Raw genomic sequence first — 72,089 nt, 5'->3', positions numbered from 1 at the left:
TCTCTCCTAAATGCTTCCAAAAACTCATATACATGAACAAATCACATTAAAACGCAAGGATACAAGCAATTCGAATTTCCCAAAATATGTATAAATATGTAAACTTGGAATATACGTTATGGATGCTATAGAAGCTTAAGAACAATGCAATCTTACCATATCTTACCCCAGGAATGATTTAGGATGGCTATTTGGCCTTGCGGATGCTTATAATGAAGAATACGATTTGTCACTCTCTTTGAAGTATTTTAGAAGCTTGGAAAACCCTACTCTTCTCCAAAATCTTGTGCTCCGTTGGTATGAATGGCTTAGGGTATTTATAATGGTGAGAATTAGGGCAAAGATTTGATTAAAAAAATAAGTTTTTGAGATTTGGTGAAAATTTGATAAAAATATGACAAAAATATTCCTATTTTGGTTCCAATTTTTATCTTCTCTTTCCAATCTCTCTTGCCATGAAATTGAACCAAATATTCGATATATTGGATGATTGAAATTTATTGGAAATCAAGCCCAATCAAATATCTTCATATTTTTTCAAATATTTGACTTAAATGGTATTTTTTTTAATGAAAAAATTCAACAAAAAATAAAATAAAAATAAAATGGTCGTGGTTTTGGACTTGGAAACTCTTGATAACCTTAGAAGCAAGTTTGGGTCATAAAAGAATAGGCCCATTTGCAAGAAAATCAATTTTGGAACTTATTTGCTACATGCACTCCTTCAAAAATTGGCCAACTTCATCAACCCATAACTCCTTCAATATTTATCATATGTAGGTGTTCTAGGATTTTTTGGAAAGCTCAAGGTGTCCTCTACAAGCCACTTTGGAACATATTTTGTATTTGAGGATTTTATCTTGATGATATTGGCTCTGACAGAAAACAGCTTTTTGTGAACTTCTAGAAGTACTTGTAATGTTTTGACTCATATCTTCCAAATGGTGCATTTTTTGAACTTGGGCCCAACTTCAAAGTTGTAGAGAAATGAATTTCCTTGAGAATGAGTATTGATTGAGAAATTTCTGATGAACCATGTGAGAGTTATGGCTGGTCAAAGTTTAGTTGACTTTCTCCTAAAAAAACCTAATTTAGAAACTTGGACTTTTGATGATTTCTGAGCTTTCCTTGATGAATCATGATCAACTCTTGATCAAATGATGAATGAAACCTCAAAATGTTTATGTTGTGCAAAAATCAAGAGTTTTGAGTGTAGATTTGACCAAAGTTGACTTTTAGGTCAAACTAGTCGACTATTGATCATTTGAGCAGTTGACTGAACAATCTTGTGAATCAGAGCTTGAAACTTGGTGTGAGGATTATTTGAAGCATATGAGAGGCCATGAAGTCCACTTGAGGTATCAGAACTGGTTTTACTTGGAGAGAGACAAAACCCTAATTGGAGGCTTGTTGTTTAGGAGACAGGTAATTGTGCCCAAATCTTGCATAGTCTTGAGGAGTTGAAGGTCATGTGAGTCAAAATATGATGGGAAAATTTTGGGGTATGACAGCACCATCTTCCTAGTTCAGGATCCATTACATCTACCTTCGGAGCAGGCAGCTCAGGAATATTATGCAGGTGAAGAACCTCGCGTCAGATCTATTCACGACGGGTGTTCAGGGACGTGAAGTTCTCTGCCATTTTAGGAGAGGTATAATTACTCTTCCTTTAGTGGTGTGAACCTTCTATGTTGGGAACACACTCCTTGACATCACACGCCTTCTTTTTGGGGTTGCTCTCCTCGCCCTTTATATAACATTCTGTCCGAGCGCCCACTTCCGCCAACGAAAGCGCTAGCTGCTGGGCGAAAGATTCGTTGAAGTGTCCTGTCTTGATTTATTGGAATGACCTATTTCTTCTCTTACGTGGGAGATTAGACAAATTTGAAACTATAGAATATACTAAGAATTCTTATCCCTTGACCATACCAAAATTTCTAATATCATTTACTTGGAGTTCGAAGAAGGAAAGAGCAACAACAAAATCAATGTTCTAGGATAACAAAAGAGACCGACACCACATCCCAATATCTTAAGACATTATATATATATATGACGTATCATATGAGAATGACATTTTTATATGAGAATATGAGAATGAATCTAAACCATTGAATTTAGAAATAAATGGTAGAGATTGTGTGTACATTTTTTTCTCTCTCCTCCATAATTAAAATAAATTATGGAGGAGAGAAAAAACAATGACACATAATCTCAACCATTTATTTTAAAATCTAATGGTTCAGATTCATTCTCACATTCTAATATAATTTACTCATTCTCATAAGATATATATATATATATATATATATATATATATATATATATATATATATATATATATATATATATATATATATATATATATATATATATATATATATATATATATATATATATATATATATATATATATATATATATATATATATATATATATATATATATATATATATATATATATATATATATATATATATATATATATATATATATATATGTCACATCTATTGTAAATCCAATATTCTACATATTATTAGGCGATGAAAACTTAACAACTCATGCTCCAATAATATAAAACATTGATTTTTCTTCTTATCTTTAGAACAAAAATCATAAATAATATGATATATTATTATATATCAACAAGTGTGAGACACACATGTAAGTATAATGATAATATAAATATCCTCATTGCCATTTATTAGTTGTCGTATAGGATCATTACACAAAAAATTGATAAATTTGTTTAAAAAATGATAAGTGAATAAAAAATTAGAATTTTACTCAATTATTTGTGGTAACTATTAGAAGATATAATTGAAGAAAAAAACTTATAACATATTTAAAATAAATAGAGTAGGGTATCATTTTGAGATCCTAAAAAGGGAAAAAGAGAGAAAACAAAAAGCTACATTCTTTTGACTAATGAACAGTGGCAACAAATCATAACATTTTATGAGGATTGATACCTCCCTCACACACATATGGTGTCAATTTTATCAATTCCTTTGACTCTCTGTGCGTCTCATGTGGTGGAAAACCGAACGTGTCTGTTCAATCTGCATGAACCACATATCCACCCACTAAAACCTTTGATTAAAAGGCTATGCTTCCGTATTGATCCTAAATGGGACTGAGATGTGTTGTTACAAACCAATGAAAGTGGCTGTGCAAAAAGAAAGCCACTAATAAAAGTGAAAAACCATGATTCTATCACTTGGTGATTCACACGTCAGATATTGGCTATTTTAGTCACATGGATATGCAGATCAAGTCAACTATAAGGATAAAGAAAAATCATTGTAATAGAATTAGAAATCTACTTTGCTTAGTCTACAATGAAATTATTATGTTTTCAAAATGGTTCAAAATTTCAACATCCATGGATGATGTTGACATTTCTAAATAGACCAAATGATAGTACTCCTTTGTGGTTGAAATTTGTCAAATAAAATTGTGTCAAAATGAATATAATAATTTTTAATTTTTAATATAGTATGATTCTTTTTCAAGTCTATCATTTAACTAATATTACTTTTATTTAGGATGTTAATTTGCATTTACTAATATGGATCTAATTGGAAATGTCTTGTTTGTACTTTAAAGATATGAAACTTTCTATTGTAGAGAAAAGGATGAAGAGCATAGTTTTCTCAAAGACATTTTAAAGAAGGTGACGAAGAACGTATGTCTGTTTACAGAAGTATGATAGGAAATTTTTTATACCTCACAACTAGCAGATTTGATATAACATTTGGTGTTTGAGTATGTGCTAGATATCAAGCAAAATCTAAGGTTAGTTATCTCACTCAAATGAAGAGAATTATGAAGTATATTAGTGGGACGTATGACTGTGGCATATTATATTCTCATGATACAAATTCTAGTTTAGTAGGGTATTGTGATGCAGATTGGACTGGAAGTACTGACGATAGAAAAAGTACTTCAGGTGGATTCTTTTCTTGGCAACAATCCAATTTCTTGGTTTTATAAGAAGTAAAATTGTGTTTATATATCCACTGTTGAAGCTGAATATATCGCTGCTGGAAGCAGTTACACTCAATGGCTATGGATGAAACAAATGCTCAAGGAGCAAAATGTTGAACAAGATGTCATGACGTTGTTCTATGACAACATATGAGTGCCAAAATATTGCGAAAAATCATGTTCAACACAGTAGAAGCAAGCATATTGACATCTGTCTTCATTTCATTAGAGATCTTGTGGAGGACAAAGTGGTAACACATATTGCAACTGACTAACAACTAGCTAACATATTCACCAAACGATTAGATGTAGTCCATTTTGAAAGATTGAGAAGTGCATTGGTGTGTGCATATGTCGGATTCTATAGCAATCAATGCTAGAGAAGTGTGCAAGAAGACCAAGTCAAATCCTCTCTCCTATTGTGTATGGTGCACGTATATTCAGGGTGATTTTTCTTTTATCTGGTCTATCGATACAAGCAAGAGAAAGGTTTTTTCTCCTTATTTGATATCAAGAAAGTATTTCTCTCTTATTTCATCAAAGTGTGTGCTACTCAACTTGAGCCAAAACCAGGAATATTCCAAGAAGACTTCCTATAGGAAGAGAATCAATACTGACAAAGCTTTTGAGAGGTTTCTTGAGGTTGAGAAGAAAAATAACAAGGAAGTTGGTTCCTCTTCTCTTGCAATTGCTGAGAGGCCACATGATGGTCCATCAACTAGAGCCTTTGTACTTGGGAAGACTTCAGTTACTAGGATGGAGACTATGAAGAAAAATCCTACGGAAGGTAGTGACTCCGAGGTAGATGAGGATTGGGTCACTTTCAAGGACTCAAGAAGAAGGACTGAAGACCAAATATGAAGAGATCTATCTTCAAAAAAACTCTGTGTCAGTTATTTTTCATGGTTATGGTTCCGGGTCAGTAATGGCACTTTTGCCTTTTAAGGTTGGTTTTATAATAATGATGTGCATCTTTTGATGTTGATTTTGGTGAATTTTCCCTTTTATGTTATGGTGTGTATGTACTAACATACTAACCTTTCATGATTGACTTTAAGCATGCTATCTTCTGAGCATGCTGACTTCTTTGAATGGGTAACCCTTTGCCAAATTATGGCAAAAATAGGGAGTAATAATGAGGAGTGGTGTATCTGCTTTATGTAGGTAAAATCGGTGATTGTTTAGTGCTAACTATTTAGTAAGTAATAATGTTGTGCTCAATGCTGGAGCATCGGGAAAGACATATGGCTCTTGTATATATGCAAACAGATTTGAAAGTTAGGTGACTTCTGTTAGTAGATTTACATATTCTAATCATTAACTACTAACTGTTTGTGTAGTGCATGACCAATTTGTGAATGATTGCATACTAATTATTGTTAGTTAGTAGGATTGTATGCTACTAACTATGTACTAACTAGATACATGCATGACTAAGTCTGTAATGATTACAGGTTGGATTGTCTGTTTGGTTTGGAGTAACTGAATGGGTTATGCGTAAGCATCTGATCTTGATGCTACTGACTGGTGTTGTTACTGTGCTTAAACTCTGATATATTGAAGAGCCAAGGTGACGAACTTCTTGGCTACTTTTAGAGATTTAGAATAGAAAATGTAGTGTGACAACCACAGTGTCAAAAAGTGATGTGCTCTTCATCTAACACAGTTTGGTCTATAAAAAGGTCAATGGTGAAGTTGGTGAAGCTAGCACGTTTTGAGTTGAAGTTGATGGTATCTTTGCCCCGCGAGGTAGGGTAAAAAATGTCACCAGTCGGTCGAAGACCAGTGATAATGGGTACATCGAGCAGAGACGGCGCGATCATCCCACAATGGAGTTGGAAGGTGTTTGTCAAACTTTCCCATAATTGCAATGATGTGATGAACATGTTTTATTTGTACGTAGGGACAATCCTATACAATTGGATCAAGTCGAAGAGACCTTATTTCTTCCAAACTTGAGCTTTCTTCGATTCCACCTTATTTAGCCATTGGATGTGATTTTTTTCATGACATAAGGTGCAGAACAGAAGACACGACAGGAAGCACCCATGAAGCTCAAATCATAAGTTTGATTCAAGCAAACATGGGGTTTGGTGCGATAATAGCAAGGAAATATTTCCCTCACTTTCTTGGTGTTCGTAGTAGGGTCAATAAGTGGATCTACAAATTCCTGCACATTATCAGAGATGGAGAAAGGAATCAGTACCTGAGATTTCCATATTAAAGCTTTTTCTTCTTCCATCGGTGGCTCAAGAATGTAAAATCGGTTCCCAACGGGAATATGGACTTAAATGTCTACAAAAAGTGGTAGCGTTTCCTATGGGTTTGATGAAGACGCAATTGTTCAGAGTTAGTGAGTAGCTTTGAAAAAGATGAAGTTTTGAAGGAAGTTGTGGTTTTTTCTTAGTATTAGGAAATTAAATATTAAGGGAAAAGAAAAAGTGGTGAAAGAGAAGTATTTATAAACGTTTGAAAAGACTCTTCATTTTTCTTTTCTCTCTCTCGAAAATTAAGAGTTGGCACCCTTTAGGTGAAACGTGTCTTCTCATTCATAAGTGGAATGGAGAAGGTTGATTGTTGTGTGGCCCATGTTCTTCCTAGAAAAACGAAGCCATGATGGAAATCCTTTAGGTGCACGTCTCAAAAAGACATTTTGATAAAGATTGAAATTGGGTACTTTAACAAAAAGCATGTCCATACGGATGTCCCAACATCAGAACATGATGTCAAGACAGATGTTACAATATTTGTTGACAGATATAACCAATATATTTAAATTTTAAATTATATAGAAATAAATTGTAGAATGATAAATCACACAGTCAGTTGTTAACTCAGTTCGGTGCAATATCACATACTCTTGGGGCCTACAAGACAGGAAGAAAATTCACTATGATAGTATTAGTTTGAAGGCTAAACAATCCCAGTTTACAACTTCTCGCTTAATCACTGCCTTGTGCAAATTCTACCTAGAACCCTTTAGATATGAGACCCCCCTCTCACTTCCTACAATCAATCACCCCAGTGATAAAACAGTCACAACTGTGACAATAACCAAAAACAGAAGATTACACTTCCAATATAAAAACAACTCATATTTGCTTAAAAGCTATTTACTGAGAACAATACTCAACTCTATGCTTAAAAGTTTTAAGAATGAGAACAATAACTTGACAAACAATCAAATAACAATCGGTCTACCTCACTGTATCAAAAGATACATGTGTGAGTTACTAATATACAAGAGACTCTTAAAACCTAAGACTCTAAACTTCCCCTAATTTTATAATTGAGAAACCTTGATTACATTAGGTTTAGGTTTCTCTTTAAATACAACTCAGCAGTCCATGGACTTTGAAATCTTCATCCATATATTACTTGATCCACAAGCTGATAGATGCACCAATTATGCAGAAAAATCTCCTTTAAATCTTGGAACAAAACATTAAGTTTCCTAAATTGTCTCAACATCCAATTTCAGAAACTTATGTACATTTGGAGATCAAATGACTTGTTCCAGATTAAATCTTCTTGACTTGTGAAAATAAGTGAGATATATCCAAATGGAATATCACAAAATCAAATCAAATCTGTCAAGAATTCAAATAACATGTACTGATATTCTGGTACAGCATGTCACAACATCTGTTAGAATACCTGTCTTCAATGAATCTAACCAGCATGTTAGGACATCTTCCATAACATCTATCTTGATGTGAACCATGTTTTAGCAAAATTGTCGCAAATCCTAAAACCATGGTACTAACAAAGTTGTTATGATGACGATGACATCAATGCACCACTCAGAATAGTATTGAAAGTTTCAAAAATGCCACTTGTCTCTCAGATGGCCAAAACTGGCATTGGGGGGGGGGGTTGTTAGCATAGAATTCTTGACATGATGAATTAGACAAAGAGAATATAATGTTGAGACAATACATAGGTAAAAAATGAGGACATTTGGTTACATGTTCGACAAGAGTAATATTCGACTATTAGTGTCGAGTTCGACACACTAGCCCTGAGTTCTGGGACTTAGCATATTTTCCGTCATTATGAGAATGCTTTTTCTCGTAATTTGATAATTTAAGCCATTGGCCACGAAGGTTTAAACAAGATAAACATATCAGATTGAGTAATTATTTATCCAGGCATCAAAGACATGTGGGAGCATGTTAGAAGGTTATAAACCACGCAGAGGGTTACATGTGGATCGCAGAAGACATAATCGTTATAGGCAGTTATTTCTATATTAGTATATATAGTGGTTCTAGCATTACAAATGGGGTGGCAATATCATTGTAAGATATCTATAGAACTCAAACTACCCAAGTCAAAGCGAGAAACAAGTTTTTGAGGAACATGTATGATTCTGCACACCAACTTTTGCATATTTAATCAACGCATTTAATTTACTTTTGTATACTTTTTTTCACCCTTTATTGTTTTTTCCAATTTATTTCATAATAGACTTCGACACAGTCGAAGCTTTTGATTTCTTTTCATTTTCAAACCCTTCTCTTGTCACTTTCTTAATAATCGATTTTGAAGTTATAACAACAGTGAAACTTTTTTCTTTAGAAATTATGCACAAATGTCGTAGGATGTTCTAGTTTGATATTGTAAGTAATTATTCAAAATTAAGTAATTGTTTACCAAAATCACCGGTAAACACACACTCGCTTTTTCAAATTTAAAAGAAAAATTTAAAATAACATACATCCTCTCTCTCTTAAATAAATATGTATCTCTAAAATGTCTTACATTCTCATCTAAAAGACTTTAAGAGTGTGTTTAGATGAAGCATTTTAATGAGGTAATGTAATGTTTTGAGAAAATTTAAAATGATTTCCACAAAATTTATTGTTTGGATACAAAAATGAAGAATTGTTAAAATGATGGAAATTTATGGAGTATTTCATCTAAGTTAAATTTAATCATTTTGAAATGACACCAAAAACTAAAGAATTTGAAAATTCCTCTCATACTCCATAGAATGTATTTGTTACTATTATTTTTTCAAATTTTACAAATTGGTCCTCATATTTTCCAAAATTATAAAATTGACCCAAAAAATTGCAAATTGGTCATTAATAATTTTTAAAATTTACAATTTGGTCCTTCAAATTTTTTAAAATTGCAAATTGGTCCCTACTTTTCAATTTTTTTAATTTGTCCAAAAAATTTAAATTTTATAAAAAATGACCCCAAAAATTTAACAATGAATTATCTTAATACTTCATCCAAACAAATAATTTAAAAATGATTGGATTTTAATTGAATTGTTTGAATTGCTTTGAATTTTAAATTCCTTTAAAATTTCCAATTACCTCATCCAAACACACTCTAAATGTTTTTGTCAAAACTCCTCACTTTTCTCACTACAAGAAAGGTGGTCTCCTGCGACATAAATTAGCGACGTGGCAATCACGTGAGTAGTTGCGACGTGATTCTCACGTCACAACAAACTTTTATATTAAAAAAATCAATCCAACGTTATAATCAGAGAAGTAAGAGGTTTTTTTTAAAACATTTGCGACGTGGGTGTCACGTCGCTACTTAAAAGTAAAAAATAAAAAAATAAAACTTTAATGTTGTAGTTGGAGAGAGGTTTGAAATTTTTTGAATTTGAGTTGTGACGTTACTCCCACGTCGCAACATTTTACTTGGGAAAATAACTCTGCCACTTTTATAGATGTGGCAGAGTGTGTAATTATTATTATGACCGTTTGAGGGTAGCGATGTGCAACCCACGTGGTAATGATGCGCAGTGAAGACCACGTCGCTGATTTCCTTATATATCAATTCAGAAAACCAAAACACTTACGTTTCAGATTAAGAAGTTTCATTTTCTTCTGCTTGTTCTCTTCTCCCTCGCAGCCCCTGTTCTTCCATTGTTGCTCTCTCAAGTGCTCTCTCAAATACCAAATTAATTCAATCAATCTCTAATATTTCTCATAACAGGTAACTAAATTTATATTTTATTTGTATAATTTTGTTTTTTAAGAATTTTTAAATTTCTGAATTTAATTTAGGGTTTTTTTGTTGAAGAATTGTGAAGAAAATTATATTGGTACTAGAAGATTGAAGGAGATTTGAAGAAGAGGTATTTTAGTAACTTTTTTTAATTTTTTTATTATGATTTATTTAGTTGTTAGTTAGGTTTTATTGTGAAGAAAATTAACAACTTCTTTTAGTAAAGAAGGAGATTTAGTTGTTATTTTTATTGTGATTTAAAGGAAATTTCTGAATTTATTTAGTTGTTAGTTAGGTTTAATTTAAGTTTAATTTTAGTAATTTTTTATTGTGATATATATATATATATATATATATATATATATATATATATATATATATATATATATATATATATATATATATATATATATATATTTTAAAACAGAATATAAAATATATTAAAAATATAAAAAAACGAAAATGTATAAATATATAATTAAAAAATGGAATTATTTTTGCATATATAGAAAATAAATTTTTTATGTTTATAATAAAAAGATAATATTTTAATATTATGAAGTAAGTTATTTTATAGTAGTATATGCAATGAAAATGAATTTTTATAGTAAGTTATTTTATAGTAGTTATTTTATAGTAAGTTATTTTATAGTAGTTATTTTATATATGCAATGAAAATGGATTTTTATGTTTATATAAAGTAAGTTATTTTTTTTTGAAAAATAGAAATATAAACAAACTATAATTAAAAATACATATTTTTCTATATATTTTATAAAAATAATTTTATTAAAAAAATTCTAATGGAATATGTTTTACTATGTAATATATATTATTGTTTTTAAAAATAGAAATTATTAATAAAAAAAATATACATATTAATCTTAATGAATGTAGAAGTTATGTTTACATGATATATAATAGATATTTAATATTAGAATATATTAAAATATATTATATATTTAATAATAGTATATTATATATTTAATAGTAGAATATACATTTTAAAAGTATAATATATTATATATTTAATAAAAATCTTTAACATGATATGTAATAGATATTTAATAGATATTTAATTAAAAATAAGTAGTACTTTTTAATATGTAATAGATATTTATATCGTACATGTTTAGTAGTTGAATCAAAAATAATATTTTTAATAATAGTAAATATTTAATAGTAGTATTTTTATTAAATAATATTTCCAATATGTGTAATTTAAAATGTGTAGTTAAAAAAATAGTAACTTTATGGTTAACATATGTTTAATATAACATGTGTAGTTAAAAATATTAGTAGTATTGTTATTAAATAATATTTTTAAGCATAGTAAATATTAACTAGTATACGTCTAAGAAATTAAGTTGATTAATATTTCTAACTCAAGATGACAATGATTGTATAAATGTGTAGTATGGAATATTATCGGTATTATCGTAGTTGGATGTACGATAGTATGACCCTTTCATACGGCACTGTTGAGATTCAAATGAACCGGAAATACAAAGAGTATGACCCTTTCATAATGTCACATATTGTTAGGCAAGTTTATTATGTACCTTATCCTTCATTTGTAACACGTAAAAGAGGATGGTGTGTTGTAATAAAAACAAAACCGCAAGGTCATATTGAAAATGGCGATCAAGTGGAAGATGTTGCCTATCAAGTTGATGATGTTGGTCAAATTAATGAAGTGGTTGAAGCTGAAGACATTACAAGTTTGTCTGATACAATTGTTGAGGGAAATCAAGTTGATGCATCTATATTGTTGGTTGAAAATAATGTGGATGAAGAGAATAATGAAGAGTTTGAATCCGATGACAATAATGAAGAGAATGACGAAGAGAATGATGAAGAGTTTGAATCCGATGACAATAATGAAGAGAATGACGAAGAGAATGGTGAAGAGAATGATATGGATAACGAAGATGAAGAATAACTAAACATTGAATGTAATATCTATTAAATATCTATTTATGTGTTAATGAATATCTGTTTATGTGTTAATGAATATCTATTAAATTTGTTAATGAATATATATATTGATCTTAATAAATTTATTATCTTTGTTGATGAATAATAAAATAGGTAAAATGCCACCTAAGAGTAAAGATAGTGGTAAGAAGAAGTCCCAACGCCCGAGGATAGTAGTATGTGACGCACCTCACTCGGCCGTGTGTCCCCCCCCCCCCTCAGAGTCATGTTGATCCTATGTCTTTAGCCAGTACTCAGGGTTTTATCCCATTACTCTCCTCCCACACGTTCCCGTCTGGGGTACCTCCATCTTTCCAGTACTCAGGATCCAGTGTGTCTTTATCATCGACTCAGATGCCGCCATCCTTCCAGCATACTGGTGTGCCCTCGTCCTTCCAGCAGGCAGGAGGACCTAGCTTTCCATTCGCACATACTGGTGTGCCCTTGCCCAGCTTTCTATTCGCCCATACTGGGGTGCCTTCATCCTTCCAGCAGACTGGAGGATCTGGTTTTTCATATCCCATCCAGATGACTTTATCCTTCCAGCAGACAAGAGGATCCAGCAGTACACGTCCGACACAGGCTGGACGATCTCCTAGTCCACATCCGACACAGGCTGGACGATCTCCCCGTCCACGCCCCACACAAGCTGGAGGCTCACGCACCCCACATCCCACACAGGCTGGAGGCTCACGCACCCCACATCCCACACAGGCTGGAGGCTCACGCACCCCACATCCCACACATGTACCAGCATGTGAGGTTGATGCGGAATTTGATGAGGCAGTTGATGAGATAGATGGAGCAGATCTTCATGGGAGGGATGATCCCGATGAGATTCATGTCGTTGACGGTAGATTTTGGATTTGGCCCGAAGGAAGCAAGTAAGTTTCCTATTTAAAAACTTTTATAGTATGTTTACATTTTCATTTTTTGTATAAATTTATATTTAACATTTTCAGTTTTTGTTTTACTTTTGCGCCGAGTCGGACTGCTGCTAGGATTGTAAATTATATAATTCAGCAGATGTATAAATCATCTTTTAAGAGCTATGGCGATGTTAAAAATAAAGATGAATGGTTTAAAATGTTTAAGGTATTGTTATTTATTGTTATTTATTTAAGTCGTGCATTTAATTTATTTTTTTAGTTATTGTTATTTAAATGAAATTCTCATTATAATTACTTAACTTTTTATTTTAATGTCATACAACATTGCAGGTGAAATGTGTGTGGGATCCGTTGAATGAAAAAATGGTTAAAAAAGTTTTCAATACCAGATGCTCTAAAAGAATGTCTGATATGCTGCGGCGAGTTAGGGAGAATTATGAGCGTCACGGCATCCGTCCTAGCTGGATAGGCGGGGAGGTTTTTCAGGAGCTTGTTACATATTGGAAGACTCCAGAATTCCTGGCTAAATCAGAAATTTTTAAGAAGATGAGGGCATCTGAAAAGGAGGGTTGTGTCAATACAGTTGGAAGTATTAGTACCGCGGAGCATGCCCGACGATTATTTAAAATTTTTAAGTTACATGTTTATTCATAATATATTTTACTAATTATTTTTAATTTTATTATTTAGGCTAAGGAGTTGGGGAGAAGACCATTGATGCCTGAGTTGCTTTCGAGGACCTAGACAAGGAGATCGGGAGGTTTTGTCGACGAGCGCACAAGATTGTATCTTGTAAGTAATGAAATTTATGTTGTTTATTTTTTTTAATTTAATAAAAAATTTGTGACGTTATTTTCACGTGGCAACCTATAAATTGTGGCGTGAATTTCATGTGGCAACTGATAAATTGCCACGTGAAGATCACGTGGCAAATCATAAGTTGTGGCGTAAAAATCACGTGGAAACTTTTTAATATATTTTAATTTAGTATAATTAAATATGTATGTAAATATTTATTTAGTATAATTAAATATGCATGTAAATATTTAACTTAAATATTTTTTATTGAATATGTGTGCAGGAAGATTATAATACATTGCTTGTAACTTTTTTGGAAAATAATCCTCAATACATGCCAGCAGAGGGGGAGCCGCTTAACGCTGATGTTGATCACTTTATTTGGAGTGAGGGTATTAAAGAAAAAGGGCCTAATGGTTGCTTTTTTGGGGCTGGAAATTTGGCGTCCAGCTATAGAGCTGGTGATCGCAATCTGTTTCAAAGAATTAGAGATGGAGAGGGTGGATCGCGTCAACCAAATCTGACACGGGAACAAGCTGAAACAGTAAGGCAATTGGAGTTAAGTGAGGCGAGACGTGAAAATGAGGCCCTGAGGCAGCAACAAGAGCATCAGATGGAGATGATGCAGAAGATGAAATCTGATATTGAGCAACAACATGCGCGGCAGATGGAGGGCATTCTGAAGAGGCAATCTGAGATGGAGGAGCAGATGAGACGATTTATGCAAGGTGGTGGAAATTATCGTAACGTTCCTGATCCAGAGCCGGAGGATGACGAAGTGGATGATGATTTTAATCCTGTTAATTATTTTCCGAATGATGATGATGCCTCCTAAAAACATTTTGTATTTCATTTGTTTTTAAATTTATATTTATGCAACTTATTTTACATTTTAATTCATTAAAATATTAGTTTTAAATTTTTAGTTTTATTTAATTGAATTTACTATATAAAATTTATTATATGAATTTATTTTATTAAATGAATTTATTATATGAATTTATTATATAAAATTTATTATATAAAATTTATTATATAATTTTATTATATAAATTTTATTATATTAATTAATTAATTTATTATATATAAATACAATTATCTGCGTCTGTATTTAATTTTTTTTTAAAAAAAATTAAAGCTTGCGACGTGAATCCAACGTCTCAACATTCTGACGTGGTTTCCACGTCGCTACTAAAGTCAAATTATAAACCTGCTACATCTGGCACACCTGCTCTGCGTGCAGGGACATGTTCCTCATGTAAGTTATTTGCGACGTTGGAATCATGTCGCTACGTTCTGACGTGATATCCACGTCGCTAATGTGTTGCCACACGTGCTCCTGCGACATAGGAGTCCACGTCGCTATGTTTTGATTGTGACGTAATTTTAGGTGTTGCGACGTGTCTTCCACGTAGCTGAAGAGCATATTTTTTGTAGTGTCTAAAATATCTCACGTATAAAAAAAAGCACATTTTCATCGTAGAATTAAATTAGATAATTTAGACTTTTTTGATATTATTAATTCATAGTAGTTTAAAAATGAAATAAAAAATAAAAATTAATTTAATGTTTAAAAAATAAAAAATAAAATCCAACGTGGCAGTCCAGTCATGATTAAAAAGTATGAAAAAAATCAATTTAAAAGTAAAAAAAAATCAATTTAAAAAAAATATTAACAGAAGAATTAATATGATCCAATTAAATTTTATAAAGGATTAAGTCGAATTTATTTTTTGTGAGAAACTTATTTTACTTGTGTAATATTTATGAGGGAATAAAATAAATCTTTTACATTTTTATTAAATTTTCTTAAATCATATCTACACATATTAACATATTTTTATAGAGAAGAGTAACATTTCCCTTTCAAACTCACATCTCAACAACCCACTATTCAGGGATTCAGTCTAGACCACTATACCATAATCAAGTGGTCTCTAATACTTACCCATATAAGGTGTGCTTACTCACAACAAGATTAAGACAAATAAATCATGCAACTAACTTTAAATAGTTAATTAATCATTTCAATTAAATAATAAAGTGCCAAGTTGCTATTTTGTTTATCAACAAAAACAAACTCACCGACTGAATACGTACGCACGTGTATGTGTGAAATCCAGAACAATTTCTTCAACTACTTGAAAGTTGAACATGGGAAAAACACATAGTCAATGGCTTCTCCCTACCCGCACATAATGTTTTATTGAGTTGGACATTTTTCAATTATTATTCTTACACGCAACTTTTGGTGCCGTTAATTTGGAACACTGTTATTCAAAACAAAAAATACTTGAAGGCACACATCTTTTTTTATTGACGATTGAAGGCACACATCTTTTTTTATTGACGATCGTAAGGCACACATCATTATATATATATATATATATATATATATATATATATATATATATATATATATATATATATATATATATATATATATATATATATATATATATATATATAAAAGAATTGATATTATTTGATCCCTGTAAATTAGCTTGTTTTTTGTTTTCGTCCTGTATCTTATTTTTCTTGGATAAAGTCCTTAAATATTTAATTACTTCTGGATTTAGTCCTTAAAACTAAAATCCGCAGGAAAATATGCAGGTTTCTGCAAATTTTCTTTCGGATTTTAACTTTAGGGACTAAAGTCAAAAAAAATTTAACATTGAGGGATCATTCTCAATTAAAAAAAGATACAGGAACGAAAATAAAAAATACGCTAACTTACAGAGACCAGATGGCTATTTAAGTCAAATTTGAATTACATGATGTCTATTTGTATACAACTAACTATCTTTTACACTAAGTTGAATTACATGATGTCTATTTATATACAACTTGGATTATACTCTCAACACACCCTTATAATCCAAGTTGTCAAACACAGTCTAATCATAGTCGATCTGAACTATTCTTAATTTCTTTCTCAAAATCAAGAATTTGTCGATCTTCAATCCTTTAGTGAAAATGTCGGCCAACTGTACTTTACTTCAGCCTTACTTCAAGTTCACATCGATTTACCTTCTCCCTTAAGAACTGAAATCTAGCTTCGATGTGCTTACTCCTTCCATGCAGAACTGGATTCTTTGCAAGATTTATGGGTGTCTTGTTGTCGATCTGCATCACCAGAGGTTTCTTCACTTCGATCTCAATTTCTTCAAGCACATGTCTGATCCAAATGGCTTGATAGGATAACATAGGATGCTGATATATATTCAGCCTCACACGTTGACAATGCCACCACAGGTTGTTTCTTGAGCATCATGAGAATGGGGCACCAAATACTTGAAAGAAATAACCAGTTGTGCTTATTCGATCTTCCTTATCTCCACATCAATCAGCATCTGAATAGCAAGTAACTATAGCTTCTTTTCTTTCAGAATCTCATCAAAATAGAATTCCATAGTTTATCGATCCTTTTAAGTATCTCAGGATTCTTCTTGCAGCCTTCATGTGTGACACAGTTGGTTCACTCATGTATCTGCTCATTAATCTGACTATGAAACCTATATTAGGTCGATTGTTGCACATATACCTTAGAAATCCCACAATTTGTTTGAACAAAGTAGCATCGACCTTGTCCTCTTCTCCATATTTCTCCAGTTCAGATTTGGTTCGACAGGTGAGGATGCAGGGCTTGAGTCTTCCATCCTAAATCTTTTGAGTATTTCTTTGACATACTTTCTTTGATGTAGCATCATACCTTGCTTTGACATTTTAAATTTCATGACAAGGAAATACAACAGGTTTCCCATATCCGACATTTCAAATTCCCTCATCATCAACTTTTTGAATTTCGACAACTTTTCCAAGCTATTTTCAGTTACCAACAAGTCATCAACGTATAAGAAAATGATTGTTATATCTTGTGCCACAACCTGAACATAGACACCATACTCATATTTGCATTTGACAAATCCCAATTTGACTAAGTATGAGTTGATCTTCTTGTTCCAAGCCCTAGGTGTCTGCTTGAGGCCATAGAGTGCTTTGTGCAACATGTATACTTTCCTTGGTGCTTCCTGAATCACAAACCCAGGATGTTGTCTGACATAAACCTCTTCGTCTATGGGATCATTCAAAAATGCTGATTTCACATCTAAGTGAAATGTCGACCAACCTTGCTTGCATGCCAAGGCGACAACCAATCTGACAGTCTCCAATCTTGCGATAAGTGCATATACTTTAAAGTATTCGATTCGTTCTCTCTAAAGAAATCCTCGTGCTACCAATCCCACCTTATGTCTTGCTATCAACCCATTAGCAGTGTGCTTCAACTTGAACACCCATTTCATTTTGATAAATTTTGTATGTACTGGAAATTCGACTAAATCCCATGTGTTGTTTATTTCGATTGCTTGCAACTCTTCACCATATCAGAGTTCCATTGTTTATTCTTGAAAACATCGTTATAGTTGATTGGTTCAGCACCTACGAGTAAAGCAAAATAAACTAAATCTCCATAAGGTGTGGCTTCATCATCACCAGTCACTTCGTAGTCTTGAAGTCTTGCTAGACAAACTCTAGTTCTTTGAGGTCTTTGACTTGTGCTAGCCACACCCTCTTCGACTTCGTCTGTGTCAAGAATGTTAGCAATTGCTTCGACTTTGAATTCGACTAGAATATCAGTAATTTCTTCGAATTATAATCCCAAGCAAAATTTTCATCAATCACAATATCTTGACTCATCACAATCTTCTAATTAATTGGATGAACAACCTGTATGCTCCAGTTTTATGATATCCAATATCTAATACATCCAACTTGTAGGACACATGTTCAATATATAGACAACAGTGGTCCTATCCATATCCAATATGTCCTATTTCTTATTTCTCCCATTCCAATATGTTGAGGAGTATAGGGAGAAGTTACCTCATGTCCAATGCCATGTTCTTCACATAATTCTTCAAACATCTTGGATGTGTATTCGTTACCTCAATTTGTTCGCAGAACTTTGATATTTTTCTCACTCTGGTTTTTGACAAGCATCTTAAATCTCTTAAAGATTTCAAATAATTTGTCCTTTAGCTTGATCACATAGATCCAAAGCTTTTAACTATACTCATCAACAAATGAAACGAAATACATGTTTCCACTAATGGTATGCTCCTGAAAAGGTTCACATACATCTGAATGTACAACTTCGAGTATGCGGGAGTATCTCGTTGGCATAGTTGAAACGAAAGACTTGTTGGATTGCTTTCCTACTAAGCAGCCTTCACAGAGTTTGTCGGGCATCACAAGACTTGGTATACATGTTACCATATCTTGAGTGATCAGTTGATTGAGTGATGGTACGAAAAAATTCTATAAACATTATAGATGAAGAGGTGATACAATGGTTCAGTATTTTTCAATTTGAAATACAGGTTAATCACTTAAGATGATTAGGGTAATTGATTAGACATTCTAAAACATTCAGAAAGTATATGAAAAATAATATGGTTAATCGATTGACCAAGGAGGGTAAGTGATTACCTTTAGTCTTTTCTTGAAATGATTAATTGATTAACCAAAAGTGTTAATTGGTTATCCTTTAGAGAAAATGCAAATTTTGCTTGAAAAAAAACATGGTTAATGGAACCCATATAGGTTAATTGAGTAACCTAATCCATATAGGTTAATGGATTAACCTGTCTTATACTTAGAAAATTTCTAAGTTAAAAATCCTAATTTTTGCCATTTTGAAAACAATGCATGAAGTGATTCTAAACTTTTCTTTTGAGCATTTAAAGTCTATAACCATTGAATTTAATATTGTACCTTTGTATACAATTCAATATCATTGAAATCCAATTCTTGACACAAACTTGATACTTGATTCAATATTTTTTTCTTGGATATTTCTTCTAAGATAAGCTCTTGTCTTTATCAAAATCAAGCTAAGATGGACGCATCTTCTTCACATTCTCGACAAAAAATGGATCAATGAGATAATGCATAAACTACTATTGACATCATCCCACGAAACACATACACTAACAAACCAAATAATACTTATATTCTATATATCATGGAGTTCGTTTAGACTTGACATGAGTTTTAAGATATCTAGTTATTTGATTACAACATTTTTAAACAAATTCTAGTTTTTAATAAATTTATTTTTCCTATGTATATATATTTACAAAGATTTAATATACGATAGCCCCTGCCAAAGAAGCGATATTTGATATTCCCCCCTTAAAAAATTTGATTCCCCCCTTAAGAAACCCATATTCCAAATCGTGTCCCCCCTAATGTTGACATGGCTAGGGAATCTTCACACCTGGAATCCCTTATGTTGATGACTGTGTATTGGGTGCTGACTGAGCCTAGGGTTTTTCTTCATTCCATCGTTTTCTTATCTTCCCCCCTTGCAGTAGATATTGCAATCCAGATTCCTTCATACCACTTCACGAACACCTATTCTTCTTCTGATTCCTTCGTACCACTTCATCCCTCTCACCATCGAATCCTCTTCAGAAAACAAAAAACCAGTTCACGTTCTTCATCTTCATATTCTTCTTCTGATAACATGGTTGGAAGAAACTCATACGATTCCATTTCCTCAAATTTTGGTGGATTTCTAGGTTTACCAAGGTGTGGATGAGATCATCCAATGAAGATGTGGGTTTCTAACATAGTTTGAAACCGTAATAGGAAATTCTGGAAATTTCGAAACGCATGGGTAAGTTTGTTTATTATGTAATTTGTTTGTTGTTTTAGAAGGAGAATAGATGTGAATTGTTTTTGTGGTATGATGAAGTTGGAGAATGTATGAAAGGGAGTAAAATTCAAGATTGTTACAAAACTGTGAGATTACATGTGTTAAATTAGAATGCACATTAAACAAGTTAGAAAAAATAAAGCTGAAGGTTGAAGTTCAGAGAAAGATCAATTTCAAGCTAAAGATGGCACTTGTGATCTTTTGGTTTCTCATTGCAATGTTGTATAAGTTAAAGTAATGTTGTTTGATTTTGATGTATTTAGGAATTAGGTTATGAGACATATTGTAATTGTCATGTTGGCAACTTGGAAAACTAATTGTAACTTTTGCTTATTATTAATGAAATTTGCAACTTTATTTTGTCAATCAATGGTTATGATATAGTAGTCATTAGAAACATTTGTGTTGAAGTCTAAATTACTCATTTCAATGTGACTCAAAGTTATGCAGTAGACATTTTTAAATGGCACAAACTTGTGCATTAGTCACTACAAAAGCATTAACATTAGATAAAAACATAATTGAACCACATAAAAACAGAAAATGCACATGATAACAACACATGCATCAAATCTTCCTAGTCTTTTGTGTAGCCTTCACTGTAGCCTCTTGTGTTGGAGTACCATCTTCTTCTTCAGACTGCTACATAGGTTGGTTTGGATTTGAACCATACACTATGATTGGTTTTTGAAACCATTTGAGTTTGATCCTCTCACTTGTTCTCTTTATCAATGGTTTGACCTGTTGTTTGGCCTTTACTTTGCCTTTCCTTTTGGTACTTGGTGAGCCTATGCTAGTTGTTGTCTCCACAGTTGGCCCTGAGGTGTTGATGTCTTGTATGGTTGACATAATCTTATCGGAGATGTCTCCAAAGACGCCTGTCTAAACCTGTTGACAGTTGACAAAAAATAGAATTCAGTTACTACATATTAGGTTTTCATTTGAGATCAGTCAGTTACAACATTGTCAAATTTAGACAGTTACCTCAGTTGGCCTATTCACATCACTTTGGTCTTGGTTAACTGTTCCTTAATTTGGATCGGATGCATTCTTCTATTGGCAATGTTTATATCTGTTAGTAACAATAGTCAATGAAATTTATCAATTACTCAATTAATACAGGTAACTCAGTTGGATTACCTGAGTTGGTTGATTCTCCACAACTGGTTCTTTAGTTCCTTCACTTTGGTTTGGATCATTTGTATGAGGCTTGACTTTTTTCTACAAATAGTTAAACCACCAACATAAACAGTCATAGTCAACTCCAATGTAAACAAACAAAGTGAATAAGCCAAACAAACAAGCACTATATACCTGACAGCTCATCCATTTGACAATGTCCATGCCTTGAGAACTACCTGCTTCAGCTCATCCATTTTTTGCAACCATCCTTGATGGTATGTTAACTTGGAAGCTCCCATGATAAGGTCTCTTATCAATGAACCACCTCCAAGTTTTTTTTTTTTAAATTTGCATATAGGTGCCTTAGACACAACCTATGCTCAATTCTTTCGAACATTTCTTCAAAAACAACTACCAGACCCTATTTCAGCATACAACTATCAGTACATAAATAACATGTGAAATTACATGTACCACATAAACAACTAACAGAAATTATATGTAACAAACCTTTTTCTGGTCAGAAATAAACACATATCTTTTGTCTTGTCCAACATCTTCCATTAATAACTGCATGAACCACCTCCAATTGTCTTTTGTCTCAATTTCCACAACACCAAATGCCAAAGGGAAGTATTGGTCATTGGGATCCCTTAACAGTTGACCACCATATTTAGTTTTCAAGTGGCATCCATCAACTCCAATAAATGGTCTGCAACCCTTGATGAATCACTGTTTATAACCATCAAAGAAAAAGTAAAAAGAGCCAAACCTCGGTTGAATTGATGGGTTTGGTCTATCAACATAATCTTCATAGTATTCCCAGGATTTACCCTATGCAACAACTGTATATCTCCATAGATTAGCATATTCCTTGTCTGCATCTCCTTCTACTATCCTCTTTGCTATGAGCTTTGCCTTCCATGCCCTAGCTACAATTATACCCAATGAGTAGTTTTATCTCATATCTTGGATAATGTCACAAATCCTAACTAATTAGGATGTTTGCATCTTCTTCACAACAGCCTTTTCCATCCACCTAGGGTTTGCAAATTTGATATCCAAAATCCTAGCACATGTATGACTGCCATATATGGTCTTTATAGCATATGTGTGCTTATGTCCCACTTTAGAATAGAGAATAAAAAAACTACATTTAGCTCTGCATTCTACCCTTACCCTGTAGCTCGCATTCTTCACAACAGTAATTTCCCTTCCATTTAATATTGACCACTCACGTATGGCATCTCTAAAATCTTCTAGGGAATTAAATTCCATACCCCACTCAAATTTAAAATTCTTCTTCAATGCCTCTCTCCTAAAATTTTCAAACTTGGGCCCCCTCTTCATCAGAAACATCTGGATCTGAGCTGCATAGTTCATCACTTACATATTCATCATCTTCCCATTTATTCTTCTTTTTGAACCCATCATCTTCCCATTTATTCTTATTAGAACATTTAAAGAAACCAGCAAGACCGACATTATCATTAACTTGTTTCACATCAATTACATCAAACCCATCTGCAAGAGTTGTGGCTCGTTCATCCTCACTATCATGAGCCTTTTAATTCCTTCATCATCATATGAAACAGGCGCAACAACCTCATTCATACACCTAGGACAACTGACTAATACTTCTAAATCAGTGACAGGATGCTCCAAAAACAATTCCCCTGATGATTGGGTCTCACAAGCATATGCAGCCAAATCATAACAATCATCGTTGTTCCTAATCTGGAAATGATTTTCATCTATTTCAACAATCTTTGTCCATATTCTGTACTTCCCTTCAGTATATCCCCACCCATTCAACAAGTTATGAATAACCATTGACCACTTCTCAATGTGTTGCCCATAAACTAAAGTAGAAACATCACCTCTATATATCATAACCCCATCAGACAATCTTACAAATTCCCCTCCATGGTTAAAAACAACATTGAAGATCTGCAAGTTCTGAAATTATAAAAACACATTTTTACACTAGTGTTGTTATTGGGATAAAAAACACAAACTTTATTGCCTGAAGATACATACCCCTTGCGTTTTTGATGCCTCTGCGTCTTCTTCATGATGTAGATCTTCTTTATTTCCTTCGCTGCTTGGAGATTGCGCATAACCTTCGATTGTCTTCTTCTTCTCCGCTTTCTGCTTCTTCGACACCGTCTTCTTCTTCGTCTTCACCTAACTCTTCTTCTTCTCCACCACTTTCTCCTTCCTTGAGTTCATCTTCTTCATCATTTTGGTTAGCGATTTTGCAGAATGAATGACTGTCAACAATGGAAACCCTAGGTTTTTAAGGGGGGGAATAAGAAAACAAAGAGATGAACAAAAACTCTAGGCCCAATCAGCACCCAATACACAATCATCAACATAAAGGATGCCAAGTGTGAAGATTCCCTAGCCATGTCAGCATCAGAGGGGACACATTTTGAAATATGAGTTTCTTAAGGGGGACACATTTTGAAATATGAGTTTCTTAAGGGGGAATCAATTTTTTTAAGGGGGGGGGGGGGGGAATATCAAATCTCGCTTATTTGGTAGGGGGTATCGTATATTAAACCCTATTTACAAATTACAAATAAACTTGTTTGATTTCATCGGATTATGATTTGGTCAAATTATTTTTGTTAAGATTCAATTTTGATTTTTGAATTTTTAAAATATTATATTTAAATTTATTAATTATAGTTGATTTTATTTAATAATATATATATATATATATATATATATATATATATATATATATATATATATATATATATATATATATATATATATATATATATATATTAGTCAATATAATTTTGATTTATTCAAAATTAATTTTTGTATTTTATTATATTGAGAAAATGAATGTTATAATGTTGAAAACAATTATTTGCAAAAAGAAATTTTTTAATATTTATAATTTGAATTAATTTTTTTTTGGAGTTTTAGTGATGGATTTTGTGATCTTTTGTGATAGTTTTAGTGACGGATTATTGGTTTTTGGCGAATTTTGAATTTCTGCCGTAAATCTTCATCTTTTTTATATTTTACGACCAAATTAACGTCTAATTTATCAAATTTTATTTAATTTATTAATATAAAAGGATCAAAACTATTATGTGACATACTAGTCAGCATATTTGTCATGCTACGTTATACTGTATCAACTTTAAAAATAATATAAATGAAAAACTTTAAAATAATATATTTAAAAGAAATATATTGAAGAATTAAAAGTGCAAAATAACATATTTATGTTATAAAAAATATCAACCCTTAAAAAAAGTATTGTGAAGTGGCATAATTAATTGTCATGATGAAATAACATCAAATTATTTTCTTACTATAGCATCATATGATCATATTGTTGTTGACAGCAAAAATTAAAAAAGAATAACATAAGCAACACATTGTATCTTCTACAAGACAATATATTAATCAATAAATTAATAAAAAGGATTGAAACATCATATGAAAAATTATACTTTATGAAGACAACTAGGCACTGTAATGTTGAAGCTAAGTTGACATTGGCAGAGATCCAGATAGATCACAACGCATCTCCACAAGTCACAAAAAAACAACACTCTCTTTTACTATTAAAGGGGACTACATGCTATGCATGAACCTATAATCCACAGAAAAACAAATAAAGTGCAACTAAAGTTTTCTTCCATTTCTTTATACTCATCATTAATCAATTTTTTAGTGGTGCACATTTAAGTTGACTTTGGGGAAAAAGCCAAAAAAATAGCATTATATTAACTATCAAGATTTTTTAAAATTAAATTTACAATGATGTTACCTAAACAAATTTAAATTGATCATATGTGTTTATTTTTTACTTGAAGAAATCTTTTTTTATAACCATTACCACGTATACTCCCCCCTGAATTCAAGATTTCCTTGGGCTAATAGTGTAAAGTTGGAATTCTCCAAGGTGTGAAACAATAGATCCACTTGAAGTTATTTAATTAAAGCTTGATTCTTGAACTTTAAAAACGTTGAATATGACCGTCTTTATGCTTTTATAATATTTACTTACTTGCTAGTATACATATTGTTACATACCAAATAATCCAATAAACCCGACACTACAAATGTTCCGATAAAATCTCAAATAATTCAAATTGATGATAAGGTATAGCTCGTTAGAGAGCCACACATATGTCATGCGCCACATAGAGTGTCGCGTTCAACATAAATATTTATCCAACGGTTCTCGTGTTTGTTAAGATTGTAATTTTTATGTCGAAACAAGTTGTTTGACAGAAACAAAGTTGTGTCGAAAATAGCCTACTGTGTATGTCAAATTTGTGTGTGTCGAAAATAGCCTACTGTGTATGTAAAATTTGTGTGTGTCGAATTGTCGAAGGAGTTGTCTCGACAGGATTTCGGCTTAACCCTATTTGTGTAGTTAACAAAATTAAATATTTAGGATTTTATATATTGTGCTATGCTTAGGAAACAAGCAAACCTAAAATCTATAAATAGGGAGTAACTCTTATTATTGTATATAACTCACTTGCAGTTGCAAACAATAAAAGTACAGTTTGTTAGCAGAGAGAAATTCTGCACAAAATATTTTTTTCTCCCATTTTTGTTAAACCCTAAATCCCTTTTTTCCAAATTCATCTTTTCTTTTCTTCTCCATTATTGTTTGTGCAGTGAGAATCATCTTGCAAACAGGCTGGTTGATGCCACCAGGTTGGTTGATGCCACCAGACTGGTTGATTCACTCGAGTGAAGAGTAAAGAACAAGAGATGGAATTTGATTTGTGTGATTGAATATTATTGATCAAGATTGATTCCAAATTCTACATAGATTTTTGGGGCGATTCCAACATCTGGTATCTAGAGCATTGGTTGATCGATTCGTGGGAGGCAAAACGCGATGGCGATGAATCATCCGAACGGACATTTTTCGACGAGTCTTTTGATTCTGAAAATTGACAACTATGAGAATTGGTGCAAGCAGATGAAGGTTTTTTTTTCTGTTGTCAAGATCTTTGGGATCTTGTGAAAGAAGAAGCAACACCGCTTGAAGAAAAGGCTACATACAAAGAATTGAAGAAGAAGAATTATAAAGCCCTATTTATAATTCATCAATTTGTGAGTTCACATAATTTCGAAAAAGCTGAGTGATGTTGAATTAGCGAAAGAAACATGGTAAATTTTGGAAAAATTGTTTGGAGATGCTGAAAAGGTTAAAGAGGTGAGGTTACAAACTCACAAAAGAATGTGTGAATTACTTCATATGGAAGAACGTGAAAGCTAGCTGATTTCTTCACTAGGGTTAGGAAATTGGTGAATCAAATCAAGGTATGTGGAAAAGTGTTGACATCAAGATCAGTTGTTGCAAAGATCTTGAGGTCACTGGCTCCAAAGTTTGACCATGTGGTAGTATCCTAGAAGAGTCGAAATATTTTTCAACATTGCCAAAGTAAGAGCTTCAAGGGACGCTTGAATCTCATGAACAAAGAATGACTGAAAGAGTTGCAGGCAAGTCGAAGAGTGATGTGGTTTTGCAGGCTCAGTCAGCAAAAGAAAAGAAAGGCAAAGGAAGTTGGAATGGAAACAAAGGTAGATGAGGTTTCGACAATTCATCTGGTCAAAATCAGCAAGAACAGAGCTGGTCGAATCAGAGAAAGACCTCATACCAAAGCAACCAAAGAGGTGGTGGTGCAGGTGGAGGAAAAGGTGGTGGTAAAAAACCTGACAAAAGTCACATTCAGTGTTTCAATTGTCAGAAGTATGGTCATTATTCTAGTGATTGTCCAGAAAAATAAAAGAATCAAGAAAATGATGCAAAGTTTGTAAAACATGAAGAAGAAGAAGAAGAGATGATTATGATGGTCACAACAAGAGATGAAGAGAGATTCAAGGACTCAGGATGCTCATCACACATGTCTAGAAGGAAAGATTTATTTGTCAACATATATCCCTCGATGAAGAACATGGTAAAATTTGCTAATGACAATAATCTAGTAGATAAATGTATTGGTGATGTTCTGATTATGAGGAAAGATGGCAAAAGGTCGGTAATTTCAAATGTGTTGTACATGCCATGCATGAAAAGTAACTTGCTCAGCATAGGGTGGTTGGTCAAAAATAACTACAAAATATTGATTGAAGACAAGATGATGAGAGTTATCGACTCAAATGGAAGGCTAATCTGAAGGCTCCTATGTCTCAGAATATAACCTTCAAGATTGAATTCAATGGGATGGAGCACAAGTTTCATGTAACTTACAACTAGCAGGGATGGGTGGATATGACATTATCGACTTGGACATCTCAACTTCAAAGACATCAGAGATCTGAAAAGAAGAAATATGATTTCAGGATTACCATAAATCGAAACAAAGTGTGTGAGGAATGTGTGCAGCAAGGTGAAGAAGTTTATATTGCATATCCAGTTAGGTTTGTGAAACAAAGCGGAGAAAGAAAGGTGAACATGTTGCATAAAGCCTTGTATGGAGTTAAACAAGCTCCAAGATCTTGGAATAAGAAGATTGACATTTTCCTAAGGGAGAAGGAATTTGTGAAGTGCACAACTGAGCATGAAGTATATGTAAGAAGAAGGAATAGTGAATTGCTTATAATATATCTCTATGTCGATGACTTGTTAATAATAGGTAGCTGCAAGAAAGAGATTGAAGACTTCAAAGGTGATCTTATTAAGGAATTCAAAATGCCTGATCTGGGCGACATTTCATATTTCATTGGCTTCAATTTCTATAAGAGTAGTAAAGGCTTGATGATGCATCAAAGAAGACATGCAAATGAAATACTCAAGAGATTTGAGATGGAATAATGCAACTCGACTTCGACACCTCCTGAACCAAGGTTGCAACTGTCGAAAGACTTAGATGAAGATGTTGCGATCCAACTCAATACAGGAGACTTATTGGGTCATTACGACACCTTTGTCACAATGTGGGTATGGTGAGTAGATTCATGTAGAAGCCAAGTGTATCACATCTAGAAGCTACGAAGAGGATACTAAGGTATCTCAAATGAACTCTCAACTATGGAATTTTGTTTCATGCAACTGATGAAGGAAAAAAATGCAAGTTAGTGTATTACACCGACTCAAGCTGGTGTAGTGATGCTGAGGATAGAAAATCCACAACAAGTTATGTGTTTATGCTATGTGGTGCACTAGTTGCTTTGAGTTCAAGAAAAGTGCCAATAGTAGCATTGTTGTCGTGTGAAGCAGAATACATAGTTGCTTTTCTCTGTGCATGTCCAGCAACATGGATGGTGAATCAGATCGAAGAGATTACAATAATGGATCATGGAGCGATTACTATGAAGATCGATAGCATGTCTACTATCAATCTGCCGAAGAATCTGATAGCACATGGCAGAAGAAAACACATCGAAATGAGATTTCATTATCTTCGAGAGCAGGTAGCAAAAGGGAAGATGAACATGGAACACTACATAATTGGGAATCAACTGCAGACATCATGGCAAAAGGAGTGTAGGTCGAAGTGCTCAAGAAATTAAGAGCAATGATGAATGTAGATAGCATAGACACATCAATTAGGTGGTGTGTTGAGATTGTAATTCCTTGTGTCGAAGCAGACCGCTCGACGTAAACAAGGTTGTGTCAAAAATAGCCTAGTGTGTGTGTGTGTGTCAAATTTGTGTGCGTCGAATTGTCGAAGGAGTTGCCTCGACAAAATTTCGACTTAGGCCTATTTTTGTAGTTAACAAAATTAGGTATTTTGCGCTTTATATTTTAGACTTTGCTTAGGGAGCAAGAAAACCTAAAATTTATAAATAGGGAGTGACCTCTATTATTGTATATAAATCACTTGCAGTTGCAAGGAATAAAATCACAGTTTGTGAGTAGAGACAAACTCAACAGAAAATTTTTTCTTCTCCTATTTTCGTTAAACCCTAAATCCCTTCCCAATTCATCTTTTCTTTTCTTCTCTATTATTGTTTGTGCAACGAGAATCATCTTGCAATCAGGCTGGTTGATTCACTTGAGTGAAGAGTGAAAAACACGAGAAGGAATTCGATTGATGTGATTGAATCTTATTTATCAAGATTGATTCAGAATTCTCCATAAATTTTTAGGACGATTCTAACAGTACAAAGGGTCGCGTCAGGTTCTATTCCAATATACATATAAAAAGTGTTTTGCAAGGTTTGATTTGAGTTTTTAAACTACAATTTTTTTATTTAATTATATTATAGAATTTTTTAGATTGTCTTTAAAATAGAGAATAAATTATCCACAACTAACTAAATTACTTAAGTAAAAAAAAAAACTAATTTATTCACATATACTCTACAAATTTTTTTTTTTAAATTTAATATTTGAGATAATAGTTAGTAGTATACACATAAATAATCTTAATTGATTGTGGATTTTTCTAAAATAAAAAGGTCTCACCTAGTTTTATATGTATGGTAGCCATGAAATATTGAAATTAGTCGTCGAAACTATTTTTGTGAAAGAATATACATGTATTATGCTTGGTGTGACAGTGTCAATCAATTAATAGTCAAAGTTGTGTTGGTATATAAGTAAGCATGACGAAGTGATATATATATAAAATAAAAAATAAAATAAAATATACAATTTGAGTTGAAATTAACATAATTTTTTAAAAAATCAATTAATAAAATTAGCCTGCTTTTAAATACAAACACATGTTAAAATTATATTTCATTTAACATAGAAGTCTTAACATATAATATGTTCTTTCTTAAACAAATGGGTAGCAATATTAGATTTATGCGTATTTAATTTAGAGGTGATGAAAATTGAATCTCAAAGAATTGTTTTTTTATTAAAAGTGGGTTAAATATAAATTGATTTATTGATGTAAATTCTTTAGTATCATGAATCTAAGTTGGGTATGAGTATCTTTAGTGTAATTTATGTTAAAATTTCAATTTATTTTAAAATAAAATAATAAAAAAAATGACGTGACATTAAAACATAGTGTTTGATTGATTAAAGGTACTGGTACCCAATTAAATTAAAGGATATCGGAGTGTTCATCTCTATATTTAAATACATTTTTGTAAAAGTAATTTTCATCAATTGTTGTTGTTTTTAAAATAGTTTGGATCAAAATCATTCAGGGTATATATATTTAACTTAAATTATAGATGATTATATTAATTTTAAAAATTGTACAATAAAATGTGCATGTTATAAACAAAATATTATTTAATAAAATTTGATATTTATTTTATTAATTATATTAAATTTAAATATTTATATTAATGGAGTATGTAGTATTTTTCTTTATGCTTATTTATTAAGTAAATACTCTATCTAATTTCATTTATAAAAAAAAAAAATCATTTTTTAAACACATTGAATAAATAATGTATCTAGACATCAAAATATATTATTTATTCAAAATCTTTTTTTATAAATGGATAATATTCTTATTTTATTATTAGTAAAGAAAATGCAAATAATTGTAACAAATGTGGTTCCAAACACATACTTAGCGTATATATCATTTGTGTAGTTAGGAAGTCAATATAAAAAGTGAAAAAAATTATGCTTCAAAAGAAAGACAACTTACACGCTTAAACATTTTGCGTTTCTACCTAATAATGAACAAAGCTCAATGAGATACCTACTACACTTGTCCCTTTGTAATCCTTTTGCTACCCTGAAGCAACTTGAAACTTCCACCAAAATATTTACTATTTATATATCATTAGTTCACACCGTATTAATTAAATAAAACGTGTCAAATTGCAACCCTTTTAATTAATTAACTTTTTTAGTCACAGTCATTGACTGTTTTTCAAAGAGTAAATAACAACTTGCATTATAACAACTTATAATACTCTTTTTAAGTTTTTGTCATGAAGCTGCACATGGTAGAATTTTGTGAATAATGGTTATGAAAGGTTGTTTGTTTGAATGGCAGAACCGAGCACATTTTTGTGTATTATTGCAATATTTCTTTATGGCTTTAACAAAAGTGCAGCAGAAAGAGGATTGTAGCCAATATTTAATAGACAACAAGATCTCTAATATGTCTAATTCGTATAAATTTAATATAGCAATAGCGAAGAAGTGCCGTGACTTATGCAAACATATGCAAGGGTTAAAGAAAAAGCTACGACCCTAAAGAAAAAGCCACGACCCTACATATACTGCGAAGTCATGTGCCCTAAAGAAAAAGCCACGACCCTACTAAGAAAAAGCCACGACCCTACTACATATAACTTTCAATTTAAAATATCAAAGTTGTCGATCTGAATTATTTTTAATTTCTTTTTCAAATTCAGAAATTTATTGATCTTCAAATTTTTTGGTGAAAATATTGGCCAGTTGTACTTAACTCGAGCAATAACTCATTTTAAGTTCACGTTGATATATCTTCTCTCTCACGAAATAAAACTTAACCTAAATGTGCTTACTCCTTTTATGTAGAGTTGAATTCTTCGCAAGATTAATGGCTGCTTTGTTGTCGATCTGCAACATCAAAGATTTCTTCACTTCGACCTCGATCTCTTCCAGCACATATCTGATCCAAATTGCTTGACACACAACATATGATCCTTCCATATATTCTGCCTCACACGATGATGATGTCACCATAAGTTTCTTTCTCAAGCACCATAGATTGGGGCACCAAATACTTGAAAGAAGTAACCAGTTGTGCTTCTTCGATCTTCATTATTTCCACAGTAATCAACATCTGAATAGCAAGTAATCGTAGCATTTTTCTTTCAGAATCTCGTGGAAACAAAATTCCACAATTTATCGTTATATCTCAAGTTCTTCTTGCAGCCTTCATCTATGACACCTTTGGTTCACTCATTTATCTACTCACCAATCCTACTGAGAAACCTATATCAAGTCTGTTATTGCACACATATCTCAGAGATCCTAAAATTTGCTTGAATAAATTTACATCGACTTTGTCCTCCTCTCCATGCTTCTCCAATTTCAAATTTAGTTCGGCAGGTGAGGATGCAAGATTCAAATCACCCTTTTTGAATCTCTTGAGTATTATTATTTGGTAATTTGAAATTCTATGCCTAGAAAATAAGACAACTTACCCATATCCGATATTTCAAATTCCCCCATCACCAGCTCTTTGAACTTCGACAAGTTCTCCACGCTATTTATAGTTACCAGTAAGTCATCAACATACAAGCAAATCATGGTTATATCGTGTGCCATGACCTGCGCATAGACATCATATTCAGATTTGTATTTGATGAATCCCAATTCGACTAAGTATGAATCAATCTTCTTGTTACATGCCCTAGGTGCCTGTTTGAGACCATAGAGCGATTTGTGCAACTTGTATACTTTCCTTGCTTCATCGTGTTTCACAAACTCCTGCTGGATCCATCATGTGAAGGGTAGACTCATTGAGGCCCGAAAGAAGACAAATAATAATAATTAGGGGAACCTCCCAACCAAAAAGTCGAACAACTAAAGGACCATTAAAAAATGTTGCTTTCACATATAAGTGGAATGTTGACCAGACTTGCTTGCATGCCAATACTACCACCAATTTGACATTCTCCAACCTTGCTATTGGTGCATATAGTTCAGATTAGTCGAGTATTGTACTCTAAATAAATCCTTGATCTACTAATATTTCCTTATGTCTTGCTATTGTCCCATCAACATCGTGCTTTAACTTGAACATCCATTTCACTTCGATAGCTTTTGTGTCTGATGGCAATTCGACTAGCTCCCATATTTTGTTTCTTTATATCACTTGTAACTCTTCGACCATAGCTGACTTTCAATGTTTATTCTTTAAATCTTCTCTATAGTTAATTGGTTCAACATTACAAGTAAAGTGAAATAAACTAATTCTCCATCTGCTGTGGCTTCATCATCACTAACCACTTCATAGTCTTGAAGCCTTGTTGGAATAAATCTAGTTCTTTGAGGTCTCGGGCTTGTACTAGCCACACCCTCTACGATTTCGACTATGTTTGGAATGTGAACAACTGCTTCGACTTCGACCTCATCAGTTTTATCGTCAACACCAAAACTCATCAAAGGCTTGTTAATTGCGTCACAGGAATTCAAATCGCGGGCCGAGTTTTCGTCAATCACAATGTCTCGACTCATCACGATCTTATCATTGTTCGGATTGAATATCATGTATGCTCCAATTTTATGACATCCTACCAGAATCATAGGTTCACTTTTATCATCAAGTTTCCTTCTTCTTACATCATGAACATGCTTGTAGTAAATAAAGCCAAACACTTTCAGATGACTTACTGATGATCGTAATGAAAAGGAAATTTTTAGAGGGCATGCTTGTAATGAATGGAAAATTTTGAGAGTTCATGCAATTGATTTTCAATGGTAGATAGTTGATAAAAACATTAACTGTAGTTGTTGGAATTCGAAGCATGTATCCTAAATTAGTTTAATCTTCGGTTATCTACCACAACCAATAGAATAAATGATATTTTTTTGAAAGAAAAAACACATGGCACGTCCAGGAACTTTACCTCGATTTTTTGTTAGGTGAGGTGAAATCGTTGTCATAAAATATATTATTTGTAGTAGTGAAAACTGTTCGACATAGAGGATACCGACTGAGAAAAGATGAAGAAAAATGCCACTAGATAGATTTTCTCATATATTTAAGACGAGGTGATGTATCATTTCTGGATCTAACAACCCTGAAGAAAGTTTAGAACAAAATGGAAAGTATGTATATGTTAAAGACACTGATAAAAAATAATATTTCCGAAACAACGATTATATATTAAAAAGAACATTCTTATCTTTTATGTGATTAATGACACTTTTATCTCTTATCAAAAGAGACCAAGTGTAGAGAAAAAAATACAAGAAGTTAGTTTGAATGTGAAGGGGGTGTTAAGATTGAAACAATGGTAAGTAGGTTACATAAAGAAGAAGTCTAAATTCAAAAGGTATAAAGTTTAAAGGAATATATCTTAATTATTTTAAATATAGAATGGCATCATTATTTGTAGTCTTCAACTTTTTGGCTAACGATAATAATTAATAATGATAATAATGATAACTAGGTATTTTTTCATAAATATTTCTAAAATATGATCTTGTTCCATTAGTCAAAAACTTCTAGATTCATCATGTAGATAGTGGGGCCCTTTGTGGCCTATAAAAGAGATAGTCAGAGGTGAAAATCTTAGCCAACAAAATAACAAATCTAATGAAAAGTCCACATCTTATAAAAGAAATGAAGTCCATCTTTGCTTTCTTCATGCTATTTTATCTTTTTCTGGTAATCTTTCATGAATCATCTCTATGAAATTTCTTGATATCAATCAATCAATCACATATACAACTTATTGATATAACCTTTCAATTTTCTTTCTAGGTTGCTGACCTCTCTTATGCAAGAAAAGACTTGGGAGATTATTGGAAGAACATGATGAATGATGAACCTATGCCAGAAGCAATCAAAGAGCTTGTTCAAAATCCAGAGGTAACAGATGCAAGGAAAAATAATAACTTCATTCTAGACTTTGATGTAAGGCCTAATCTCATATTGTATCACACACATGTTGAGTCTAAGAAACAACATGTCTTGGTGAAAAACTCTGAACAAGAAGAGGTCCATGGAATTATAGGAAAACATGGTTGAATTGAACCTATAGATATAGATGATGTGCATCTAATATATTTTGTATTGGAAAAAGATAAGTATTTAAGGTTTATTTTGTAGGAAATTATATTTTGGTTGATGGTTTTGACCTTTTTTAAAAAAAAATATATAGATGTATTTTTATGGTTATGCTGTTTTTTGCTGCATCTATTTTGGGTCTTGATGAATAGATATGATGTATCTAGTTTGGATTGCTCTTCATAAATTTGTAATTTGTACTAGATGTTTTTGCTCCCCAGATTTCATCTGTGTAGGATGCACAAAAAGTCAATAAGATAGATATATTTGATGAACCTTGAATGGTATATTTGATTAATTTGATAACATTTTATGTTTATTTTATAATTATTTTATACTATTAAAAAATTTTGATTTAATTTTCTCTTTGGGGCCCAGCTTAATTAATCGGTACGATTTTGTACTACTAATAAAAATTTTGTAGTACTAATAAGTTTTGATTTAATTATGTCATTTGGGCCCCTGCTGAATAAGTGCTATTTATCTAGTTGCTGAAGAAACAAGAAGTAATTCTTTAAGGATGAACAAACATAATGACTTTTTTTTTTGACTAAACATAATGACTTTTTTAAGAAGCAGGACATAGATAATTTGAATAGTCTGGGCTTTGGTACGTACGTGCACAAAACCATGCCTGTTATGAAAATTTCAAACTGGCTTAATCAAACAATTGCTTATTTTTCCATAGTTAAGGAAACAATTTCTCAATAGAGTATTGAGCAGATAACTATGTCCCCAAACTTGCAACATATTAGTCGTTTGAATCATTCTGACAAATTCACAGTAAAAACGTGTAAAATAATTAACCTAAGAACTTCCAAAGCACATATGTGGCATAGGCTTTTGTCAATTTTGACAACCTATATAAATATATGATATCTAAAAACAATATTTAAAGATGGTTCGACACTTTGGATCCTCTCCTTCTCTCCACTACACCAAATAAGCCATTTAGTAGCGTTTTTTTGTTTTTGATAGCACTTAAAAGCGCTGTTAACCGCACCGCTATTGTAAACATTTTTTGTTTAATAGCACTTTAAAAGCGCTATTAAAGTATCCGTTTTTAATAGCGTTTTTCTTTAAGAGCTATCTTAATGTATAGTATTAATAGCATTTGGTAGAAAACGCTATCTTACTAAAGTTTAATAATAGCGTTTTTTCACAAAGTGCTATCAAAACTACATTGTATGTATCCTATAATAGCACCCGACAATAAAGTGCTATTATATATGTATTTTTTCGTTTTTAATAGCACTTTCTTTAAAAATGCTATTAAATTAAGTGATACAAAATATCAATTTTGGCGTAGTGCTCCTTCCTTCTCCTTCACTCAAAACTAGTGTAAGATGAAAGTGAAATTGAAAAAAAAAATCATAAATTAAAGAAGAGAGATGAAACATAAGAGAGAGATAGAGAGAAATTAATGAAGGAGAGGATTGAATAGAAAATGTAGAAGGAGAGGATCCAAACCCGATGTTTGGAAGATATAGTTAAAGATGGAGTATGAAATTGGCTTTTAAATTTAAGTGATATTTATTTAGTTGGGTCTTTTTAGCCTTTTATTATTCACTATAGTCTTTAATATTAGTGTTTTTCATACATTTGAAATCAAATAAATGTTTTATTTTATTTTATTTTACTTTTTTTACATTTTTTATTAGTATGTGTAGTTTTTAGCCCTATCAATCGGTGTTCCCATTAAAAACATGAAATGATGGAAACATAAAAGCTATAAACTAAATAATTTTAGGAAGAATTCAAGTATTTGGATGAGATGGCGGAGTCTCTTCCAATTTAATACAAAACTATGGGTTTAATCTATGTCCTGGTCATACAGTAGTGTTAAATCTCTTGAGGGAGAGCTTGATCGCCTATATAATTGTACATAGTTTGAGGAATTAGTCCATGCAATTGTGCACAGAAGATACTATGGTTTATTTATAAAAAAAAATTAGGAAGAAAAAGATAAAACACTCATTTTTTTATAAAAAAAACTAGTCCGTAAGTTTATCTCCAAACAAACCCCTTTAATGATTTTGTTAATTTAACAACTTAGTGACAAATAAGGAAGTACAGTATCGAAAATGTCAAACGGGAATTTGAAAAAAAAATCATCTTGCGTGTATTTTTCAACTTAGTGAATATTCCGAAAGTGCATTTTCAAAAATGTCAAACAGAAAATTTAATAAAACACCACCTTAAATGTTTGCTTCGCTCATGATTATTCCACAATTTCTTCTTCAAACCCTACCAAAATTTTCTTCTTTAGTCAATCAACGTTTCTACTTAAAAATAATATTTATCTGTTTTTCAAATCAAAATGAGCAAAAGAAGTTGGAATTTAAGGTACCGTACATTCATTTTCTTTTTCATTACTTACATTAATCTGGTTTTGTGTCTGAAAAAATATATTTTTGGATTTTTGTTGAATGTCATCCGGAACTCTATTTCCGAATTAGTACGAGGTTAAATTTAGTCAATTTTTGAATATTTTCTATTTTGATTGGCTTTAGATATCGTGCATTCTATTGTTGTCCCCAAACCTATTGTGTATATAGATATCAAAATGGTTGATGTCAAGGTGGATGTTGGCAAACAATATACAAATGAACATAAGTTTGTTGTTTGTGATCATAATCTCCAATGGATCCGCATGGAGGCTGGAAAATTGGGGTTCCGCATTGTAATCGGAAGGTCACATAATGGTTAAGATAAAAGACATGCATTTGTGACACTGAGATGCAAAAGAAGTGACAAGTACAAAAATCCTATCCAGATGTTGAAACAAGATGACACCGATTAAAAGAAATGTGAATATTCTTTTAAGCTGCGATGATATTTTATAGCGAATAATACATGGAGATTTAATGTGATTTTTGGTATACACATAATCATGACATGTTTGGCAAGTTATTCGGCCATCCTATTAAATGCCTCCTTAAGGCTAAAGAGAAGGAGATCGTTTCTGACATGACATTGAACATGGTGTAGCCCAAAAATATACTTGCAACTTTGAAACAAAAAATAAGTCAAAATATCAAGCAAATATACAATGTTTGTGCCCGAAACAATAAGGTGATAAGATGTGATAGAAGTGAAATGCAATAATTGTTAAAGCTTTTGGATGATAACCGTTATGCATCTAGGTACATAATGTGCAAGGATGGAGAAATTGTAAGAGATATATTTTTTAGTCATCCTGATCCTAAAAGGTCGTTCAACATATTTCCCACTCTACTCATTATTGATTCAACATATAAGACCGACAAATACATGATTCCACTATTGGAATTTTTTTGTTACTTTTACGTAAAAGTCTTTTTTGGCTGGGTTTGCGCTTTTGGAAAGTGAAAAAGAGGACAATATTACTTGGGCTTAAGAAGTGTGTCAGACTATATTGAAGGACCAAGAAAACACGCCAAATGCCATTGTCATTGATCAATACCACACTGATGTATTTATTTGTAAAGATGTTTCCTACATCATATGCATTACTTTATAAGTATCACATAACAAAGAATGTGGGAAGTAGATTTAAGCATGTGGCAGGAACCAAATAAATAAAGGGTGAAGATGAGAAAATGGTTAAAGCTAGTGTGATATTGGAAAGTATAATGGACGTCTGGAATGTTATAATAAATTCTTCTAGGAAAGAGTTATATGCTGATTTTGTTATACATTTCAGGAGGGGGTGTGAGAAATATCTTGATTTTTTGAAATATGTTGAAAGTACAATTCTAGACTAGGTGAATTAGAAGATTATTTGTGCTAGACCGTTCAAGTTAGACACTTTAGAAATATAACAACTAACCGTCCCATGCTACATTGAAGAATTGATTGACAAATAGTAAAGGTGATTAATGTAGAGATTAGACCTTTGTGAACCAAATGATCCAAACTTAGCATAATGAAATGCAAACATCATTTGGTCACAATATTATAGTGTTAGAGCACAGATTCATAGACAACAATCTCTAATCGCAGTTGGTGGGAAATATATCTTGAGCAAGATTGGATTTTATTTATCATAAAACCAAACAAGCTGAGAAAGCAGGTTCAGATAGCTCAAAGTGTGGTTGTACGCTTAGTAAAACATACAATATTCAATGTGCTAGTTTAATTTTAAAGAAGGTGAAACTTGATAGTCCAATACAAATAGATGAGGTTTACACACACTAGAAAATATGGTCTCCTTCATATTTTGAACATGTTGACTCACTTTTTTCAGATTCTCTAACTTTAAAATAAAAGAAGTGTTTTCAAAGGTGCTTGCATTTTAATAACTCTTTCTTCTATAATTTTCTCTTCTCATGTGTTAAAATGTTTCATTTTAATTGGATGACGATGTAAAGTTGATTTACACTGACAATATATTCTAATTAATCTCTTTTTTTAGTCTAACTAGTTTATTATCTGATTAATTATATTAATTATTTATTATTACTATTACTATTATTATTATTATTATTATTATTTACTATATAAATTTTGTAATTTTTTATGTAATAAATATTTTATAATTTTATTTCGTCCATGATTTCTATTAAAGTTTTTAATGATTCGAGAAAAAAATAACTCTTTGATCAAGATATTTATTTAACATGTATTTTTTTGATTTTTGTGTTCGTGATAGGTTACTTAGACGTTACTAATTGACGAGGAATTACTTGCCATCCTGTAATTCATATTTGATATTCGTCATTTTGCATATGTTTACCAGTATATCCTTGTTTAAAGTTATTAAATTTCAAAAAATATCAGTTTTTTATCAAAAATTTTACACTATATCAAAAATTTTGAAAAAATATTGGGATTTTCGAAAATTCGCTGAGTTTTTATCGAAAATTTAAAAATTATATCAGAAATTTAAAAATTTCCCTGAGTTTTTACGGTAAATTTCAAAATTTCTAATAAAAATTCATGAAAATTTTATCAACACTTTCGAAATGTGTGCGCTTTTATCGAAAATTTTAAATTTTTTGATAAAAATCTTATATATTTTACCAAATTTTTTGATAAAAGTCTTATATATTTTACCAAATTTTTTGAATGGTATATTTCCAAAAATTTTATTACGTAAAATTTGGTTCGGCCATTTTGTTCTTTTTTATCAGAAACAATTTTGAGATTATTAAAATATTGAGGGTGCCAAATTTAAAATTTAGAGTGCCAAGTTAAATCCCACCTAATTGTTGTGCATTCGAGATAATTCTCCTTGGGCTTTATCCACACTGTTCCAAAGAATCACTTACCCCGGATCCTTACCATACATCCTTATCATATGGCCTTACTCTTCAGCTCTATATTATCTAAAAAAATGTTAAATCTATTCTTTAAATTTAGAATTTTTTCATTCATATACAAGTTTTTTAAATTTCTTTAATAAAGAATTTTAAAACTTTATTAGCGGCTTATTCTTAAATAAATTTAATTTTTCGTGGGTAACATTGTTTAGCAGATAACAAAGTTTTTGAATTACTTGTAAAAAAATTATTTATATTTATTTGTGGCTTATTTGTAAACAAGTTTACCGAATTGCTAAGTTTTCTGAATTGTTAAGCAGATAATTTGTAAAAAAGATTTTTGAAAATTTACCTTTGATTTATTCATAAATAAGTTTATGTTTTCGTAGGTAAAATTATACACATAAATTTTTTTAATAATTTAAAAAAAAATTACTCTAATTTTAAAAACTTACGTACCCTGCCTTAACTGTTGTTAACTTTTAAGTTCAAAATGACTCAAAAAACTAAATTAAGACTGTGTCATTTTAATAATTAATCCAAACAAAATAATTTAAAAAATAAAATATTTCAATTGAGTTATTTAATTTTGTTAGTATTTTAAATTTTTTTTAAAAAAATTCAATTAGCACTTCCAATACAACATTAGTGTTTTGCATTTAGAATATTTGATTTAAGAATGCAAAGTGCTTGTAAGAATTGTTGAAGATTGTTCTTCAGAATTATGCTATCGTTGTATATATGATAGTTGTTGCTTAAGTAACACAGAGCTCTATTTATAGCATAAGAGAAATTTTGTGACAATTGATTAACTGTACCCTTACTTCTTTAAAATTGATGACCTTATCTTAAAAATTGTTCACCAATTTGTAAAGCACTCAAATAGACAGTTAGAGACAGACACGACACTGACACTGACACATTTATATTGATTTTGTCAATATCGTGTTTGATACCAAGATGAATACCAACGCGTTATTTTTCAGATGTCGGTGCTACATAGTCTCAGTGTCGACCGAGATACTGAAAATAAAAAGTAAACACTTTTAGTGTCTTACATCATAACATATCCCCATAGCAAATATTACATTATTCATCTCACAAGAGAGTACTGATTTATTTCAACAATCACAAACAAACTCAAACATCAAACACTTATACTAAAAACTATAATCACATCACAGAAACACCATCCCCATGAACTTGCACTTTTGGAACCCAGATGAAATTATCAGCAGGAAAAAAGTGACACACATTCGAACTTCCGGGCTCAACACCAAGAACCTGAAATGAAACATGACCATGTCCCCAATGAGAAGTATCCATATGACAAACAACCATAGCTTCAACCCTATCACCATTATCACCGACAAGCGGAACTCGATATAACCTATTCTCACTCTCTTGACTATGACAGTAGAAAACAGCATAAGGGTAAGGCATAGTGTGACACGCCACCATCTTCGGAGCAGAAATCCGAACAATATTTTCTAATATAGTGTAGTTTTGGAAAGTCACGCTTGATTTCGTTAAATGCTTAGTCGCATAAACTTTAAGATCATTGGAAAAACCGAGAGTTTTTTGAGTGAAATCTAGCATAGATTCTAACGAAGTAGCGCAGAATTTTAGTTCTCCTTGGATCGGTTTAGTCTCGCATTCTTGGAGTGTGTCTACCATTGCTTTGGCTTGTGGAGAATCTTGAGAGAAAGAGAAGATTTCGAGAAGGGTTTGGAGTTTGTTCAGTGAGAAGGGAAGTGAATCTGCTTTGTCTTTTGGCCAAAATCTGGGGGAAGTTGAAGGGTTTCTTTTGGGAAAATAAATTTGCATTCTTTTTCCAACTCTTAGATCTTGTAAGGTGAAGAACACCATAACAGAAGGATCCATGTGGTAGTGGTTATGGTGATGTTCATGATGTTTGTGTTCTTTTTGGGGTTCATTAGTACCATTTTCTGATATATCCAAGAGTTTGTTTTCTGTGTCAACCAATTCTCTTGCTGTGTTTCCATAAAAACTCTGCAAAAAAGTGTTATATCAGAATTAGAAAATGTGAATAGAGTTTGAAGAAAGAAAGAGAGAGAAAAGTTAAGATACCGTGATTAGTAGAAGATGAAGAAAGAGGATTCCATATGTGAATTTTGGACTCATGTTTCTGCTAAGCTTGTATTGAATGATTTTGTTCAACTTTGTGTAGAAAAAGAGGGATCTAAATCCAACACCTGAAAATAGTTTAATGATTACTTACATGATTTCATCTTGTACTCGGCTATCCAATGTTTAAGCCATAAAAAAAATATATATATATTTTGACACATTTCCTTACACTTATATTGTATCTTACTATTCACAAATACAAATATAGTTTAACTATAACTTTTAAATTTGACTTTCTTACATTTTTCTTTCTCTAAAAGCAACTTTGGTTAGTATAATATATAAAAACTTGATTAATAAAACTCATAAAATATTTTGATATTGAAAAGTAATCTTAAATGGTAACAAAAAGTTGGTTAATTGAGTGAAAAATGTAATAGAGTTAATAATTTGATTAAGATATAGTTAATAATTTGATTAAGATTAAGATGTGATATGTCATTAAAAAGTAGTCTTAAGTGATAAAATAAAATTGATTAATTGAATGTAAAATGTTGGTTAATACAATTGTATAATTTGGTTATTGAATTCTCTACCAGGGAAAATGTTTAATGCGTTATAAGTAAAATAATGCATTAATTTATGTTGTATTGCGATTCTCTAATTAAAGATAGTGCATTGTGATACCGCACAATTGAATAAGTTTCACTTATTTATTTTATCCCTTTAATTTGTATTTATGTGTGTGACTCTGTAGGTTCTCGTGATATTGTCAATTATGTAAAGTCATACATTTAATATAATAAGTAGTGAGTGATATCTAGCAACACATCACAGTTACTCAAGTGACAAAAAATGTCATGTGATCTAACAAAATTATTCCATGATAATGCTTATGAGTATAATTATTATTTTACTCTCATGTCTATATTGAACACAACGCATAGACAGTGTCACCCTTTCCCAATTTAATATTGGACACTTAGACATTAATCGTGCTACGCATGATGAACAAATTCCATCTAGGTCATTCATGTCCCTCAACATGATTTGTGGAGTACCTACCGACCATCTTTATGTTCATCTTGTTACGGATTATATTTGATTGTCAATAAAGTACTTGACTCCACATCTAGGGTCCTTATTAGTTTTAGGTTGAAGGGTAGTATACACCACTATCACCTTAAGAATAACTTATGACAGTTGCATAAAAGTCTATGTAGTATTATCATGGTGAGTAAATCTAGAAAAAATATTACTCATAACATTTATACCTATGTGAAGAATTGATAACTCTTTACACGTGATCTGTGAGGTGTGATCACCAGTCTATTCACATAATAGTCTCAATGCTTTACTCTTATCCCACTTCACAATAAAGTTCGACTAAATATACTTTAAGAATAATGTCCTTATGTTTAATGGGGTCTAATGTTTAAGTCACACTTAATGCTTCATTAAACACACTAGCTATTATAGTGACTTTATTATTTCGAGAAAACAAACATAACAAAGTAATGCCTTATCATTATTAATAGATAACTCGATACAATAACCAAGTTCAATATTAAATTATCGTCCCCTAGAGCTTACACCAACAATCTCCCACTAGCATTAGTGTCAATCAAGCATACATCTAATAACCATTAATCAAGTATAGCTATCATGCTTCTGCTGCGCAAGACACTTTGTAAGTGGGTCATCAACATTGTGAGGTGTTGGTACTCTAAATATTTTCACATCTCTTCTCTCTCTCTCTCTCTCTCTATATATATATATATATATATATATATATATATATTCTAGGATTTTTGGTGAGACCTAGGCTCCTTAGCATGTGTAATGACACTATTGAGGTGATATCGACTAAGTATGTTTTTGGATTTTTTGTGAGACCTAGGCTACTTAGCATGTGTAATGCCGCTATTGTTATCACAATGAAGATCAATGAGATCCACAATACTAGGGACTATGCCAAGTTCACTAATGAACTTCTTGATCCAAACAACTTCCTTTGTTGCATTTAAGGCAACAATATACTCGGTCTTGATTGTAGAATCAACAATTGTATCTCGCTTTGAACTTTTATAGCTCACAGCGCCATCATTTAAGCAAAACACATAACCATATTGCAATCTAAAGGCATATTTGTCTGTTTAAAAGCTAGCATTAGTGTATCCAAATACAACAAGTTCTTCCTGAAATCCATATATCATGAATGATTCTTTATTTTTTCTTAAGTACATAAGAATATTCTTGACAAAAACCTAATGAGCATCACTTGGATCAAAATGGTACATACTCATTGCACTTAAAGCATACGGGCCATCTAGTCGAGTAGTTAAGATGACATACATGATAGATCTTATTGAAGATGTATATGGGATCTTAATCATGTGATCCCTTTCTTCCTTAATTGAAGGGGAATTAGTTTTTATAGACACAACTCATGTTGCATAAATATGAATCCTTTCTTGGAATCATGCATATTAAAGTGTCTCAATATTTTGCCTATATATGTACTCTGACTTGGCCAAGCAGTTTTTTGATATATATCTTGATAGATAGTGATTCCTAATATATAAGATGTTTTTCCTAGGTCCTTTACAGAAAAGCATTTATATATCAAATTTTTCACTTGCTGCAAGATATAGACATTGTTTCCAATGACTAATATGCCATATACATATAATATCATGAAGATGATCATGTTACTAATAACCTTCTTGTAGACACAAGGCTCACCTTCATTTTTAATGAATCAATATTGTTTTACTATTTTATCAAAACGAAGATTCCTAATTCTGGAGGCTTGTATCAATCTGTAAATAGAATATTGTAACTTGCATATCTTTTTTGTTGGACTTGAAACTTCACACAGAAGAGGGAGTGAACTATGTGGTTTGGAAAATGTGGTTTTGAAAACTTTGAGATTAAAATCATAGTTTGAAAAAAAATTCTATATCTAAGCAGCGGAAAATAAATATTGAAATGAAGTGTGAAACTTAAAGAGTTTAAGGGAAGAAGAGAAACACCAAGAATTATAGAGGTTTGGTCAAATCAAAAGGACTTACTCCTATCCCTAAGAATTGATCTTGAGAGTTTCCATTAATTACTTGGGAACTTTAGTAGGTGAAGCTCGCGAACCCTCTTATACAAGAAAATGACAGTTTTCCTGCAACCATGATAATACAAGACTGAAGATATGATCATTTGCGTCTTCTCCATTGAAATGTTAAGACTAGAGTGGGAAAGCTTCCTTCCCACTCCTAGATTGAAGCGATAAGACTTCTCTCCACAAAATATCTAAGCTCAATTTGGTTTAACAACATAACCAATAATCTCTTAAGATTTTAACAGACTGATCTTCTAACCTATGGTTTTAAATGGGCTAACCATGAACCTAATGGTAAGTTCATAAATATTGAAGAACTTCATCCTTTGAATGAGCAAGGATTTACAATAGCCTTAAGGGAAGTTCAACGATATTAATGATTTTCAACCTAACTAAATATCAAGAACTAACCACACAATCCCCAACCAAAGCTTTTAACGGGTTTAGCTTCCAACCACATATTTTTTATCTGTAAATGGATTGTGTTCATCCAAGATGCATAAACAACATTATTAAGAACTTATACAATGATACCCATCAAAAATTACAAAGACGCCTCACTCATAAAAGATCTTTCCTCACAAAAGCATTTGGCTATATGAACTAGCGAGAGAAAGTGAAAAATGAAAACTTAGAGAGAGACAGAGAAAGTGTGTGTGTGTGTGTGTGTGTGTCAATATAAAAATAGAGTTATGGATGAAATGAAATGAGAAATGAGACCTTTATTTATACTCTTCAAATCCTCCAAAATAGGGAAACCTCATTAAACTAAAAATTACTGTTACTAATCTATTAGATCATTTAAAGGTAACGACTATGAGTTCCAAAATATGGAAGAATTGATATATAGAAGTTTCTAATTGATTGAGTGCATTCAAATAGCCTTAATCCTCAAAACGTGCAAATATAATCTATTGACATAATCGATTAGATTTAGTCAAAATATTTTTTTTTACTTTTTAAATGCTCTCATATCTTTCTGTGCAACTTCTATATATACTTCTTAAGGTTTATTCTTTTCAAAATATTTTATAAAAAGGTTTTGTGTGTGTGTGTGTGCGCGTGCGCGCTTATAGCCATCTACTTCTATAAAGAAAGATTTTTGAGTTTACAAAAGTTTCTCCCACTTACTAAATTGGGATAACTTCCCTAAGCTTGTGTCTGATGTATTCATTGTGTTGAAACTTTGTTTGAGATCTCCCGAGGATTCTGATATAACCTTCAAAGGCACAAAATTTAGCAAACTTGCTGTTTTCAAACTCCCTTCCATGATCACTTCTGATCTTGACAATATTGTTTTCCTTCTCTCTTTGAAGCTTTTGACACAAATCCTTGAAGACCTCAAAATTTTTTGATTTTTCTATAATGAAATTCACTCAAGTGAATCTTGAAAAATCATCAACAACAACATAAGCATACATTTTTCCACCAAGACTTTCAACTTGCATAGGTCCCATCAGATCCATATGAAGAAGTTCCAGAACTTTTGAGGTGGTCTAATGTTGAAGCTTTTGGTGGGACATCTTGGTTTTTTTTCCAATTTGACATTCTCCACAGATTCTTCCTTCCTCAATTTTGAGCTCAGGAATGCCTTTGATAGCTTCTTTAGACACAATCTTCTTCATACCCTTCAAATGTAAATGGCCAAGTTTTTGATGCCACAGATTGACTTCATCTTGCTTGGATAACATGCAGGTGGAGGTACCATTGATTCCTTGAGGTGTCCACAGGAAACAATTATCCTTGGATCTGTCTCCTTTCATTAGCACTTCATTCCTATACTAGTTTCAAGACATCCAGACTTAGTAAAGTTTACCTTAAAACCTTGATCACATAGTTGACTAATACTTATTAGATTGGCAGTCAGACCTTCTACAAACAGGACTCCATCAAGCTTAGGAGATCGCGAGTCTTCCAACACCTTTAATTACTCCATTCGCACCATCTCCAAAAGTGACATAGCTAGTCGTGTGAGGTTCAATATCTTTCAATAATTTTTTCATACCTCTCATATGCTTAGAGCATCCACTGTCAAAATACCAGTCTTCATTAGATGAAACTTTAAGATAGATATGAACAATAACATTTTTGATAATATATCTCACTTTCCATCCCTTTTTAGTCCAGGTCAATAAAGAATTTGCACTGTGTTGTGATGGATGTTTTGGATATCCATGAAGCTTGTGACAGACTTGCTCTGAGTGACCATTTCTCCCATGAAACTGACATTTCCAAGGTTGGAACTTGACTCTGGTCTGAGTTTCCTATGATCTGACGTGATGTTGTGACATCTGGTCAGACATTTTGCTCTCATCTATCATTTTAGCAAGGATAAATTTTATCTCGAGTGTTTTCTCTTTATTTTTCAAGAGTTGACGGCTATACCCAATTCCAGTATGTTCTCTACCTCCTTCCACCTATTGAAGGATATCATCCAACACATCATATCTATTGTTCAATATCCTAACACCCTTGATCAAATTATCAATTTTTTATGTTAACGAGGTCACTTTATTTCGGAGTTCAGAGATACAGGTATTATTCCTTCTCAGCCTGGAGTTTAGCTATGATCTTTCTCTTTTTGAATCCTATTTAATAGACTTCCTCACTTTTGTTTCATAACTCTCTGTAAGAGGCAGTCAATTCCTCATGAGATATCTCTTCACTTCTGAAGTCTATCTTAGAATCCCACCTTCCTGTTAAGTTTATCACAGTCTTAGAAGGATCTTCCTCAACAAATTCATCATCTGAAAAAGAAATAGTCAGTCCCTTAGGTTGTGTATTGAGATAAGTAGGATATTCTGTTCTACTATGTCCTAATCCTTCACATTCATGGCACTGAATTCCTTGACTTTGACCAGACATCTCTCCAATTCTGAGTCTTTTTTGGAACTCATAGTTATTGTTGATGTCATATGAGATGTTATTGGAATTTGATTTTTCCTTCCTTTCCAGATAATCAAGATTTTTTTGAATTGACTTCCGAATAACACAATGGTGTCTGATAATCTTACCTCAGAATCCATAGTACCAGAAAAAATATTTTCCCTGAAGCTCACCCAATAAACAGAACTGGGGGCCTACTCTGATGCCAATTAAAACTATGGCACTTGCAATACAGATGTCAAGACTGATGTCCCAACACAAACATAATGTCAGTCAGATGATATGACATCATCTGCTAACAGAAAACACTTGCTAAAACAGGAGATTGTGCAAAAAGTAAAATGCAAAAATAATTAACACAATCAATTGTTAACTCATTTTGGTGCAACGTCACCTACTATGGGGGCTACCAAGCCAGGAAGGAAGTTCACTATGATAGTATTAGTTCAAATCCTAAACAATCCCAGTTTACAACTTATCGTCTAATCACTACCTTGTGCAACTTCTACCTAGAACCCTCTAGATATGAGATCCCTCTCTCTTCCTACCAATCACCTTAGTGATAAAAACCAGTCACAACCTGTGACAAAAACCAAAACAGAAGATTACACTTCTAATAAACAATACTTAGTTTTTCTTAAAAGCTTCAACTAAGAACAAAATTCAACTCCTTGCTTAAACGCTTGATAACACCAAATTACATCGTATAATTGACTGAATTTTCATATGTTTTACTATTGTTTTATTTCCATTTCTTGTATTATGTGGTTATTTTGTCTGAATCTCAGGTATTTTACCAAAAGGGAGTTATTCGCGGAGAAACGAAGCGATTCAGACAAAAAACGGAGAAGAAAATGGATTTTTACACTAAAGGCGACCACCATGGCTTTCACCACAGAGGTGGCCATAAGTGGTCCATGCACCAATGGTCACAAGTCTTTTAATTGATTTACTTCTTGTACCAGATTATCACTTCTTCGTTGGAGGTTTTTATTTAATTCAATTTTATTTATATTCGGTCTATTCATTTTCCTCGCACGTTTATTTTATCGCATCGCCTTATTTATCACTATGTTTAATTTCATCTTCCAAACAAAACCTTCTTCTTTTACTGTAATCATGTTCAGCTACATTATTGGTGCTGGAATGTGAGGACCGTCGATTAGACGGTGCTCTGTCCATTATTTCTTAGGATTGATACCATGGGTTGTTTTGGTTTTTATACATTTTTCTTAATTTAATTTGGCCGGCTATTACGAAAGTAAAGTCGTGAATACATCGGATAAGATCGAAAGCCTTTGATACTTAAGATAAAATTGATTTTTTTTTAGTTAACAAATACCGCGAAATCATTTTGTTGATTAATTAGGAAAGTTTGATATTTCTGAAAAACGATTTTAAACCTATTTGCGAACGCGTTTATAGGCCTATGATTCGGTTATCCGAGCAAAACTTTCAAACCAAAATCACTTTTCAATTGAGTAAAGGATTTTATTTCTTCAAAAAATGGATTTACTACTTTAACGCAAATGTAACTTGGGAATGTGACAACCCCGATAAAGATTAGAGAGTAAAATTCAGTTCTAAATACCCGAGAGCGACAATTCCAGTTCATTAATTTTTTTTCAAAGTAGAAATATTGCCCGGTATGTAATCCTATTTTGAAATAATAAGAGTATTTTTTTGATCAACGAGAATCACATTCTAGCATTATCATTCCTTATTAATTAAAAGTTTACTACTTTATTTTTTTGTCAATTACAAACCTTCTAAACAATCGCCTTAGATAAACAATGTAGCAATAGTAACGATAGATTGACCATTTAGTCTCTGTGGATTCGACAATCTTTTATAATACTCTGATACATTCCATATAATTGCGGATACACACAATCAAGTTTTTGACGCCGTTGCCGGGGACCTATTACGTCAAATATCGTAACCCTGTTGATACACCGTCTAGATTAAGGCACCCTTTAATTTTTGCAAAAATCTTAAGTAGATGCATAACCCAAATTCTTTTTACAATCACCACTCACATTATATTAGGGGATCGAGAGATTCCCGTAAATCCAATATTGAAATGTTATGGGAGGATTTCATCGAGGCACGAGCTCACTTTAGGCTAGAATATATGATGCGGAGCTTTGTGGCAACACAAATCCTCCAAATTGCAGAGTTCATCGAACAAATTATCGATATCAATGAAAAGTTTGGCAACTAAACACTGTGGTTGAGTCCCTCGTGACTAGAAACAAAGAAATGGAGACTAAAATCTCCCTGCTTGCACGGACATCTCTAAAACTTTCCCCCGAGAGTCAAAGTAATGTTGTAACAACCATTTGCGAAAAAAAATTGAAAATTCCTGAGGAAGATGATAACGAGGTTGTGAAAGGTTCTTATAAAAAAGAAATAAAGACGCTAGAAAATATCTACACCAAAATATCTTTATCTTAAGCCCCGCGAAAAAATAGAAAAGTAAACATTTGCAAAAATAGGGAAAGATTAGACTTAAGAGTAAAATATAAAAAAGATAAGCTTAAACTGGAAAAACTAAAGTCTGAACCCCCTACAGAAAAAAGAAAAGAACAAGTGAAGGATATAAGAGATGGCTTGATAATTGGCCATGAAAACCGTATGTCTCTAAGAGTTTGATCGATAGATCACTCTGAGTACTGATGCTCCTAATCATCGAGCTAACGACATTAAGTAAAGCATTACGTGGGAGGCAACCCACGATACTTTCATTTTGTTTTACTTATATTCCATAAATGGAGATTTATTTGTTTTGCTAAACAGGACTGACTTGTGTCATGTTTAAATTTCAGGTATCATTGCTCCCCATCACTTATTCATTACTAACCATATTTTTAGGATGCCGACTTTTGATAACATGCACATTCAGTTCAGTGATGAGGTTCAGAGACACCGTTATATGGTCCTATCTGAGAGACCTATGTTACCCACTAGGTACCTTGACACCGTTTCCTTAGAATCCCTAAGACTCGAAGCTAATGTTAGGCACATGTGTCATCAACTCTAGTGGGATGATTATGTTGAAGCTATGAATGTTACTTTCTGGGACCTCGCTTTAGAGTTCTTTAGCTCACTCACCTACTAGCCCTACCATGGTTTAGGATTTAACAGAGGACATATTACATTCAGATTATTTGGACATGAGTGTAATTTTATCCACCGGGAATTTGCTAATCTTTTAGGATTTCAGAGTGGAATTGATATTGTAGCCGAAGTTCCCATTTGTTTATCTATACAAGAAGAGCTAGACAAATTATGGAGTGATATTACCGGCGAGGGCATCCCTGACCCATCCACCCAGCTTTCCACCACTATCCATAACCCGACATTTAGGTACTTCCAAATGATCTTAGATTAAACCTTCTTTGGTAGAAGTGAAACCTGTGAGCTTGTGAGCGAGTAAGAAATGTTCATCCTCTATTGCGTTACCCAGTCATGTCTCGTTGAGTCTGAAACTTTCCTTATTGAGAACCTATAGGACCCATCCATGTAGGTGGGATAATCACTCACATAGCATATGTCCTAGGTCTCCAAAACCAATTATCTCATTTAGTTTCATATTGTAGCTACACCCGTATAGATTTGGATCATTTCCTAGACAACGATTTGATACGACGAGTCTTCTTTAGTACCCACCATTACAAATTGCTTATTAAGAATGAACTCATACATTACTTCGGTCTACCACACCCAAAGAGAACAAATGTCCATGATAAGGCAAATTGGTCTTATGCTTTAGAGGGCCAAAGAGAGACACCAGCCAGACCTTCCACCCCTTCTATTTCAGAGTATCATCCTTTACCCCTCTCAGATAGGACCACTGTATTCTCCTCTAACCTGCATTTGCAAAGGTGTAGTATTGACTATAAGCTCAATGCCATGCACAAGGAAATAGTTGGGCTTCATGAGAAAATTAATGACATTACTATGCAGATGGAGGTGAACAATGCCACGCATGCTAAAGAGACAGATTATCTTGATCAGGAGATTAACCGTCTTCAACACCAGTTCGTAGCGGCTAGAGCATCCTATCCATATCAGACTAAGGATCGCTCGCGCCGGTTTATTTAGCGTACATTTCAGGTGCATTGATAGAATTTATTTCTTATCATTATATATTTAACTGTTATTAGCTTTATTACTCTTTCATCAGCGTATTTAACTTTTTATCGTTAATTGAATCTCATCGTCCCTTGTTTTATTTCATCGTTGAATATGAATTTTCCGCATTTAGATCTATTTTACATCCATTGCATCTATTTATCTTTGTATTTCTGTTGTTTGGAATTTTTGAAATTTATGATATTTTAATATTTTTTCTAACATTTATCTCTTTCAAATAAATTTAAATGATGGCATTAGGATATATGCAAACTTTAAACGATTGCCGATACAACCCCAAGAGTGCCTATGGACACCCTAAAAAATCAAAACAAAATCCCAAACATTCAAAAAAGGGTGGCGACCGACACAAGTCTATGGTAACGCCATAGCTTCAAGAAATTCAAAACGCGGACAAAAGCGAAGTCAGTCCCTATTTCCTCACTTTTCCCCATCTTCTTCCTCCAGACGCCACTCTCTTCCTCCACTATCACCCACCATAAATCCACCCACTCACATAACTTTCATTAACTTCAAAAAATTCTCCATTACCATATATCTCCACCACTTCCATTATATAAAAATCCCTCTTTTCCATTGAAAATCTCTCAAAACTCTTCACTCTCACAACCAATTTCTCAAAAACCTTCATTTCCTACAAAAATGGCGGAAGAAAATATGCAAATGATTTTTCGGGAGGGTCCCGCTGGAGGCAGACAACAAAGGAAGTTCGAGTCTCTGTCAACCCGGGATATTTTCTCCACAAGGTATTCTGATGACTCTTGTCTTCGTACTTTAGGGATTTATAATGATGTGTATTATTTGATAGACAACTTAGGATTACAATGTTTATTTGCACAAAAATATTATACCTATGAATATTTGACTCGTGAATTTCTGAGTTCACTCATTTACATTGTTGCGCTTGAGTCTGCAAGTACCATAGGTACCATAAAGTTTCGTATGTTTAACATAGAGTATGAATACACTACTGATAAAATTACAGAATTGTTGAAATTTCCTCGCATGGGAGGGGTTACCTTGTGAAGATCCACTGGAATCCGAGTGGGGAAATGAGGCTTGTTTGTTTTGTAGAGATATTACAGGTGTTGTAACTTACTCCTTTGAGGGTAACCATGCATCCAAAATTCATGACCTAACCACCAGTTTTTCGCCAAATGTTGGCAGACACTATTTTTGGCCGGGAGAATACTAACAAAACAAATGCAAGAGATATGTTTTATTTGCAGGATGCCCTTAACGGGAGACAAGTAAATTCTGACCCTTTTATATGATAGCACACATGAGCGCCAATAGAAGAGGCGCTATCTATTTTGGGGGCTTGGTTACCTCATTAGCCCGTGCTATTGGCCTTGATGATAAGCTTGCTAACTTAGTACCTCTACCACACCGCATTCTTTATCTTGATTGTGCCCGACACATGAGGCTTTGTAAAAAACGAAAGGAAGGTAGATATCACCTTATGTTTCATATTGATGTTGTGGAGAATATTGTTTTACCTTGGCCTTTACATACTGATTAAGGGCCAACTGGACTTAGGATTTAGATGCTCCCCCATTTACTGGACCATTACCCACGTTCTTTCCCGCTGATATGGCAGCAGGTCATGATACCAATGATGAGTGTAATAGGCATAACCATGTCTCACAAGTTCATAACCCTCTTCCACCTCATTTTCACCTACACAAACTGCACCACATGCTTCTGACTATTTTGTAAGTACTTTCTATGGTCCTTAAGACCACACTAGAGAACTCCCTCAGAAGGGGCCTGACTCCTTGTTGTACACCATGTATAAACAACTGGATATGATGGGACATATTCAAACAATGCAACAAAATTAAATTTCTATGCAAGCATCTATTCAGACACTTCAGGACCGAAATGTGAAAATACTTGCATACATGAGACTTCAACAGGGAGGAGGCCAGCAAGGATACTATTATGAAGAGTGAGGAGGAAGCAGTAGAGGATCCTACTCGGGAAGGGCGCGAGAAAGAAATGTGAGAGGCCACCATGGCCATGATTAGCTATTGCACACCAGGTTATTTTATTCCTTTCTTACCTTAGATTGAAACATTAGGGACAATGTTTAGTTTAAGTGTGGGAGAGGAACTTTACTTGCTTTCTATTTAGATTTCCTACTTTCTAGTTTAGATTTATTTCTTTCTAGTAGTTTTCATGTTTTTAGTTTGTTTATCGAGTCATTGCATGTGATATCGATTCTTTATGCATGGTTTCTAGTTGTTTATTGAATATTCTCCTTTTCTTGAGCCATACCGATTTTTTTTCCAAAAATAAACAGTGTTTGTTTTAAATTTGTAGGCTATTAGAAAAACTTAGGACATGTTATAGAAACTGGGGAAATGTCTTGAAATATCAGTATCATCTTAACACTGTAAGTCTCTAAATTATAGAAATTGATATGGATAATTGGTATGATGTAGCCTTAAAATCTCACCCCGAAATGAGTCCTTGAGTAGTTTATTTTAGCAATTGGCTCCAACTTAAGCATGCTCTACGTAGGGATGCCGATGAAAATAAGTGAATGATCTTGGTTTTTTCTGCTGTAATTAATTGAAAATAGGGAATGAAACTTCTAAAGTTAGGTGACCCTCACCCGATCACTTAGCTCAACAATTATGTAACATGCAAAAATAGAATGAAATACAAGTTGATAGTTTGTTCAGAGGTTTATGGTGTTGAACTTGGTAGGGCGGATTACAATCTGATCCCCTGCAACTACAATAGGGAGAATAAAAGGGTTACACTGCTTAAAAGTACCAGAACCCCACGCAAAGGATCAGAGTCACTAACCGGTCACCTTACTATGAGTATGAACGGATAACAGGCTTAGTGTGATTGTGCCTGAATGAAAAAGGATGAAAAATGGGATGAGTAAGTTAGACTTAAGCATAACAACATAATATAATTGGTTTGTATAAAAGAGAGACTTATGTCTGCAAGATGTGGAATGTGTTACTGTTTAGCTGTTGAGTGTTATAACTTTGTTCTAAAATAAATTCTTTATACCCAGATTAGTTGTTGGGTGTCACTGTTTGCTTTGATTTTTCTTGAGGACAAACAATGGTTTAAGTGTGGGAGAGTTTGATAACACCAAATTACACCGTATAATTGACTCGATTTTCATATGTTTTATTATTGTTTTATTTCAATTTGTTGTATTATGTGGGTATTTTTTTCTGGATTTCAGGTATTTGACCTAATGGGAGTCATTCGCGGAGAAACGAAGCGATTCAGACGGAAAAAGGAGAAGAAAATGGATTTTTACACTTAAGGCACCATGGTATTCACCATATAGGTGGTCATGAGTGGTCAATGCACCAACTATCACAAGACCAAGTCACGCCTATTTTTAAGGCATGACATTCGCCATGAAGTGTGTGGCGATCGCCACACTGAAGAAGGGGGCAGAAGTTGATTTTAGGCTTGGCTTGGTCATCCACTCTTCCCATTCTCCCCTAAATTTTCTCCCACAAATTCACCAACCACCCATACTTTATTTTAGGTTTTGGAACATTATAAATAGGCCTTTAGTTTCACTTTTTGAAGTATTCATGCTTATTACAAACTTAAGCCATATACTGTTGAATTTGTAAGCCTTAGCCTTTCACATCTGAAGGTTATCGCACGATTGATTATGTCTGTATCAAGTTTGGAGAAACCTTTAACCTTGCCGCTATTTTATTTCTCGCGTTCAAATCATTTCATTTATTTCCTTCTGGTACCAAATTATCGCTTCTTCGGAACATGTTTTTATTTAATTCATCTTTATTTATATGCACTCTATTCATTTTCCTCACACGTTTGTTTTATCGCATCGCCTTATTTATCATTATGTTTAATTTCATCTTCCAAACAAAACCTTCTTCTTTTACCGTAATCATGTCTAGCTAAATTATTGGTGCTGGAATGCGAGGACCGTCGATTAGACAGTGATTTGTCCTTTATTTCTTAGGATTGATACCATGGGCTGTTTTGGTTTTTATAACATTTTTCTTAATTTAATTTGGCCGGTTATTACGAAAGTAAAGCCGTGAATGCATCAGATAAGATTGAAAGCCTTCTGATACTTATGATAAAATTGATTTGTTTTTAGTTAACAAATGCCGCGGAAGCACTTTGTTAATTAATTAGGAAAGTTTGATATTTCTAGAAAACAATTTTAAAACTATTTGCGGACGCATTTATAGGCTTAGGAAAGTCGAAAACCCTTTCAAGTTAAACTTTCAAACCAAAATCACTTTTCAAGCGAGTAAAAGATTTAATTTCTTAAAAAATGGATTTACTACTTTAACGCAAATGCAATTGAGAATGTGACAACCTTGGTAAAGATTAAAGAGTAAAATTCAGTTCTGAATACGCGAGAGCGACAGTTCCTGTTCATTAATTCTTTTTCAAAGTAGAAAAATAAAATATTATCCGGTATGTAATCCTATTTATAAGTGTAGCAACCTGCCCTAAAAATGAAGCTTTTAGAGTCGCCACCTATTCTGAAGGGCGAATAGGAAACCCTACGCAGTTTAGAGATCGGGGTAAGTTATTATAATCAGGTTGAAGGAAGGCGTTAGGCACCCTCAACCCTTTCCTATTGGCTTTGAATCTAGGGTAACAGTTTTATGGCTAAAATATTGAGGTTAATAGCTAAGGGAGTGAAAAGGGTAAAAATTGAAGTTTGAATTGAATTGAGATTTTAGAGAGGGGGACTCGCCTTGGTTATCCAAGTGCCTACGTATCTTCTTAGGGAGAATCAGAGTCAACGTAGTTCGGGCACAGGATTGTACGCCTTAGAATTGATTATGAAGGTGTTTGAAGTTGTTTCAAAGGCTTTTTGAGTGGCCTTATCGCAGTTGTTGAAATACGAAGTTCGAAGGTATTTTGAATTACCTTGTCGTAGTTGTGAACATCGCAGTATTTGAAGGGATGTAAATCCGTGGTATCGTGGTTTAGTGTTTTAAGTGTTTTGGGCGTACAACCCTGATTTGATACGGCACCGTTAGATGCGATGACCAATAGATTTAGTCAGTATAGCTAACGGATTAAGGGGCATTGCTGGTTACTCAGATCGATGGATTGATCGTCGCGGGCAGCAAATTAAATATGTTTTGAATTTATGATTAAGTTTTATCTCTCGTCTAATGCGACTAATAGATTTAGTCGGGTCGAGGAGAGAATTACTTGAGAGTTATTTGAATTATTAATAAATAAATTAGAATCGATTATTAATAAATAAATTAAAATCAATTATATTATTAATAAATAAATTAAATGATCAAAATTATTTCTCGTCTACTGCGACTAATGGATTTAGTCGGTTCGAGGAGAAAATTGGATTAAATCATCAAGAGAGAACAAATAATTAAACAATTAAAATTTCACAAAATTTAATTAATTAAAATTTATTTAAAAACTACAAGGGGGGTGTATTTTGTCAAGAGTGGCAAAGAAAGGAGGCGTGAATAGTGAAGGACTAGGCCCACTAACGTTTCTTGGTCCACAGGATTGAGCGTGGCGCAAACGCACGCATTGGAGTGTGCCACGGATTCAGGAGCGTTAGATTCAGATCTAATCTGATCGTATGGTCTGCATTCATTTGAATTGGAGGGCGCATGATATGGTTGCACATGGAATCATGTTCCATGATGCTGCCAAATGGCCATAGGAGGCCAAGTGGCGTCGATCTAACGGCGGAGAGTTTGTTGGTAAACACAAGCAAAGAGAGAGGGAAAGCTTCTCATTTCTTTTCCAGATTTCTCTCTCTTTCTCGTTCCTCTCTCTAACGCTCTCCCTGCTTCCTTCGAACACCACCCCGAACCCCCTCCTCCGGCCACCCTAAATCCCCAGAAAACCACCGTAAAACCCAGGTTTCCGGTTGATATTCAACCGGAACATTCGAACATTCATCACCTTCAACCTAGAAACCCCTAAAATCAAGAACCCTAACCCAGAAATCTATGAACCCTACCCTAATCGCAACCCAGATTCGTTCATCGACACCGAATTTCAAGAGCAATCAATGATTCAAACCAAAAAACAACATACAAACACGCAAAGATCCTAAGCTAAGTCCGATTCGGTACCTTATGTTCTTGAATTGTTGGGTCGTGTTAGCTCCTCGTATGTTAATCTCCTCTTCTTTTCTCTATGTTTGCAGGTTCGGTAGAAGCTGAAGAGCGGCGGCGCTAGGGTTCTTTCCCAGAATTCTCCAAAAAAAAATCCCCCTTCCCTCTTCTAATTTCTTTAGATTTATAGTCTAGGGTTTTTAATCATTTTTAGGAAGATTAGATTTACTTAGATTTAGGTTAGTTGATTCGATTGTAAATCAGATTGAGATTCGACTTGTAATTGGTTATTTTTTATTCAATAAAATCTGTTTAATTTCTGTTTTAAGATTTGATTCAATTTCCCTTTTGATCTGAGATTTGATTTTCGTTAGGATTCATGTTTGATTTCTGGGCCTGGATTTAGTTTGCAGGATTAGGGTTTGTTGTGTTGAAACGGCGCGAGGAAGGGTTTGGGCGTAGAGGAAGATGAACAGGATCCGGGTCGTTTTGACCCGGTCCAACATCCTAACCCACATGTGGAAAGCCGGCCCATTACTCAATCCGTTTCTCTTCGGCCCAAATGCTAATTAATCTATTAATTTTAATAAATTTAATTAAAAAAAATCCTAATAAAACATTACTAATTAGGTTAATAAAGCTTAATAATAATATTAATTAATAATAATACTTAAGATAATACTAATAATATCTAAAATATTAATAATAATTAAATTACTTAAACAATACTAATATACTAATAATTCTAACAATAACCTTATAGTTAGTAAGTAATAAATAAATAAAAAATAAAATGATTAAATGAAACAAATGGGCCCAAAATAAATTGGACCTCAAATATTTGCTATTCACACCTCCACTTTTTTTTTTAAAACCAATTTATACGGGAATTTTATAAGAGAGCGAGTTTAATAATAGGTATATTAAACCCTATGGCTCTTAATTTTTAATACCCTTAATAAATTGACAGATGCAAATTATGTCGGGTAAATTTTGGGGTATGACAATAAGTAATAAGAGTATTGTTTAGTCAACGAGAATCACATTCTAGCATTATCATTCCATATTAATTAAAATTTTATTACTTTACTTTTCTGTCCATTACAAATCTTCTAAATGATCGCCTTAGATAAACATTGTAGCAATAGTAACGATAGATTGACTGTTTGGTCTCTGTGGGTTCGACAATCTTTTATACTACTATGATACATTACGTATACTTGTGGATACACGCGACCAAAGCTCATGAATGAGAGCAATCAGTCTATCTCAATTTATCAAAAGATACATGAGTGACATACACAAAAACACAAAGAACATGATGTACTCTCGAAACCCTAAACCCTTATTTTGCACTCACAGTTTCTTGTTGTGAATGCTTGCTATTTTAGGTTTAGCAAGTCCTTATTTATAGACTCTTGCAGTATGAACTTGGACTCTTCAATTAAATCCAATTTTCTCCTTTTTAAATCACTTGCAAGATCTTCACACAAAAATAGGAACAAATCTTCAAAGTTTCCTAAAAAAGTCTCCAAGATCCTTTTTATGAAACCAAATCAAATTTGCATTGTTCTTAAAATATCTTTGACTGGTTGCGCCTGTATAAGCACTAGAATATTTCAGAATCTCATATTTTTTCAGTCAAATCTTCAAGGATTTAAACCGACTGTACTATCATGATCTTCTGGTATAACATGTCAGAACATCTGTCAAAAACACATGACAACAGAATCTGTCATGACAGTTGGTCAAAATGTTACAACACCTTACTCAACATCAGATAAGAATCATATTTTAGCAAAATTTATGTCAATCATAAAACTATGGATTAAACGAAATAGTATAAGGGTATGTGTTAACTGAGTCAAATAAATATTAATTTAAAATTTAAAATTTAATTTTTAAAAGTACAATTTATAATTTATTAAAAATAGTTAATAAAAGTGTTTTTAAAAGTGTTTTCAAAAATAAAATATATTAATTTAAAAAGGAAATCATAAACAAATAAAATTGGACTGGAAATTTTAAAGTGTGAAAAATAAGTTCCTAGCCATAAGTCGACAAAAAAAATTGCAATAATTGTAAATTGCTTTGAAATATAAAATTATAAAAAAAATTTAAATGTGCACAAAAACTAAAGACAGAAAAAGTAAATTTCATTAGAAAAGCAAGAAATGACATAATCAGTTTAAAAAATTGACAATGATTTTATAATTAAATATTATTTTTATAATGTACTATTATTGTTTCAGATAGCATTGTTTACAAGATAAAAATGTGAAACAGCAAAGTGCTAAATAAGCAACCTTAATACAATATTTATGTTCATTTATAGACAAAAAGATACTAACATGTGTTCCAATTAACTTATATGTGATCTCAATCTTTGATATTACCTCTTGATCTTCAACACATTTTATAAATGTTGTATTGACAGTAGGGGTGGGAATAGGCCAGGCCGATTAACAGGGGCCTACGGCCCATCCTACATAGGCCTAGGTCAGGCCAGGCTTTTTAGATAAATAGAAAAGGCCTAGGCTTTTTTATAAGCCTATTTAGCTAAAAAGGCTAGGCCACAGGGCACATAAAAAGCCTTTTAAGCCTAAGAGGTCGGCCTATTTAAATACATATGAATAATTTTATTATTATTATATTATATTTTTTATTTTGAATTAAAAATATAAAAGTAAATTTTAGTTATCTTGAAGAAATTATGAAAATAAGATGAAAAGAATCTTATGAACAATGTCATTGGTTGTTTCGATAAGTTCTCTCAAACAAATAATATCACAAAATTGATGCTACTAGGTAAACTCAAATAAACTAATGCAAACAAACATTTAATCCCATTGATCTTTTAATTTGTTAGTCTATATAAAGACGAGTTGAATGACTTATTTACAAACGTTCAAATGAAATAGGCTTTTAAGTAGGCTAATAGGCCAATCACGTCTTCAAAAAGGCCAGGCCCAAGCCAAAAAAATAAGCCTATGATAGACTACAGGCCAGGCTTAGGCTTTGAATATTATAGCAGGCCAGGCTCAGGCTTAGCAAAGTCATGCTCGGCCCAGCCTATTCCCACCCCTAATTGACAGGTTGGTCTCTTTGATATTTTGTTGTGGTGTGGAACATAACTATCACATAATATTTGATGAGATCCCATATTAGATTCACCAAATATTTAGTGAGAAATATTTTATCACTAAATAACAAAGTAACCTCAATCAAAGACACACATGATTTTCATTCATAAATATTTGATTTGCTTTTTGTTCTTTATTGTCATTATGACAATGAAAAGAGCTTTGTCATATGGCTTTTGTCCCTAAATTTAGTAATATTTATCATCTATCGAGAAAAAACAAATACATTGGTACAATAGTTATATATGAATGTGGAATATTATATATGAATTATTGCCTCCTATTGCAAGTATTCTTGTCCCATATGTCACCCAAAAAAACAATGAATTAATTGCCATACATGATTTAATTACTTTTTAAAATCATTTTTAATTTACATTTTTTTATCATTCATACTATTGTGTGTGTCTTTTTCTAATGGTACTATCTTTCTTAGGATAAGTTATTTAGTTTTGCTTTTATTCTTAAGTTTTCTTAACTAGAGTTTATATTTCCTAACACTATATTTCCTAGTGTTTCTTTAAGTTGATGTGATTAAGGGAGATTATAAGTTTGTAGTAGGTTTGACTTTTAAGAGAGTACTCCCTAGATTCATTTTTAAAGGTCGTTTTTATTAAAAAATTATGTTTTTTTAATTGTGGTTTTCAAATTTTAAAACAGCGATGATTACTAATAATTATAATTTTGTCAAAATTATTCCAAATCAGCTTCTTGACCTACCCACTTTCGTCACCCTCGTTGGCGTTAGGGCAAACTATTTATTACGAGAGAAAAAAAGTTTATTAGAATAATTAAAGTTAGGGGTATTATAGACAAAATAAAAATTATAATTTAAAAAATAACAATAATTATTAGATTTTTTTATATGTGTAAAAAATCAAAATATAACAATTATAAAGGAATGGAGAGAGTATTTGTTGGAATTCAAATCTTATTCTCGAAAATATGTTAGGAATGTCACTTTTCATGTTTGTTTCACTTTTAATAAATTATATCCACTTATCATGTTTCTTTCACTTTTAACAACTTAAACCCAACATGAAGGCTCAATCACGTATAGGCATAACAGAGACAATTCAAGATATATAGTTAGCACGCACAAAGATTTAAGATACATTTTTTTATCTTTAATTTTTATTATATTCATATTGGATTTAAAACTAACTTGTGCATTAGAGTGCTAACCTTGCAAGTCCACTCCACGCCACCGTACAGGAGATCAAGATTGTTGATTCCAAAATCATATGTCATCAATCAACATCAATTCTAATTCCATAACGAGAAAGTGGCGTCGTTTATTAAAAATGGAAAATATTTTGTCCTAAGTATAAAATAAGAATAAAACCTAGAATGAAGAGTAATTCTATCAGTACATAGAAATAGATGTTAGAAGAGAGAAATAGGCCAAAGTCTTATGAAGAAGAAGAAGGAGCTGGAGATATAGTGGGAGAAGAAGCAATCCAACCTAAACCAGAATTTTCTAGTGAGAATCATTAAGGTAAGGGAGGAATAAATTTCAAAAAGGGCTTATGTATGAGGGGTATGGTAGAAGAGTCTTTAACCTCCAATTGGTATTGATGAATTGATTGAAATGTGTGTTGTGTGATGCGATTGATTATTATTATTCTAATGTTGTGTATGTGAAATTCGTGTAGTTTTGTATGTGAAATTCTGTTATGATGAATGGGTGTGTATTCATCATTGTAGTGGTGTTGAGGTTTTGGTGATGTAAAAATATTTTGAGAAATTGATGAGTTTTGGTGAGTAAATTAGTGGGTTAATGATTATAGATGGTTAGGTTTTTATCTGAGTCAAAAAAATGTTTTGAAATAAGTGCTTTTATGTTAAAATGTGTTTAGGTGAGTAAAATTGATTAAGTGATTCTTTGTGTGCATCCAATCGTATAAAGTGTCCTCCAATCGTGTAGAAGTAATGGAGAAAATCAAGGGGGTGGGGAGAGAATATATCCAACAAAGTGGCTATTTTTCTGGATTTAAAGTCCATGGCGGACGCCATGAGTGCAAATGAACTTGAATATGGTTGTTTGGGGGTCATGGCGGATGCCATGCCCCCATGGTGAACGCCATGAACCTTAAACAAGCCTTCTTTGTCTTTTTCGTTGTACATATGGTGGCGCCCATGTCAACCATGCCATGGAAAACGCCATGGTGAGCGCCATGGGTGCAAAATCTTCATAAATTATCAGTTTTTCACCATTTTTGTTCCGTTTTCTCGCGTACAAACTCATATCTGTTAAATACCTGGAACCAACACAAACTACCAGCATAAAACCATAAAAAGGTGACAAAACAACATTAAATACTATGTGAATCGATTTGGAAAATGCAATATATTTTGTGGTTATCAAACTCCTCTATACTTGAACCTTTGCTTTTCCTCAAGTAAACAACCAATATATGAAAAACAGTGTAAGTGCATCAATGAAGCATAAACACAACAACATTCCTATTCATACGTGGTTGCTAAATTTGTTTGGCTAAAACCAAGTCGATAGGTACTAACAACAACAAAAAGGATATTATAGCAACACTAAAAGTCTCCCTCTTATACATATCATAGCTTAGTTTTTATTTCTCCTCTTTCATTCTAGATAGTCACATTAAGGTCCTTTATCACTATCACACACATGGTAAGTAAATCGGTTAGCATATTTTTTCAACATCTTGCTTAAATTTCAACTTTGTGCTCAATAATGCATTATTCATTAAGGTTCAATCATCATTGGGTTAAATGATCGGGTGAGGGTCATCTAACTTAGTAAATGCAACAATCCACTTATTTTTTTCTTTTAAACCTCAATCTACGCTTATTTTTATCGACCTACCTACTTAATGTGTGACCTCAGATGGAACCTGATTATATAAATAAACTAATTTGATGGAGATCAAACTAAAGTATACTAGGTACTTAAATTGACATGCATATTTGGGAGTCTTAGAGTGTTGGGACAATACCAATTCTGCCTAGGCTTTCCAAAGTCATATTAGTATAGTAATTTTTCTAAAGAAACCTATATACTTTCAGATTGTGAAGTGTCGTGAAACATTTAAAAAAAAATTGTTGGTACTCAAGTTTCTGGGGAAAGTTAACAACACACATAAAACCACTCATAAAGACTCGACAACACATGTACTGAATCCACTAACAACCAAAATAAAACTAGAAAACGGTAAAAATCATAAGCAATCAAACTAAAAATTAGTAAATCTAACTAGAAAGCAAGTAAAAGAAAGAAATAAATTTCCTCCCCCACACTTAAATCGAACATTATCCTCAATGTTTCGATAAAAGTGCGAACAAGAAGATAGAACATGATCAGTGTTCTCCCCAGCCTCTTTCATGCCCACCGTGCAAGTTGCCTCCTCGACCATGCTAGTTCTCTCTGCCTCGACCTTGGCCTTTGTTGTTCGTATCTTCCACCCGCATGGGAAAACTAGCCAATCTCTCAAATATGCCCTTCATCTGGGTGTTGTGGTGGTTTTCAAGTGCTTGTGCAAACCGAATATGTTAGAGTATTTCATTGTTCTGGTTCTGCAAGGAAGCATGTGGCGTCTGCATAGAAACCTGTGAAGCCTGCATGGCTTGCATGTGCTCCATCATCTCAAGTTGCTGCTAATACATGGCATAGAATAAGCTATCGCGTTCATCGTCAACGTGTGTCTGAAAAATGAGGTATGGTGTGTGTCATACCCCAAAATTTGCCCACCATATTTTAAAATATTTTTGGCTCAAGTACTGAGAAATGAGTCTGACTATCTCTCTCCTAAGCAATCGACCCACAACTAGGGTTTTGTCTCTCTCAAGGTAAAATCAGGCTCTGACACCTCAAGTGGACCTCAAGGCCTATCACATTCCTCAAAGGATCCTCATGCCAAGTTTCAAGCTCTGACTCACAAGTTTGATCAGTCAACTGCTCAAATGGACAATAGTCGACCAATTTGACCTAAAAGTCAACTATGGTCAAACCACAGTCAAAACTCCTGATTTTTGGTCAACATCAATATTTTGAAGTCACATTCATCATTTTATCAAGTCTTGATCATGATTCATCAAGAAGAGCTCAGAAATCATCAAAAATCCAAGTTGCTAATTTAGGGTTTCTAGGAGAAAGTCAACCCAACTTTGACTGATCATATCTCTCTCATAATTCATCAGAAATTCCCCAACCATAACTCATTCTCAAGGAAATTCAATTCTCTACAACTTTGATGTTGGGCCCAAGGTCAAGAAATGCTTCCGCCTAAGAGATATAAGTCAAAACATTATAGGTCCTTCTAGGAGCTCGCAAAAAGCTGTTTTTTGTCAAGGGCCATATCGTCAAGATAAAATCTCCTAATGCCAAAAAATTCCAAAGTGGCTTTTAGAGGACATCTTAAGCTTTCCAAAAAGTCCTAGAACATTTCCATATGATCAATATTGAATGAGTTATGGCTTGCACAAGTTGGGCAATTTTGAGAAAATACATAAAAGGGAAAGTGGTGAATTTTGATGTTTTGGACTATTGGGCCTAATTTTTGGATCTCAAACATATCCATGGATAATATCAAGACTTATAAATCTATTATTTTATTTTTTATGACATTTATTTTATTTATTTGAATTTTATTCATTTAAATATAAAATAAATTAAGTAAAATATGAAATAATTAGATTTAATCAAGAAGATTGGTTTTCTAATCATATCAAGTATCCAAATATCAAATATTTGATGAGGAATTTTGTGAAAATGATTGAAGCATGATTGGAAGGGGGATTTGAAACAAAAATAGCAAGTTTCAATCAAATATCTTCTCCTCCAAATCAAAATTTTTTTGATCCAATCTCTTTGATTCTTTCTAATTATATTGACCTAATACATCCCTCTATATAAACTCAATTCACCCAGCATAAAAAAGGGGACGAAAAAGAGGAGAGAGAGGTAAGCCATTAGGGTTTTTAAAAAAGCAAGAATATCCAAGAAGAGGCTAGGGTTTCAAATTCAAGAACCCTTCAAAACTAGGGCACGAGATAAAGATTTCTCTAATAAGTTTCAGTCAAAGCTAAGGGTTCAATCACATTCCTGAAGGTCGCATGAACACATTCACACCCTCATCAAAGCTCATAGCACGTGGAAAGATTCAGTGCATAGACCCTCACACGCCCACGATACACCCCTCCACCAGCATCCATCAGATCTCACGAGAATGTGATCAGACGCCTTGGAAGCGCTTGCCCGTGGTGTTCCATCAAGAACTTGTCTCACAGAATCATTAGCGCTAGATTTGTCTTTCCTCTATCTTTGTTTTATTTTCCAGTTTTTTTATCTCTTTCCTTTAAAGTTTTTTGTTGTTTTTGTTATCAAAGTTTTTTTATTATTATTAACTTTCCATCAACAATTAATAATTAGATAGTTAGTAATTAATTATAGGCTAATTAATAATTAGAATTTAAATTGAGTTAAATAATTAGATAATTAATTTAAATAAATTAACTTAGAGATTAATTTTAGGCTAACTATTTTTAGGTTAATTTTAAGTTAAATAACTTGATAATTTAGATTTAATTTTGGGTTATATTAATCTTAGGTTTAGCCTTAATCAAAACTCATAGATAACCATAGAAAATTTTTAGGTAGATGTTGCCCATTAACTGTAGGCTTAGGTTTATCCATTAGGTTTTTTAACCTTCAAAGGTTTAGGTTTACCCTTTTGTAATCAAACATTGAATTTCTTTAAGCGCGATTCTCTTCTCACCTCATACTCCCTTGATTGTCGCATGCCTTTGATTTTAATTTTATTTAAATTTCACTTTTTTATTTATTTAAATTATTTGCCTTATTTTTTCCGCCATTTAAATTCTAGAAACTATGTATAGGTTGCAAGGTTTTTTTTTGTAATAGTAATTAGGACCTTTTCTTTCTTGCCTTTATTTTTCTGCCCTACAGGTGTTTATCGTAATAGCGTAGGAACTTTTAATTTCTGCCTTTATTTTTTCTGCATAATATTAGCTGTTGTGGTTAGTAATCCTAGGGAGTGCAAGCCTTAAATTAAATTAGAATCACTAATTACAAGATAAATAATTGAATTTAATCACTAGATTGTGCATCCACACACCTTTAGGGTAACCCTTCTTGTTGCCTGTTGCCTGTTGCCTGTTGCTTGTTGCCTTAATTTGTGAAAATAGTCAAGTCCCTCGATTCCGAGGATACCTAAGCAAAACACATGTTACTCTCAGTTCATCATCAAATGATCTTGTCCCTTGATGTTGCCTCAGAAATAAGATGATTGTCTCATTGCTAAGGTATCCTCGCCTGTTGCCTAAAATGACTATTATATCCTTCCCTAAATACTACCTACCCTCTATATGGTAGGGACAGTCTTATGGCGAACGATAACTCCGATGACCCTTTTTAAATCCAATGAAAGGACTACCTGCCCTCCTATGGTATATATAGCCCTCTCAAACTGAAAAGCTAAAAGAACATTTTTTCTAACTTAGGGCAGGTGCTCCTGATTGCTTGCTCTTTTCAAAATTTAAAATCTTTTCCCACTTCTTTTCAAAGAATCTTTTCAAAAAGACTACGCTTATTTACAAGCTAAAGTTCTTATTCAAACATTTACTATTCACACACTACACTTCAAACATTTTCAAAATAAAAGTGAGCTAAGCAATTAAGAGGCCATGGATAACCATGGATACAAAGGGTGCTTACACCTTCCCTTTGTATAACCTACCCGCGAACTCAAAATCTTTTAAAAGGTCTTTTCCTGTTCTTTTAGCCTTTCTATATATTTGATAAAATAAAAGCCGGTGGCGACTCTTGCTATCCGCAACATTTAAAAAAGTCAGTTCTCCCATCGTATTACAGTGTGTGCAGGGGAAACATGACCATGGAGGGAATGTTGTGGGGGTGGGTCATGGATAGGATAGCCTTGCTCTCTTTGATCATATTCATCCTTGGTGCCACCCCCTACATTAGTATTTTCAGGAATGTCCATGGGCACTGCGTCGGCTTCAGTGCCATCATTCAAATCATAAAGTCGGTTGTCTCTATTTCCATATTTGTGCATTATGAGCAAGGTAAAACAATACTTTATACCTCTTTATTCATAACCATTAAAAAGAACTTCCCATTTGGCCTTGTTTTAATCACGCGCATGTGGTTAAAGGCTGTAATGTCTAAGGAGGTTGCGAGTAGAGGCTCAAGAGTTGTAAACTCTACATTTAGGCCCATGGCCCGATTAAGGGAGGTAATCAAACCTCCAATAGAAATATCCCCACCTTTAGCAATGCACATTTTTTACTTATGAGCAAGCAAAGGGGTCGAGTTAACTCGCACTGACTCAAACACACTGTAAATATAAAATAACTCCTTTGAGTTAACCTTTCCATTGTTTTCCTAGGAAAATATGGTATGAGCTAATATGGCACGAAAGTATATGATTGTTGGGTAATGAATCAAGGATGCATTATTTCCATCCCAATCATTTGTGAATACACTTGTCAGCTATTCCCAAAATCGGCCGAAATTATATGGCCATAGTCTTTCACCGTGAGGGAAATGCAATAAGTCGGCTATATGGTTCTAGTTAAACTAATATTCTTTGTGAAACATCCTCAAACTAACCGAACCTACGGTGCTTTCGCTTGCTATTTTTGTTGTGTACTCAAAAGAACTCAAGAGTTCAAGTGTGAGCCTCACATAGGTGGGCTCTTGTGCAGCAAAATAATTCCAGCCTAACCTATCTAGCATCCAATTGACACTATCAAACAATACTAGTCTACGCAAACAAGGTTCATCGGTATACCTTTTCAGACTGACTTTTCGCTTAAATAACATTTTGTACCGCTTTTTTTTCCTCGCACCAACCTCCCCGTTTTTGAACTCAATTCCCATATAGTTACCTTTTCTCTTTTTCTTTTTTCTCTTGGAGGCATTGTAGAAGAATTGGAAATGGGGGTGGTTTGAAAGAGATATGTTTTTGTGGGTGAAGGTGATGGATGGAGAATTGTGGAGGTTGTGGGTTTAGTGTTTGGGTATATATAGATGAGGGTAATAGGTGTTTTAATGGAGGTTAATAGAGGTTTGAAAGATGGAGGTTTGGGAGTTTGAAAGTTTGGGTGAATAATGGAGTGATAATGAGTGGGTAAAGTAAAGAGATAATGATTTTTGGGTGACAGGTGAATTAAAACGCGTGAAAAAACTATCATATTTAGCAGTTAGTGCGTTTTCAACGTTCATTGCGGACACCATGGGTCTATGGCGAATGCTATCGACCTAAATAAGCATTTTTTTAACTTTTAGAGCTCATGACAGGTGCCATAAGAAGGTGGCAAACGCCATCGACTTTAAAGGTGCGTTTTAAAGGAGATTTAAGGGTCTGGATATATTTTTAATGGTTGTAGTGTGATTTTAAGGCAATGATTTGTAATTTGAACCAAAGTTTTGCGACTTGACCAAAAATTAAACTTGAAAATCAAAATTAAAATTTAAGTGATGGAAAATAGTCAAACTAAGTTAGTTAAAAACTAAACTAAGATTGAAAAATGATTGAACTTAGTGAAATAAATGAAGAAAAAATGGAACAAAACTAAAATTTAAAAATGATTGGACTTAGTGAGAAAAAATGAAGAAAAAATGGTAAAACTAAAACTAAATCTAGACTAACGGGAACGGTGAAAGTTATATTCCACCCCACACTTAAGCTGAACATTATCCCCAATGTTTCATCAATAAGTGCCCGTAAGGGAATGAAATACTTTAGTTATGAGCAATGCCTAGGGGGGTTGGATGAGTCTATACCCATGCACATCATACATGCACGAAAATCCTCTCTTAGGCGGTGTATTTGCTCTACCATTTTGTGAGCAAACACACAGAGTTCAAGGTGTATTATTGTAATCTGGCGTCGGAGGATATTATAGTTAAGATCGGCATCCATGCCCTGGTGATTATTCGGGCCTACTGCAGAAAAAACAAAGGCATTATCTAAAATAGAGGCTGGATGATATTCCGGTGTGGGCATATCCGGACATGTAGGTGTACTTGGAGGTGTAGGTGACTCAACCTGTGTTTCAATGGGATAAATTCATTTTTCCAAATTATGGACGCTTGTATTTTCTCTAATTGGTAGCACAATGTGTTCTACAACTTGATTATAGATCATTAGATAAAAGTCATTTGGTTCTTTACACATGATCATATTTTGGAAAAGGCAAGATTCAATATTTAGGTAAGTGTTTGTGTGTGTGTGTGTTAAAGTTCCGCTGAAAATTTTAGGATTCAAACCACATTTTTCCTCTAAAAAATAAGTACACCAACTATTTGGTCGATTTATGAATCTATGTGCTTGCAAGTATAACTGTCAGTTGGTTTTGATGATGACAACTGCTTACAAATGTCAAGTAGCTCTTAGAGATGACAACTCCGTAAGTCAAACGACTTTTAGATGTAGGTTATTTTTTTTAACAGGGGAGTTAATATCAATAGTTAAGTAAGCTCCTGATGATGACACGTGATCAAGAAGATATCTCAAGTCTCATTAGTCATACAATTCAAGGATCCAGTTGAATTTCTAATCAATTTGTTGAATCACACATATGATGATCTTGAAGTTTGAAAGATAGAATGTGTGAAAACTCTCTTGGTTCCATGGTTAAAGGCTTAGAGTGATCATTTCAATTGTAAAAGGTCAAGAGTAAGTCTTGAAGTACTGAGGCAATCACACACACACATATCCTCTCTAGTTTCATAAAACTTCTTGAGAACCTATTAAGGATTCTATAAAATTGATTAATAAGTGATCTCTAATCTTACACACTGTCTAACCTATTAAGGACCTACTCTAATAAATTAGAGCAACGTGAATGACCTTCTAATTGATTAAAAAAAAATTTAATTAATTAATTCCTATAATCATTTGCGAGTTTCCTTTTATATAGTAGGGTTGTCATTTTTAAAATATTTTAGTCGATTATCAAGTAGAGTTAATCGATTAAATCAATTAATTTGACTCATAAAAAAACTAAAAATATAAGATCCTAGTGCATATAATGAAGAGAATCTATAAAAAAAACTTAAAATATAAACAATGGCTAGTTCTAAAAAATGTATTAGAGTGCCGCAATATAAGGCCTCTTTGTTTCGACTCTTTTTAAAAAAGAAGTTTATTGTGTAACATTTTTTTTACAAAGAAATTTTTTTTATAAAGTTTCAAATAAAAATTAGTTTCAATAATTATTCTTAA

The 72,089-nt window shown here is 32.8% G+C and overlaps 2 protein-coding genes across 2 annotated transcripts; one reads left to right on the top strand and one right to left on the bottom strand.

Moving 5' to 3' along the window:
* Positions 1-34,623: 34,623 nt before the first annotated feature.
* On the top strand, positions 34,624-35,398 carry LOC131623493 (organ-specific protein P4-like). The gene is made up of 2 exons (XM_058894500.1): positions 34,624-34,721; positions 34,818-35,398. The coding sequence occupies exons 1-2, from the start codon at positions 34,650-34,652 to the stop codon at positions 35,082-35,084; spliced, it is 339 nt and encodes a 112-aa protein (XP_058750483.1). The 5' UTR covers positions 34,624-34,649; the 3' UTR covers positions 35,085-35,398.
* Positions 35,399-41,387: 5,989 nt separating this feature from the next.
* LOC131623492 (BURP domain protein USPL1-like) lies at positions 41,388-42,639 on the bottom strand. Its single transcript, XM_058894499.1, has 2 exons — positions 42,458-42,639; positions 41,388-42,379 (listed from the first exon to the last, which is right to left on the bottom strand). Exons 1-2 carry the CDS (start codon positions 42,509-42,511, stop codon positions 41,540-41,542), a joined length of 894 nt encoding a protein of 297 aa, XP_058750482.1. The 5' UTR covers positions 42,512-42,639; the 3' UTR covers positions 41,388-41,539.
* Between the last annotated feature and the right edge of the window lie 29,450 nt (positions 42,640-72,089).

The sequence above is a fragment of the Vicia villosa genome, unplaced genomic scaffold (genome assembly GCF_029867415.1).
Source record: "Vicia villosa cultivar HV-30 ecotype Madison, WI unplaced genomic scaffold, Vvil1.0 ctg.000073F_1_1, whole genome shotgun sequence".
Lineage (NCBI taxonomy): Eukaryota > Viridiplantae > Streptophyta > Magnoliopsida > Fabales > Fabaceae > Vicia > Vicia villosa.
The sequence above is the reverse complement of the archived record's forward strand: the minus strand, read 5'-3'. Positions and strand labels throughout refer to the sequence as shown.

What these genes read in the sequence shown, in the direction of transcription:
- LOC131623493 (XM_058894500.1), top strand. Translation starts at nt 34,650, where the DNA reads ATGAAAAGTCCACATCTTATAAAAGAAATGAAGTCCATCTTTGCTTTC. An exon ending in TGCTATTTTATCTTTTTCTG is followed by an intron (nt 34,722 to 34,817) that starts GTAATCTTTCAT and finishes TTTTCTTTCTAG; the next exon opens with GTTGCTGACCTCTCTTATGC.
- LOC131623492 (XM_058894499.1), bottom strand. Translation starts at nt 42,511, where the DNA reads ATGAGTCCAAAATTCACATATGGAATCCTCTTTCTTCATCTTCTACTA. An exon ending in TTCATCTTCTACTAATCACG is followed by an intron (nt 42,380 to 42,457) that starts GTATCTTAACTT and finishes ACTTTTTTGCAG; the next exon opens with AGTTTTTATGGAAACACAGC.